General features: G+C 40.4%; 1 protein-coding gene and 1 pseudogene across 2 annotated transcripts; both read left to right on the top strand.

Moving 5' to 3' along the window:
* The first annotated feature begins 20742 nt into the window (after positions 1-20742).
* LOC110222713 (peptidyl-prolyl cis-trans isomerase A pseudogene) lies at positions 20743-21316 on the top strand (annotated as a pseudogene).
* Positions 21317-45712: 24396 nt separating this feature from the next.
* ATF3 (activating transcription factor 3) lies at positions 45713-62321 on the top strand. Of its 2 annotated transcripts, none has more exons than XM_021007871.2 (4): positions 45713-46039; positions 54812-55055; positions 59429-59536; positions 60834-62321. In XM_021007871.2, the coding sequence occupies exons 2-4, from the start codon at positions 54816-54818 to the stop codon at positions 61029-61031; spliced, it is 546 nt and encodes a 181-aa protein (XP_020863530.1). In that variant the 5' UTR covers positions 45713-46039; positions 54812-54815; the 3' UTR covers positions 61032-62321. The 2 variants fall into 2 exon arrangements, with proteins under 2 accessions (XP_020863530.1, XP_020863531.1); XM_021007872.2 differs by having other exon boundaries at positions 45713-46043.
* Positions 62322-72089: the final 9768 nt, after the last annotated feature.

Genomic DNA, 72089 nt, shown 5'->3' with positions numbered 1-72089 from the left:
ATGCACACAAATTTATATATGTGTATATATATGCATATATACCTTATATATATACATAGGTATAAATGTATGTATATGTATAAATATGTTCTGAGGGATTATTCATCTATCTACCTATCTATCCATCCATTTATCCATCTATCTACCTACCTACCTACCTACCTATCTACCTATCTATCTATCTATCTATCTATCTATCTGTCTGTCTGTCTGTCTGTCTGTCTGTCTGTCTGTCTGTCTGTCTGTCTATCCAGCTGCCTCCACATAACCTCAAAGACTCTCAGGCTTAGGTATTGGTTATAGGAGGTTATCTGTGGATTGAGGCACTGAACTTTAAAATTGAGCCCCTTGTTCAACTTACACTGGGATGTTAAGGTCAAGATGATGGAGAGATGTCATATTTAGATCATGGCTCTCAGAGAAACCTTAGTTTGTTTAGTCACCTATGACATGACATCATATTGCTACTTAATATAGTAACAACAGTTGGTTACTTTGAGGGGTGGGAAGGAGGGGAGGCGGGGTAAGATTTAGGTGATCAACAGTACTTCGAGGATAAATTTTAAGGGAGCAGTTGGGCAACTGTGGCCAGAGAGAAAATCCTCCTTTGGGTGGGCTGTGCTACAGTTTCCTAAGGATTAATTGTTACCACTCTCGGAAATGTGAGTCCTGTCTATTGAGTTTACGCTGGGGTGGTGTGGGGGAATGCTAAATTACAGTGGTATTTTACCAAGAAACTCTTATCGGGGGAACAGTGGATATTTAGCCTGTGTCTACATATTTTACCAACACAATGGCTGCCAAGTGAATGTTTCAATAGGTCAGCTGTTCAGCTTTGTCTCTAGGATGCCCCCCTGAGAAGAAGCTTAATTTTTTAAAAATGAATTGATTAGATAGGGTGTTAAATAGCCAAAGTCACAGTAATTTGGCTTGGAAAATTACAAGGAGATAAACTTTAGTGGGATTTCTGTGCTATGCTGACTTTGGGGGATAGGACTAAAATCCAAATAATGGGTTATAGTAGCTTGTACTATATGGGAATTATAGTTTGGTGATACGACTACCAGTGGTCATAGATGTCTATGTTATTTTGAACCATATTATAATGGGATTGTAATATAGTTTGTTAGCATTTTCATTGTGATCATTTGAATTAAGACTGGCCTACTTATTTTGGGGACCCAGGGGTCTAGTGACATAATAATTTGGATTAGTTGTATACATTGATTAGGTAATTAATTGATTCCTGAGAAATAACAAGTGTGGTGTAGTGGAGTGTTTGTGATTTAGATGTTAGAGGACCTTGGTTTAAATTCTTGCTATATGTGTGACTTCTAGCAAGTCATTTGACCTTTCTAGGTCTCAGTTTCCTAATCTGTAAAATGGGGAAATTAAACTAGATGATCTCCAAGGTCCCTTTTAGCTTTCAGTTTATAATTCATAGATCATGCAGGATTTTTGGTTACCTATGTGAGATTGTTGATTACCAGTGATGTGGGAAGAACAAGGCAAGTAGGATAGCAGAGTGAAAAGAACAGTGAAGGGAATCAGGACACTTGGGTTCCAGTCTTGGCTCTGCCACTAATTAGCTGTGTAATCCCAGACAAGTCACTGAAACTCTCTGTATTTCAGTTTCCTCATCTTTAAAAGGAAGAGTTTGGACTACATCTAAAATGCTTTGATTTGCTAAGAATGGACACCATTATACCGTAGTCTCAGATATCTGAGTTAGAAGGGAGCAGGGGAATGGGAAGTGTGTTAAGGGGCTGGGAAGAGCAAGCCTAAGTAATGTAGCCTATCATGGTACCAGGAAACTTCAAGGCATCTTTTGCTTGATTCTCAACAGTGGGAGAGAATAGAAACTATTAAGTTGTTGTAAATGACCCTTAAAACAGACCTAGAAAGAGGAAAATAGGTCCCCTGCTTTTCTTCTTGCTCTGCTTTGCTGCCAGAAGGGGAACAGAGACCAATACTATGTGATCAGGAAGGAGTACCCAGCAAAAAAAGTAGTGTTTATCTGCCAAGCTCCTGCTAACTTTGTAATCTCAATGCAATTAGAAAAACTTCCGTATCACTTCAACCATAACAGAGGTAGTGTAGCCTATCAGTACAGGACTTTCTCCTCATTGGTGGAGATCGATGCCCTGTGCCTGTGTGAGGGGTGGGGCAGAGTTGGGGAGCTTGGGAGAGAGAGAGAGCAGAGATTCAGTCTCTTCACCCTCTTTAGGCTCCAGCTTTGAGAGAAAAGATGGGAGACTCTCCCCCATGTAGCATGAGGGTGTCATTGTGTGGCTCAAAGGGAGGCAAAATAGACATCTCTAGCTTCTTATTCCCTAGTCTTTCTCCAAGGGAGACTTTACCTCCTTCCAGGAAGAGAAGCTGGAGGTTGGGGCTAGAAGCTTGGACACTCTGCTCTCCAGAAAGAGAGAGGGCATACCAGGCTAGAATTATATCTGTCTGGTCCCTTAAATATTGTTAGTTGACAGAATATGATTTTCAGGTTCATATTAAACTTCTGATTACTGTTTTAAAATGGGGAAAGAAGGACTACAAGCTTTATAGCCAAGGTTTGACTTCCTTCCCACCAAATGCTACTTCCACAATGAACATACACACATAGCAGAGAGGGAAGAAACCTGTTTATCCAAATCAATAGTAAAAGAAAATTCAGAGAAAATATACATAGAAAAATATATACCAGACAATACAAAGTGAAGGAGCTTTGCCGTTGGGAATGAAGTAACTTAACTCAACCAAGTGACAGAATCCCAGATCTCACCCAAGGGGAAATTCCCCTAAGTATCTAATATAGCAAGCTGGAGTTAGGGACATGATGGAGACTGCTAGCTCTTCTCATGTCAGCTTCTTCCTGTAGTCTTATTCTCCCTTCAGTGACCTGAAGTGGGGTTAGCGTCGTCCATTTTCTCTCTTGAACCTGGAATCCAGAAGTGTCTAAAGTGATTTCTGAGCCTGAGAAGAGACTGGGAACTATCCTCTCTTCTGCTGTCACCAACTCTGTCCCATTTTGTCCCTCACACAGGAATGAGGCGTTGTCTTCCACCAATAAAAAGAGTCCCGTGCAAACGAGCTTTGGGGCTTGAGTTATAGTGTAATCAGAAGAACACAGACCTTTGAGTAAAACAAAACAAACAAAATAAAAACCTTGTGTCTGAAACCTCCCTAAAATGAATTATTAGCACTTTACCTTTCTCTTAGCCTCAGTTTTCTCATCTCTAAAATGGGGATGAAAAATCTTCTTGCTTAGTTAATGTTTTTTGCTCCTGGTGGTGATGATGTAGTGGGGTGTGTGTGTGTTGGGAGGGAGGGAATGGATTTTATCAAGCCTTAACTATCCACCTAAATGGTGCTGTGCATACAAGGATGAAAAACTGTGCAGTCCCTACCCTCAAGTGAAGTGGGTGGGGTTGAGGAGGATCAGAAAAGTAAAAAGATTGGAGAATCGCAGCTTTAGAGCTAGAAAGAGCTTGAAATCACTGAATCCCACCTCCACATTTTGCCTGAGAAAGCAGGCAGGGGGAAGTTAAATGACTTGCCCCAGGTCACATAGCTAATCACTTAAACCCAAGTCTTCCAGAACCCAAACCTAGCCCCCTTTACACTAAGGCACACATTCAAGGAAGACAGAGTATTCTTGGAGCAAAGAAACAATTGGGACTGACTAATCTAGGAAAATTTGAGAAGAGAGAGAAAGATCACTTAGTATGGTAATTATTTTATTTTTTTTTTACTCAGGACCTGTGATTTCTTCACAAGGGTAATCCTAATGAGGAAACTGTCCACTGATGCAGATCACCATCTATCTGTAACTTGCCTGGGGTACTAAGAGCTTAATGACTTTCTCACTATCACAGAACTATTAGTGTCAAAAGTAGTACTTGAACTCAGATCTTCCTGAAATTCCAAGAGCTACTCTACCATGATTTTTCCCATTATTACTACTATTAATACTATAAGTGAAAAAAAAAAACAACAACAACTGGAACTTTTTTACACCTTCCAGGAACCTTTATAGCCTTTTCTTCTGCCATTTCCCCTCCCCTTCCAGCTCTTGAGCCCATAAAGATAACTAACTGTGATGGTAATGAACAAAATCACTTGTCTGGACAGATCCCCAGGGAAGTCACGGAACCTCCTTAGAAACTCTTCCAATTTCAATTTATTTCTTCTTCATGTAAATAAATTCGTTAACCCCAGGTTGGCGATATTGCTCTATCACCTTTTATGTCTCAGAATAACCTAATTTGGCGACCACTTTGAAGCTGCCCAGTGATGCATTAACATTATCCCACCTCCCTCTCCCTGCAGGAGGATTTTTTGTAATGCCGAGGGCAATGAGGCATTCCGAAATTGGCACGAGCCTGCAGCTCAGAGCTGAGTGGAGCCCCATTCCTCCTCCTGGTGACTCATCTGACATTAGCATAATTACGTTAAGGCAGTCAAAGTGATTTTCAAACTATGAGTAATGCAGAGTAATAGAGGGAATGTTGACAAGACAACGAGGAATATCAGCTCACTGAAGGAATCAACTGCTGATGACAGCTGCAGTAAGTGAAGGAGTGAAAGGCAAAAAGAAACAAACTATCCTTCTTTGGAACAATCAGATACCTTGGAGGAAAGGCAGGCACAGTTGAGAGTCTCTTGGAGGGGATCAGGATGGGCATCATTAGCAGAGTGAGATGAAATTCCAGGTCTTTTTATACCAGAGATCTCTTTGTAAAGGCTCATTTCTCTCTTGCCCAGTCATGAGAAAATAGTGTTGCAGTGGTCCAAAGAGTATTTTTACACTTCACGTTTTATAACAACAATGCCAGTTTGAATTTGTATATAATATCTTCTTTGTAAATATCAAAATGTCTTTTCACATTTTTAACCTTATAGTTGTTGTTGTTTTAATGAGGTAGAAGTAGAGCAATAACCTCTGACCAGGTCATATAAACTCCTTGAGGACAAAAACTGTTTTATTTGGTTTTTGTATCCCTAGACCTAACAGAGTGCCTGGCACACAATAGGCACTGTGTTTGCTGATTGCTTATCATTCATCTATAAAAGTATATTTATTTGTTTTGCTAGACTATATATACTGCATAGGACTTCTGGGAAGGGGTAGGTTAGTGGGTAGTGATAAACACATCAAGGGCACCAATGAAACATTTTTTTTAATGCAAAGAAAAAAAGGCACAGAAAGGGATACAAACAGGACCATATTGTTACTACCTTTTAAAATGTTTTATATACATATATGCATGTATATATATGTATGTGTGTATGTATATGTAGATACACACACAAGTCACAAGGCCAATATATTATATATAATATTACATACCTATTTAAAAAAAACTGTATCTAACAAGTTCATAACTTCTAATGCAAGCCTATTTTTTGTTCTTTGTATATTGATTGTTTACATTTGTTGGCAATTAGCAATTAAGAAATAAAAAAGAAATTTTAATTTAATTGTCAAGTAAATGGAACTCTAGGCCAGTAATGAGAACTGAGTTCTAGTCCTGGTTCTACTTCTAAATCCTTTCACCTCTCTCTGCCTCAGTTTTACTATCTGCATAATGGAAGTGATGCTAATACCTACCTTGCTCACCTCATAGGATGTTGTGAGAATAAATGAAATAGGAGCTGTGGAATCTTGTGAACTTTATTGTCCTATCTTGTATTCTCCCTTCTCACTGTCTTGCCCTTCAGTACATAGTCCTTTTCCTTTAGCCTTTCCTGATATCCCCCATATGTTAGTTTTCTCTAACCTTTCTTACTGCCTCAAATTACCCTGTATTATTTCCTCTCTGTAGAGGATGTAAATAATGTTACACAAACTGTCAGATATTTGTTTACCTATTTTCCTTTGTTACAAGGGAAAATTCTGTTGGGGATGAAGTGAGGAAACAAGGAAATAATGGTGGTGGGGGAAAAAAGGCGTGAATAAAACTTTTTTTAAAAAATTAATTTTTTTGGTTGTATTCTGTCAGCGCAATATTAGTTCATGAAGGCAGAGAGAGTTTCCTTTTTCTATCTCTTATCTAGTACAGTGCCAGGGCACATGGTAGGTACAGAATAAATATTTGTTGAGTTGATGTGAGTTAATATCTGTCTAAAGTATTAGTACTAATTGGGAAAATAATGCCACAAGCCCTTAAGAACCAAATGTTAGAGTAAGGGGAAAAATAAATCGTTCAGCCCAGAAGCTATATTTTTGGTAGATGACAAAGAAAATTTTTTTTAAATATTAGTATTGCAAAGGACATTTACAGGAAATGAGAAGAGCCACCGACTTCTCTTTTACTCACTGTTTCTTTGCCTGAAGTCATCATTCAAGATTTGTAACAATATGGTCTTTTTACATCTCTGGGATAGATAGAAACAAAAATCTCATTGTTAAGAATATGTTCTGGGTAGGAAGAAGAAGAAGGAGGAGAAGGAGGAGAAGGAGGAGGAAGAGGAGGAGAAGAAGAAGGAGGAGGAGAAGGAGAAATTATAGGAAAAAGGAACACAGATTTTGTATGCAAGATTATATTGTTGACAAATGACATGGGCATGGTGTAGTGGTAGCTTCAAAGCCTAGAAGATCTGAGTTCAAGTCTAACTTCTGACATCCATGGCTGTGTAACTTGGAACAAATCACTTAACTTCTCAGTGCTCTAAGCTACTTTCTAAAACTATAAGTTATAGGAAAGGTTCTGGCCTGCGTTGGTAAAGAGAATTTCCTCATCTGGAAGTTCCCTACACCAATGAAATAAAAGGCTCATTCCCTATCAGTATAACAGAAACTTCTATGTGTAAATATGGCCCTTTGGGGCTTTATGCTTCCAATCCCCTCCCTGCACACTTGTACTCCTTGCCTTTCAACTTTTCAACTTCTGGTTCTCCTTCCCTGCCTCTTTTAATCCTTTGGTCGCTTCTCTTCCCTTCTACCTCCACTAGCAGCTTCCTTTTGTCTTTGCCTCTGCTCCCCTCCTCTTCTAACTCTAATCCTCCTCCCAAATTTCTTTTACACTTACCTTGTCTTCATTCTCACCCTTTGTGGCTTCCTCCCTTAATTTCTTCTCATTTCTTTGTGTTTGTTCCTTATTATCTCATCCTTTCCGTTTTCCTTCTCCTCCTTCTCCTCCTCTTCCTCCATCCTCTCCAGTTACCTGGTCATGTTAAGAAGGGCTTGGCTTCACATTTGACACTGGGAGACCAGGGAAATTGAGATGCCCAGAGAGCTCTGAACTGCCCCCACATATTTGAGGTTAGCTTTACCCACTGCCAAACAACCAGTATGACTGATGTTTTCCCTGAATTAATGTATTGTTTTGATTACTTCAAGCAGTTTTCAGGTTAAAAATGCAAGCTGGTTTGGGAGGTAGGGAAGTAAATTCATAAATGATGAATCCATGTTTAGAAATTAAGGGAAATTAGAGATATTTGGGATAAGTTTTTATCTCTGGGGATGATGTCATGGGAAATAACTACAATTTTTTGAACATTATGCATTGGTCCTTGGATGGACCAAGACATAATCTTGAGGTAAGTAGGATATGGGTCTGACACAGTGTTGCATTTATGATATTCTGATGTCACAGGCAAAGTGGTGTTGTGGATAAATTATTAGACTTGAAGTAAGCAAATCTTGGATTTAAGCCCAACTCTGACACTTGTTAGCTGTATGATAGTGGACAAGTCTTATAATCTTGCTGAGCCTCAGTTTCCATACCCATAAAATGAACATAATCTGTGGTATCTACCTCACAGAGTTCTTGGAAAACACAAGTGGGATTATGTACATAAAGTGTTTTATAAACTTTAAAATCCTCTTGGTGTTGTTCTGTCATATCTGGTTCTTCATGACCCCATGGACTATAGCATACCAGGCCCTTCTATTCTCCACCATCTCCCAAAGTCTGTCCAAGTTCATGTTCGTTGTTTCCATGATTCTATCTACCTATCTTATCCCCTGCCATTCTCTTTTCCTCTTGTCTTCACTCTTCCCCAACATCAGGGTCTTTTCCAATGAGTCTTGTCCTCTCATTATGTGGCCAAAGTATTTAAGCTTCAGCTTTGGTATTTGACCTTCTAGTGAATAGCCTGAATTAAGTTCTTCTTTGATTTTTTGGACTTTAAAGATTAGGTTTATTTGGAGAAAACAAAACAAACAACACCCCCCCCCACCAAAGTTTAAGTATTGACTGATTTGACCTCCTTGTTGTCCAAGGGACTCTTCTCCAGCACCACAATTTGAATATGTTGATTCTGTGGCTTTCAGCTTTCCTTATGGTCCACCTCTCACAGCTATGCATTGCTACTGGAAAACCCATAGCTTTGACTATATGGACCTTTGTTGGCAAGGTGATATCTCTGCTTTTTAGTGTGCTGTCCAGATTTGCCATAGCTTTCCTTCCAAGAAAAGGAAGGAAATTTTATGACTGCAGTCATCTTTGAACCCAAGAATATAAAATCTGCCCCTGCTTCTGTTTCTTCTCCTTCTGTTTACCAGGAAGTGATGGAACCAGTTGCCAAGATCTTAGAGTTTTTTGTTTTTGTTTTTTTTAATGTTAAGCTTCAAGCCAGCTTTTACACTCTCCTCTTCCATCCTCATCCAGAGGCTTCTTAGTTCCTCTTCCCTTTCTGCCATTACAATAGTGTCATTGCAGATCTGAGATTGTTGATATTTCTCCTGGCAACCTTAATTCCAGTTTTTGATTCATCCAGCCTGGCATTTCACATGATGTACTGTGCATATAAGTTAAGTAAGTAAGGTGACAATATACAACCTTGTCATACTCCTTTTCCAATCTTAAACCAATCATTTATTCCATGTTCAGTTCTAATTGTTGCTTCTTGACCCAAATACAGGTTCCTCAGGAGATAAATAAGATAATCTGGTACTCCCATCTCTTTGAGGACTTGCCACATTTTGTTGTGATCCACACAAAGGCTTTTAGTATAGAATAGTCAATGAAGCAGAAGTGGATATTTTTCTGGAATTCCCTTTCTTTCTCTATCATCCAGCAAGTGTTGGCAATTTGGTCTCTAATTCCTCTGTCTCTTTGAAAACCAGCCTGCTCTTCTATGTAAATATCAACTATTGTTTTTTAGAGAGCCAGCCTTTATCTCTTAAACTATTTGTGCCATATATATGTAGACAGAGTGGCAAAAATAGAGATGAGAAATCTAGACCATTAATGTATGACTTCATCCAGGGAGATGTGTTCTTTCTCCCAGAGAAGATATGGATATAGATAAGCAACTAATTTTAATGAAAGCCATTTCTCCCCATCTCCCCATTTAAAACATCTTCCTATATGTTTTTATGGTCCAGACCTGGGATTTCATTGGTTTTGGTAAGTGATTCTCCTTCTACCTTTACAAGGCAGCAACTATTCTGTATCTCATAGTTTTAGAACTGCCTGGTAGCACCAAGAGGCTGTGATTAGTCCAGTATGTGTTGGAGATGGCTAGCAGCCAACTCTTTATCTATTATTACAACCTACCTCTTCCATTTTACTTATTTTTAATAAAAATCATGTGTTCTTCCTAGGCACTTAGCTCAAATAAGCACATATTTACTATGGTAAAAAAACTTTAGATTTGTACATTTTACAAACTGTACATTGTACAAATTAAGAATTGTAATTCTGGACAGGTAACTTTTTCTAAAGAGATGAGGGTTTATCCCTTTAAGCAACAAATATTTTTAAAATCTTAATAATTTTGCTTGAGCTCTTTATGAAATGTATTACATGTATGAGGTATAATAAATATTTCTTGGTTATTATTATGATCATCAGCTATAATACTATGTCATAAAGTAAGGTCAAAGAGCTGTTTGTGCCTATACTAAGTAGCACCAGATGTTCTCTCAATGTTATTATGTCCACTTTTTATAGTTGCTCTGTTTCTTCTCTTTCTATCAGTCTGTCAGTTGGCAGGCACTCCAAACTGCTGTCAGTGTGTCTGCCTATAATACTCAGTCTTCCCCCTTCTAATTTGCTGTTTTTAAGATTTTATAGGCTTGAAAAACAGATAGCCAAGTTGTTTGAACTGTGCGAAAAGTAAGAGTAAATAGGTTCTCTGATTAATAATATGCATGACCTTTAGCACACTGAACTACTGATATCTATTTTTGATGCCCTATAAGTAAAGTATAATGCTTTTAATTGTATTCATATAGTTCCTGTGTGTGTCTTGGCAGGCAGACTTCAAAGTTATTTTATACTGTCTGCAGTTATTTTAAGTGGAATTTCTCTTTCCATCTCTTCCTTCTGGGTTTTGTTGGTAACATATAGAAATGTTGATGATTTATGTGGGTTTATTTTATATCTTTCAACTTTGCTAAAGTTATTGTTTCAACTATTTTTTTAGCTGATTCTCTGGGGTTCTTTAAGTATACCATCATATCATCTGCAAAAAGTCATAGTTTTGTTCCCTATTCTTACTCCTTCATTTATTTTTCATGTCTTATTGTATAGCTAGCATTTCTATTATAATATTGAATAATGATGACAATGGACATCCTTGCTTTGTGACCCCATTTGGATTTGGTTTTTTTTTTTTGCTTTTAGGCAATTGGGGTTAAGTGACTTATCCAGGGTCACACAGCTAGTAAGTGTCAAGTGTTTGGTCGGAGGCCAGATTTGAACTCAGGTCCTCCTGACTTCAGGGCCAGTACTCTATCCACTGCGCCACCTAGCTGCCCCCATTTGGGTTTTTCCTGACAAAGATACTGGAGTTCTTTGCCTTTTTCTTCTTCAGCTCATTTTCCAAATGAGGAGACTGAGGTAAATAGGGTTAAGTGACTTGCCCAGGGTCACACAGCTAATAAGTGTCTGAGAACAGATTTGAACTCAGAAAGAGGAGTCTTCCTGAGTCTAGGTCAGGTATTCTATCCTCTGAGCCACCTAGCTGCTCCTCAACAAATATTTACCAAATGCCTATTTATAGCAAGGCACTGTGTCAGGGGCTAGGTATATACAAAACCAGAAGGAGAACAGTTTCTCCTCTCAAGGAGTTCATATTTTGCTGGAGTGAGATGGAGGGGGAGTATGGGAGAAAACCAGCACGTACACAGGTAATTGCAAGGTCTATCAAGAGATATTAAAGAGGTAGAGAACACTAAAAAGAGTGGGGGGGAATGGCTTCAGAAAAGACCCTGGCCAAGGGATGGCATCTGAGCTGAGCTTTGTGTGAAGTGAGAGTCCATTCCAGAGGTTGGAAATTGACTTGTGCAAAGGCATGGGGGAGAAATATAAACAGTTTTGTATGGAGAACAGACCAGTTTGATAAAGAAGTATTCTAATAACATCTGGCCCTCCATGCGCCTGCAAAATAGTTCTGCGTCAATGACTCAGATTTGAATGAATGTCTATTTATTTTTCACCTCAGTAACATTTTCGGCATTTTAGTAACACTAGAGATTGTGTTTTGCTCTCTGAAGAGAGAATGGGATTAGGTCACTTTGAGTTTTTTTTTTTAAACTAGTATTGCAGTTAGTTCACTCATATGAGGTGCCCCACGCATGCCAACTAGCAGTCTCAAAAGCCCCATAAAATGGCAGGTGTGGTGGCAATCGGATCTTGCACCAGATATCTTTCCAAAAGTAGACATTTTTGTTTTAGATTTTTATTTATTTTTATTTTATATATCTTATATTAATTAAAATTTTATTAAAACACTTTATATGTATACCTTCATGCGATGAGTGCAAATATTTTGAAATGTTTTCTCCTTACTAGTCTAGAACATTCTCCTCTCCTGACCTGCGTAGGGCTTAATCGATTTAGTGTTTGTTGCCTGTGGCCCAGGCAAGGTACATTCCCACAAAGGGGCTTTGGCTTTGGATTCATATGGACCAGGCTCAAGATGTTTTTCCCCTTGTACCTTCTGGCTCATTGCCCCCTTCCTAGATTTCCTAGGATGCTTAGGCTTTTAAATGCTTAAGCTTGAGTTTGAGCTCTGCCTTTACTAGGAGGTATGACTTTTGGCAAGTCATTTAATTCAGTTCGCAAAAATGTATTAAATACCTACTACAGGCAAGGTGAGAATCAACCTGGCATGATGACTAAAGGGCTGGTCTCGGAGTGGGGAAGACCTGGGCCACCAATGATGTACATTTGGAGTCACAATTAAGATTTGCTCTGACCAAATAGGTCTCATGGTTTCTTAGAATAGTTCACCCAGTAAATGCAGTGTTCTCATTGCCTTAATCACAATTAAACACTGATAAGCACCAAGTGCATAACTGTATACTTTTTATTCAAATACAGTTGATTAGGTGGTTTTTAAAACTGCTTTTGTATTATTGCCTTACAAATCTATATTTTTATAATAATTCATATTTCTATAGTACTTTAAAGTTTACTAATGCCTTCTTCTTAATAAACCTATGAGGTAGTTAGTACAAATATTATTGCACTCGTTTTACAGATGAGGAAATTGGGACTCTAAGAGGAAAAGTTACCCATAATCACGCAGCTAACAGATTATACTTTTCATTGATAACAAAAAACTAAAATATTTTCCACACATATGGATTTTGCTCCTATGTCCCACTCCAGAAAAATGTGGATACCTATGATTTAGCACTAGTAGGCACACAAATGTTTTTGAGTGTATTGTAATTAGCATAATAACACATTTATGTAGGCAGCTGGGTAGCAGAGTAGATAGAGCACTGGACTGGGACTCAGGAAGACTTGAGTTCAAATCTAATCTCAGATATTTACTAGCTGTATGATCCTAACCCATGGCTAAGTCATACCTCAGTTTCTGTAAATAATAATAATAAAATAAAAATGGGCCTAATAATAGTACCTACTTCTCAGGGTTTTGTCAAGGATAAAATGAGATAATATTTATAAAGTGCTTTGCAAATCTTAGGTCAGATAGGTGGCACAGTAGATAGAGTCCTGGGCTTGGAATCAGGAAGATTCATCTTCATGAGTTCAAATCCGGCCTCAGACCCTTACTAGCTGTGTAACCCTGGGCAAGTCACTTAACCCTGTTTGCTTCAGTCTCCTCATCTGGAAAATGAGCTGAAGAAGAAAATGGCAAACCACTCCAGTATCTTTGCCAAGAAAACCCCAAATAGGGTTATGAGGAATTGGGCACAACTGAAACAACTGAAGAACTTGGAATTCTTAAACTGCTATATGAATACTACCTATTTTTACTATACCAATAATGCTTTTTCTCTTGTAAAACTATAATCTAATCTGTAACCAAACTGTTAGTAGGCCAGAACTCAAAGCCTTTCCAGCTTGGTAAGATCTGTCAGAGTTTCCATTCTGCAGATACAGTCTTGGAAAACTAAGGCTTCTTTCTATGCCACAACAGGATATCAGAGAAGGACTTTCAAGATGACATTTGAGAATTACATAAGAATAAAAATTTATATTTTGAAAATAATTGTGTGTCATAAAATCAATGAACAGCAATGGAGTGTTGCAATTACAAAATGTTTGAGGATTCTTGGCCTAGCATTGTGATTGCTTGGCCTAGCATTGTGATGGAGAGCTTATAGTGAAAACAAAAACTATAAAACTAATAATTCAGACTGGGCAACTAGTTAGAGGTAGCTAGATGGTGTAGTGGATAGAGTGCTAGCCCTACTAGCTATAATAATAAGAATTATTATTATTGTTTTTATTTAAGAAAATACAGTAACAGTTGATCCATAGAAATTATGTAGTATACTTCAGTGAACTTTCCAGATAATTTCAGCTTATTCTTTTAAGTAGCAATTAAAAGAAAAAATTTCAACCATTGAATAAAAATTTCTCTAAAATGTGTTGTGAACTTTCCTGCCTCCTTATAAAGAGAATGCTCAATATTTCCTAGGCTTTTCTTGGTTAGTCAGAGCTGTCATCCAACAGAAAGCTTGAGTCTGAGTCCTAGCCTTAGCACTAAGTAGCTGTGGAACCATGGGCAAGCCACACAATATCTCTTGGCCTCATTTTCTTCATCTGAAAAATTGGTGGTTGGATTAGATAATCTCTAAGATCTTGTCAAACTACAAAAATTGTGAACATCACTTATTGTGTTTTTAAAAATCATATTCTCGGGGCAGCTAGGTGGTGCAGTGGATAGAGCACTGGAATCAGGAAGACCTGAGTTCAAATCCAGTCTCAGACACTTACTAGCTGGGTGACCCTGGGCAAGTCACTTAATCCCATTTGCCTCAGTTTCTTCATCTGCGAAATGAGCTGGAGAAGGAAATGACAAACCACTCTGGTATCTTTGCCAAGAAAACCCCAAATGGAGTCATGAAGAGTCAGATACAACTGAAATGACTGAACAACAACAAATTAAATGCAAGTTTGAGGGGGAACTCACATAACCTTTCCCTGCCTCACTTTCCTCATTTGTAAAATAAGGGTAATAATAGTATTTACCTTCCAGGGTTGTTACATGAGATAATAGTTGTAAAGTACTTAGTACAGAGGCTGGCACATGGTAAGCACTATTTAAATGTTAGCTATTATTATTAGTAGTAGAATCATAGTTTTAGAACTGGAAAGGACCTCAGAGGCCACTGAGTCCTATCCCCTTATTTTACAGAGGAGGAAATGGAGGCACAGAGAGATGTGGGGTCTTGCCAAGGGTCACACAGGAGGCAAATATCTGAGGCAGGGATCTGAATTCAGATCTTCTTAACTTCTGGCCCAGAGCTTTGGCCACTGTGTCACCAGCCTCTGGGTTTGTCATTTCTTATTTCTTGCTGCCAATTTACTTGTTGGAGAAGCATCAAATTCCACTTTTATTTGCTGTTTCTCCTCTGCTATGGACTAGAAAATGAAAATTGTTTGAATTGTGTCTAAAATAAGAGTCAATAAATGCAGAATAAAGGCTTTTGAGTATCTCTCCAAAAAAGTCCTTCAGCTGTAAGGGGCAGTTCTGATGACATCCATTATGGCTGTTGTGCCATATATATATATATATATATATATATTTTTGGCTTCCTGATTCTCATAGAAATTCTCGATAGGTGAGCTTGCCATATAGAAAAACTGCAGGGAAAAAAAATGAGTTATTTTTATATCTGTAAAGGCAATTTTATTGCATTCAAGTACTTCAAGTAACTAAGTAGCCTGACAAAAAAATGTTGCCTTATTGATATTCTAAAGCACTTGCTTTAATGAAAAGTAAAAGTTGGTTTATAAAAAGCACCTCAATTTGTAAGCTAATAGATCTTCTAAAATGCTTGAGAGTGCTTGAAAACAAGTCATTTAAACAGTTTCCTCTTACAATCTCATTTACGTGATTATTTTGCTCTCAGCTGATAGGATTTGCTAAGCTAAGGTATGCTTCTGGACAGTCCTTGACTAAATTATCTAAAATTGTGAGTCCAGATGAATGACTTTTGAGACTGAGAAAGCAACAAGAATCGTCTACTAGGTGGCTAAAAATCCTGGGCCCACCCTTTTAAAGTGGTGGACCCTTTGGGATTCTAAAGAGTGAGGTCTTGGCCAGCTCTTCCTTCAAGAAAGTCTTATTTTAGTTACTGTCATTAGCAGTGGAAAGAAGACCTGCTGGGTCATGAGACTGTCCTTCAATCATGTCACAAGATAGGGAGCATAGCTCAGTGCCCGTTTAAGGAAAAACATACTTATCTCCGAAAGAAAACTGACCTGAGAGGTTTTCGACTGGACATATAATGGGGGGGGGGGAGCGCAGATTTTGGATCCTCAAGGTAGGAGATGAGATTGATTCTTCTGAAGCAGGCCCACATTAGCAACAAAACAATTGGGTATCCAGATAATGTGAGCACAGCCTAAATCTTGCCGTATCACAACACGGAGAAATTATTTTCAAGTCCAAAGGAGAGCCCTGGGTGACTTCTAATGTGTTACTCCTGGATTCAGTCATCCAGATGAGAAATGAGGTGAGCACTAAGGAGTGCTAATGATAGGCAATAGTGCTGAAAATGCCCCCCAAGCACAGATTCTGCCAGAAAAAAAAAATGCTGAGAAGTCATTTGCCTATCCCCAGGCTGTCAGCAGATTCATTCCTAAATCATTCCAGATTATTCAAGGTTTGAAATTCACATGGTATAGAAGAAAGAGCTTTGCTTCTTGAGTCAGAGAATCTGAGTTCAAATCTTTTCTAGGCTATTTATTCCAGTGTGTCCTTAACCCATGTGACCTCAATCAAGTTAACTCCCCTTTCTAGGCCTTAGCTTCAACATCTGTCAAATAAAGAGTTGGACCACATGATCTCAAAGATCCTTCTAGCCTTATTTTTAAAGACCTACGAAGAAAATTGTACAGCCTCCTTCAATCACCCATCCTCGTTTTTTTTTTATTAATAACCTTCGATGTTGGGAATTTATTTTTCTATTTCACTTAAATCCTTTTCACTACAGTTTAAGTTAGTTTCTTTGAGTATTTATCCTGTTGAAGACAGGAAATAGCTGACCTTTCTCTTCCGTGTTTTATTAAAACCCTTTGTATGCCCACAGAATATTAAGTCCCCCTCCATTCCTTAGCCTTTCCTCCTCTAAGCTAAAAACTCAAATTCCTTTTAACCCTTTTCCATAGCTTCTTTGAGTCCTTTAATCATATTTCTGGTACCTCTTTCTTCTTCCTCACCCCATCTATCCTTCTACTAATCACAGGAACGTCAATTTAGGATTTAGAATAATAATAATGATAGTTAGTATCTACTATGTGCCAGACGCTATGTTCATTGCTTTATAAATATCTCATTTGATACAACAACCCTGGGGGGTAGGTGCTATTATTATCCTCATTTTACAGTTGGAAAACAGAGGCAAACAGCAGTTAAATGACTTACCCAAGGTTGCAGAGCTGGTCATTATCAGAGCCAGGATTTGAATCCAAGTTCTTTGATTACAAATCTTGTACTATTTCCATTGTACCGTACTCCCTTTCTTCAAATCATAGCAAATACCAAAAGGACACTATGAAGAAACCTGAAAGAAAAATGTCAATTTTGAGAGCAAGTCCACAGTTGAAAGAAAAGGCTAAACTCAGAACTAACAGGGAAGAAAGGACAAGTTGGAAGAGAAGATCGTGGAAGAAATCTGCAAACTTCCTTTAATTAAAGGCACAGGTTGGATGGCACGGTCACATTTGTTGACAGTTTATAAGCTGATATGAGGGATCCTCTCTCAAATGCTATTCCTGTGCAGAGCTTCAGGGAACACAATTTGATGCCAGTTTTTAAATCCACAAAGCATCCACCACAAACTCTTCCCAAGAAAGAGCCCATCGCTGCCCCCTCTGCTTTTAAAATTTGTGTCTGCTGTTACAGACCAAGCTGGAATTTCCATTTCAGAGAAGAAAATATATGAAGTGCTAAGTTCTCAACATCCTCAAGTGACTTTGGGACTTTACGAGAAGGGCAAAAAAAAATTACAAATTGTCAAAGACAATTTCAACAGAGTCATGGCAGCCCACTGTAGAAGGCAAGATGTAAAATAATTCATGATATTCCGTTACTGAATAAACATTATGTTCTAAGAGAAAAGTCCTCATGGTGCAGACAGTGATGGATCACTGGAAACTTTTTGACCTCTGGTTAATTAGGGATTTCTTTGGAAAGATTTTTTGCTGACTATATATGAGTGTATATGACCTAAGTGTGACAGTGGTCCCAAACAACTCTGGAACCACTTTTGCCTATAACATGTTCTTCATGGAGTCTTTCAGGGTTGTCATAATTATGAAAATACAGCTTTAACTCCTTTCCAGAGCCTTGTTTACCAACAGACCAGGTAGGAACCATAAATCAAATAGCAAAGCACTTAATTGAAAGTCTATCAAAAGAAATTACAAAGAGGGAGGGAAATCAAGCAACAGTATCCTCAGCTTTCACACACACACACACACACACACACACACACACACACACACACATGCAAAAATACACACATACATACATACATACATACATACACACACTGTGGTAAGTGTTCTACAAATGTTATGTTATTTGATTCTTACAATAGCCCTGGGAGGTAGGTACTGTTATTAAGTGAGATTAAGTGACTTACCCAAGGTCACATAGCTAATAAGTGTCTGACGCTGAATTTGAACTCAGGTCTTCCTGACTCTAGGTTTAGTACTGTACTACCTAGCTGCCTAAGGCCTCCATTTGGTCCTTTGTAAAATGAGATTGGAATAGGTGCTCCCCTCCAGCTCTAAATCCTGTGATACCGTAACTTGAGTCACAGCTATATAGCAGCAGAGGAATCATACGTGGCCCAGAGACTCAGCTAGGGTGTACTCTGCACCCAAGTAGGGAGTTTGTACTCTAGACATCTGTCCTCATTTATGTGTCTCTTTGTGAGTGTTAAGTTTTGGGTTTGTTGTATCCCCTCTAGCCCCATTAACTTGTGATCTTCCTTAGGTAACACACAGCGTTCTATGTGTCCTCTGGGCAGAGCTCTGCCTTGCTTGTCAGGATGCCCGAGTGCCCAATAGATCCAACCACACAATCCTTGGGCTATTGTGTTTCAGCTAGGACAGCTGTCTGCTTCAAACAAGACCGTCCTTGCAAATATCTGCATATGTTCTACAAATGGGCACCCATCTTAGTCTGAACAAGCCACAGGGAAGACATTCCTATCCACTTGTTCTGGTAACTAGGCCTAGCATCTAACAACTTCACCATAAAAGGAGGCCTTTCTTGTGTCTACCTTCAGTCCCCATCCCTGCAGTTATAGCCCATTTCTTCATGTTTGGCCTCTCAAGATGGAGATACAGAGCAGCTGTTGAAAAATAACCCCATTCTATAGATGATGTGTGATGCTAGGGTAATCTCAAGCAGCTTAAGTACTTTAGGAATTTGATGAGTGGCTGGCAGAGTGAGGAATATGCAGTTTTGTAATTTCCTAAAAAGTTTCTTATTGTTTATTTAAAAATGGATGCAGGGGAGATTAAACAAAATATGGTCGAAGGCTTCCACTCCAGTTCACCTCCAGTGCCTCATCCTGACATGAAGGTGACCCTGGGATGTTGAAGGCTTTGACCATGGAGCACAAGTTTTTGAAGGCCCTACCAATCTGTAAAAAACTTTGAGTACAAGCACAGCAAAGGGCTTTGGGTCTGTTGTCTGGGGACTGGTCTTGCCAATTTGGGAGAGGCCCATCATCAAGAATAATAAGCTTTTTTATTTTTGTTTTTGCTTTTTTGCCGAGCAACTCATGAAGTATCATCTGCCCTGGCAGTTTAGTAGAGTGAAGAGGGCCTTGCTTTTGGACCTGGTTCAAATCTCATCAAATAGCCTCTGTGTGAACCTGGCAAGTCACTGGCCCTCCATCTGCCTCAGTTTCTTTATCTGTAGAGTAAGGGGGTTGCGCTAGTTTGCAACTGAGGATCCTTCCACTTCTAGACTTCTTATCCTATGATGCTACAAAGTAGAAGGGTTAGAGTATCCCCACCAATGAGATCTGTATGTAATGTAAGCGTTCAGAGGACATAAATTGAAAAAAGGCAAACCACATATAGGAACTTAAAACAAGCACTATTCTTACCTTGTGCCCTTGGTAAACAGGTAAAACCTCACAAATGTTATACTTAAAATGGCATACATGGCAATCTTGATCTTCTATATTTTGTCTGGGCTGGCAAGGAGGCTAGGGAAGGTGAGAGAAGAAAAAGAAGGGAAAAGGTCTAGGAGGAGGAGAAGGCAAAAGGATGAGAGTGGATGAAAAAAACACTAGAGTGAAAAGACCTGAATTCCAGGCTTAGCCCTACCACTAGCTATGTAACTCTGGACAAGTTTTTTCCTTAGGTAAATGTAAATAGAAACCTTGGACAGCTAGGTGGCATGATGGTTAGCATTATGGGCCTGGAGTCAGGAAGATTCATCTTTCTGAGTTCAAATCTGGCCTCAGATACTAGCTATATGACCCTGGGCAAGTCATTTAATCCTGTTTGCCTCAGGTTTCCTCATCCATAAAATGCGCTGGAGAAGGAAATGGCAAACCACTCCAGTATCTTTACCTAGAAAGCCCCAAACAGGGTCACGAAAAGTCAGACAGGACTGGAAAGACTGAACAACAACAAAAATAAAAACTTTGGAACAAGGAGAGGTGTGCTAAAGTGGAATGGACAGCCTCAAGAGGTAATGGTTGCCTCCTCCCTAGAGGTCTGGATAACCACTTGTTAAGTATGTTATAGAGGGCATTCTTGTTCAGGTATAGGTTCCCTGCAAGGTACTTTCCAAGTCTATGATTTGTGATGTGCCTCTGTTTCCCTTTTTGTAAAAATGGAATTTTTACTCACCACATAGACTATTGTGAATATCAAATAAGGAAATCAGTATAAAATCTCTTTAAAATGTATAAAATACCATATAAGCATAAGGTACCATTATTATTATATATTATAAGGCACCATTTTTGTTTTTTTTTCTCCAGACCTATGATTTCACCAGTATGGGAAACTCCCTCCACCAATACTGTTTCACTTTTTTCTTTATATTTCTAGTACTTTGCACAGTCCTTGTCTCTTAGGAGGTACTTAATAAATAACTGGATTGGTTGATTGAACTTAGAGTCTTAAAGTAGGCTATCAGGTGGTGAAGTAAATAGAGCAAGGGTCCTGGAGTCAGGAAGATTCATCTTTCTGAGTTCAAATCTGGCCTCAGATACTTACTGGCTGTGTGACTCTGAGCAAGTCACTTAACCCTATTTTCCTCATTTCCTCAATAAGTTGGAGAAACGAATGGCAACCCACTCCAGTATCTCTGCCAAGAAAATCCCAAATGGGCTTTGCAGACGCTGTCACAGGGAGTCCTTGTCTCGGTTCAGTCCGCTGGACACCTATCCCCACTGCCTCTGCCTCTGCTGTCGCACCCAGCCCAGGCATCTGTGGCCATGGCCAACCCAACGTGTACTTCAACATCACTGTCGATAAGGAGCCACTGGGTGGGATTAGTTTCAAGCTCTTTGCAGACAAGGTTCCAAAGACAGCAGAAAACTTGGTGCTCTGAGCACTGGAAAGAAGGAATTTACTTACAAGGGATCCTCCTTCCACAGAATCATTCCTGACTTCACGTGCCATAATGGCACTGGTGGCAAGTCCATCTATGGGGAGAAATTTGCTGGTGAGAACTTCATCCTGAAGCATACTGATCCTGGCAAATGCTGGACCCAATACAAATGGCTCCCAGTTTTTCATCTGTACTTCTTAGACTGATTGGTTGCATGACAAGTATGTGGTCTTTGGCCAAGTGAAAAAAGGTATGAACATTGTGGAAGCCATTGAACGTTTCAGTTTTTGGGGATGGCAAAACCAGCAAGAAGATCATCATCGCTGACTGTGGACAACTCTCGTAAGTTTTTTTTTTTGTTTTTTTTGTCTTAACCATCAAACCATTCCTCTGTAGCTGGAGAGAGCACCCCCAACCCCATCTGCTCTTATACCCTGTAATCCTTGTGCTCTCACTTGCTACAATTCTCTGGATTTCATTTCTTTTTTCCTTCCACAAGTCTGGCTAAACAACAGAGTTAAGTTTGTGATTATGAAATAAAAACCAAACGACAAAAAAAAAGAAAAAAAAAGAAAACCCCAAATGGGGTCACAAAGAGTTAGATACCACTGAACAATAACAAAATTGTCTGGAGGAGCCCACAGTCACAGGCCATGTTTCTGTAGCATTTTATATACAGCATCTCTGATTTTCACACAGTGGTCTAAGCTCAGAACATAGCCATCTATAGCTTACATAGTTTTATTTCCCTGAAACTCAGAAAGGTGAAATGATTTGACTACATTGCACAACTAAGAAGTGTCAGAGGTGAGACAGGAACCACGGTCTTTTGGACTCCAAGTCCAGCATTCTATCTTCTACAATCCAGTGGTGTAAAACCCCAATAAAAACCCATCCCTGAGGGCTGCATATTGACTTAGGAAACCACAGATAAACATTATCTCTGTTGTACTGTACATTTATTTATTTTTTAAAAATATTTCCCAATTACATTTTTTGTTGTTGTTTTTGCTCTTTGGTGAGGCGATTGGGGTTAAGTGACTTGCTCAGGGTCACATAGGTAGTAAGTGTCAAGTGTCTGAGTCAGGACTTGAACTCAGGTCCTCCTGACTCCAAGGCTCCCAACTACATTCTAATCTGGTTCCCTCCACATTTGAGAGTTTTGAGTTTGACACCTCCACATCATGATCCCTTTCTATAAGTGGTGCAAGTATTATTATGCCCATTTTACAGATGAAGAAACTGAGTCTCAGAAAGATACCTAAAGTAATACAGTTGGTAAGTGACAGATCCTGGTTTTCTAAACTCAGTTCAAAATTCAGCACTTGTAACCCTAAATCACATTTTTACTTCTCCAAAAGCCCCACTGATAAATATGTTCTTTGTAGCTCCACGGCTCAGGGGCAAATGAAACCCTGAGATGAAGAACAAAAGAATGAGGCAGCGAGTCTTTCTCTCTTTCACAAGAAGTTATCCTAGATAAAGGGGACACTCTGCAATGAGAAGCAGATAGGGTGGGAAAGACACTTTTCTGTTCTGCCCAGCAAACTTCAGTTCCTTAGCCCAAAACGGAAATGAACTCACTGTACTTACCAATAATTGTTCCTCTTCTATATGACCTCTGAGTTATTTTAAAACAGCCTTGCAGATAATGTAAGTACCATATTCTAATATTACCATTTATAAGAATTATCCCCTGGGGGATTTCCCACAGCAAGTTGAAGCAAAAGGGCTTTGGTTTGAATGCTAACAATTTTTAGTCCTTCTCTAGAGAATCATACACTACTGTTTAAAACAAAATAGAACTCAATGGTCTAGTCGTCTGAAGCACATAATTTAACCCCTCTGAGGCCCAAGTCTTTGCATCTGTAAAGTAAGTCCAATGCTATCTCCTTCACAGGATGGGGGAATGGTGAGCAAATGGCAAAACATCTGTTGAGTGTCTTGTAAACTTTAATGTGGTAGATAAAAGTCAAGTATTATTATTGCTGTTATTATTAGGCATTTCATTTTACCTGGGTAATTTGGGGAAATTTATTTAGCCTCTCTGAACCTCAGGCTCCTCATCTGTAAAATAAGGGGGTTGCACTATAGAAATGCTCAATTTCCCTTCCAGTTCTAAATCCTGTGATTCCTATAAACTCTTTTCCATGCAATCATACTAGTGAATGGAAGAATTTGTTTTGTGCCTCTTGCTCTGGGGATAAAAATCACCTGGTTAATGGCTCTGCTCTAATTAAAATCTTCTCAGTAGTTCTAAATCCTATGATTTTATAAAGTAATGATTTTAATCATCTATGTTTTAACTTATTAGAGTGAATCAATTTTTTAAAAAATTTTTCAATCAACAAGAATTTATCTTCTCCCCCTCACACCTCCTCTCCCCTTACCCCCTCATTGATCAGGAAAGGAAAGAAACAAGCATTTAATAAACACTTACTCTGTGCTTGGCACTGCACAAAGAACTTTACAAATGTTATCTCATTCAATCCTCACAACCATCCTGGGAGGTAGATACTATTATTATCCTCATGTTAGAGTTGAGGAAATTGAGGAAGGCAGAGGGTTGTGACTTGCCTAGAGTCATATAGTCAGTAAGTGTCTGAGTCAGAATTTGAACTCAGATCTTCCTTATTCCAGGCCCAGTGCTTCATCCATTGAACCACTTAGTTGCCTCTAGGTAGTAGAAAAAAAAGAAGAAGAAAAAAGAAATCTCTTGTAACAAATATTTAGAGTCAAGCAAAGCAAATTCCCACATTGGCCATTCCCGCCCAATTTATGTCTCATACTGCATCTTGAGTTCATACTCTTTCTTCCAAGAGGTGGGTAGCATGTTCCATCATAGGTCATCTGGAATCATGGTTTGTCATTATTATTGTTAAATACTAATTTAAAGGGGCACAATCTGTTTGAAATTTATCAGTGGACGTACTCAAAATGAAAAATATAGATTGTTTTTCTTGTTCTTTCCTTTCTTGACTCTCATACAATTTCACAACAAGAAACTGAAAGAACTCCGATTCCAGGACTAGGATGGTGTAATTAGGGCTTTCCCCCAGGGTGCTGAAATTGAGAGACATTGACAGTATTTGCAGTCCTTCATGGTATAGAAACAACTGAACTAGCATCTAGCATCTAGGCAGCAAAAAAGCTAGTGTAAAAAAAAGGAAGCTACTGGATGGTAGCCATATGTTCTGTGTAAAGTTCTTCTTGGTCAGCCCCCATCCTGCTATACCCTGATTCAGTAGTATCAACCTCAAAGTATCCTGGGATCTCTGCTTTCCTACCCCACCTTTCCCCTACATTCATACAAATGAATGGAGGATTTGCTTTGTACCACTTGCTGTAAGGATTAAAATGTGCTTGTTAATGACTCTTCCTTAACTCAAATCCTCTGAGTCCAGTGAGCTCCAATTCAGTTTAATTAAGTGCCAGCTCTGTTTGAGGCACTGTGCTAAGGACCAGGGCAAACATACTAGGATGAAAAACAGCATAGTCCTTGCCCTCAAAATGCTTATAGTCTAATAGGGCAACACGATCATATAAAAATGTGTGGTTTGTCCTTTGTTCTTGAAGAGAACCATGACATCAGGAAGATGATGCCATGACTTGCAATTAAGTTGGATTTGAGTAAGGGAGGGCTGTGCAAAGTCACCAGCCTCACTTTCTCCTCCAGAACCATCAGGGTCCAGTGGCCAGATATCTATCAGGATGATTGGAGATAGCCCAGCCACATAAAAATAATAGTGTAAGAGAAGGGCTAAATGCGTAAGAGATGTCAAATAGTGTGGTCTAAAAGAATTGAAAAGAGGAATCACATAGATTTTCAGGGACTAGGGGAAAGGCGATGGATCTGAGAAGGCTTCATGGCAGAAGTGGCATCTTAGCTGGCTACTGAAAGAAGGGAAGAATGTCAACAACTAGACACGAATGGAGCGGTAGAGGTGGGAAGAAGGAAAGGAGACTTTTCCCAGCATGGGGTATGGAACAAGTTTGAATAGTCCAGTTTGAATAGAGCATAGAATACAAAAAGGGAAATACAGTCAGTTCTGTCATACCACTTGTTTTGAAAATGAAAGTTTGTTCCAAAATGATTGATATGTTAGTGAACAGTTTGAACATAACGTGAATTTCACATTTGCTTATGCATGATTTCATCTGTGAGAAACACGGGGTAAATGCAGAAAACTGCACCAACTGAACTGAGCCACATAGGGATGCACAAAACACACACCCACACATACCTCAAACATCTACCAACTACCTCAATTCACTGTATGTGTTATCCACAAGGTTATTTTTTGCTCTCCTTTTGCTTTTGTGAACATATATATTTATAGGTGTGTATATGTATATATATATATATGTGTGTGTGTGTGTGTGTGTGTGTATATATATATACGTGTATATATATGTGTATATATATATATACGTATTCAACATCCTAAACATGTCTGAGCATCTTGTTTCAAAAACACCAAGCAGTCCATGCAAAAGGAAAGCATTAAGCATTGAGGAGAATCTTGAAATAATAAAGCCCTTTGAAAGAATGAGACTATATATGATAATCTCCCAAGCAATGTGCATAAAGGAATCCACATTGAGCTCCATCAGAGACAATACCATAAAAATAAAAGAAATGTCTATGACTGGAAGTGTTGTACCCTTAATCCCATTTTTCCCATAAGCCCCATGGATTATATTTGCATGATTTTGCATAGTGTAGTGAATTTTAGGAATGCATATGTTGTGTTACAACAGGACTGACTATACTATGGAATATGGCTGGAAAGATAGGTTGGAACCAGATTTTGGAAGCCTTGAATACAAGGCTAAGGAGCTTGTACTTTATCCTTTAGACAATGAGTAGCAATTGAAGGTGTCTGAGCACAGGAGTGATATGGTCAGAGCCGATTAGAAAGATTATTTTGGCACTTCTCTGAAGGATCATTTGGAAAGGGGACAGGCTGGAGAGAAGCAAGGGAAACCAATTAGGGGGCTGTTGCTGTCATGTAGGTGAGAGATGATAGGAGCCTCTGACTATAAGAACAGTGGGAGCAGAAGGGGGGAAAAAATAGAACAACAAAGAGAAGCTGGGGGATGAAGATACAAAGACAAAAATCATTCCTGCCCAAAAGGAGCTTTCACTACACAATGTTGCCTTCCTAGATATCCTGATATATGACAGAAGAATCTTACTGCATATTGACTTTGCTGTTGTTGTTCAGTTGTTTTTCAATCGTGTCTAAGTCTTTTCGACCCCATTTGGGGTTTTCTTGGCGAAGATACTGGAGTGGTTTGTCATTTCCTCCTCCAGCTCATTTTACGGACGAGGAAACTGAGGCAAACAGGATAAATTGCCCAGGGTCACCCAACTAACTAGGAAGTGTCTGAGGCTAGATGTGAATGCAGGAAGATGCATCTTCCTGAATCCATGCCCAGCATTATCCACTGAGCCACCTAGCTGCCTGATACGACTTTAGGGACATCATTAATATAATGAAGGGCAGGTAGCTTCAAAACATGTGCAGACAGTTTGTCCTTACAATTTGTTTCCATGTCTAAACTTTGATATGAGTTTAAATATGATATTAACATAATAATAACTGACATCTAAGGTTTGAAAAGTACTCTACATACATTATCTTATGTGATCCTTATAACAAGCTGGTAAGGCAAATGCTAGAAGTATTATTATTCTTATTTTACAGATCAGGCAACTGAGGCTCAGAGAGGTCACATAACTATTACTATTACTAGTGGGGAAGGTCACAGCTAGTAAGCATCCAAGGAAGGATTCCAAATCCCCTCTATCCGCTAGGCCAGAATATCCAGAATTATCTGATGACTAACAAGTGAATTCTCATAATTTTCTATGAAGGAAGATGTTGGATGAGCCAATTGCAGGGAAAAGCCAGTGAAATCACCAGACTTCCTCAGTGACTCAGACAGGTCACTCAATTGTATGTCACATGATCAAGCAGACTTGGAAATAGGGTCATGGTCCTGTGCAACAATGAGATCTTTCTCCATGAGGTTTTCCCTGCACTCCCCAGGCCATTATTGATGGCACATTCCCTCAACTCATGGTATCGTAGGCTTTAGTGCTGGAAGTGACTTTGGTCCAACCCTTTTATTGTACAGTCAATCAGTCAATAAGCATTTTATAGGAATGAAAAAACTGAGATGAGACCCACAGAGTGAAGTGACTTGCCCAAGGTAATTGATCTACTAAGTAGTAGAGGTAAGATTTGAACCCAGGTCCTTATTTTCCAAGTCCATCAGCACTGTAACCCCTCCTCTCTTGCACACGAGCTGATATAGGAAATATTTACTTTGGGCCCTAACCTTCACTTTATACTTATAGCAAGCCATCTTTTCTTCTTCACAAAGGGACTAAAGAAATTTAAAATAAAGAAATATGAAATAATAAGTTTTTATTTAGTGGCTTTTCACCTCTTCCCCTTTCAGTATCTTTTTTCTTAGCTTTTTGGACAGCATTATCCGACCTTTCATGCCTTCGGTTTTCTGTTCCTTCATGGTGCCCAGTAGCCATTAAGGATCTTCCACTGAACTAGTTTTCCTGGGTAAAACTCTATTCTAGTGATTTCTCCTTCCCCACTTACACAATAGTAATGATAATAATTCAATAAACATTTATTAAGCACCTACTACGTGCCAGGCACTGTGCTAAGCACCGGAGATACAAAAAGAGGTAAAAGACAGTCCCTGCCCTCAAGGGAGCTTACAATCTAACGAGAGGGGGAACAACATACAAACAAATATATACAGGATAAATGGGAAATGGTTAACAGAGGGAAGCCACTGGAATTAGAAGGGACTGAGGACAACAATAGCCGGAATTCCTACAGCACTTAAAAGTTTGCTAAGAGCTTGACATATGTTATCTCATAGAGCATAACGACTATATGATGTAAGTGCTATTATTATGTTGTTGTTGTTGTTGTTATTCGGTCATTTTCAACTCTTTGTGACCCCATTTGGGGTTTTCTTGGCAGAGATACTGGAGCGGCTCACCATTTCCTTCTCCAGCTCATTTTATAGATGAGGAACTGAGGCAAACAGGGATAAGTGACTTGTCCAGGGTCACAAAGCTAGTAAGTATCTCAGGCTAGATTTGAACTCAGTTCTTCCTGATTCTAGGCCCAGACTTCTATGCACTACCCCACCTGGATGCCCTAACTTGAGCAACTAAACCCTGCTAATAATAATGTGTGGTGCTATGGAAAGCTCTACCATGTATTACTTGTGTGTCCTTGGGCAAGTCACTGAGCTCTCTGGGCCCTAATTTCCTCATCTGTAAAAGAAGATTGGATGGCCCCTTCCCCAGGTCCATTCCAGCTGTAAATCTATAATCCTAAATCACATTTACATAAAGTTTAAGATTTAGAAAGTGCTTCCACACTTCCAGCACTTTTTTTGTGTATTTGCAATACAAGTATTTTTCCCACTTTGCAGATGAGGAAATTGAGGGGCACAGAAGTTATATGAGTAGCATGGGGTCAGAACCAACTAATCCAGGTTTCCCGACTCTAAGCACAGTGTTGCTAGGGGGCTAATGTGTTATCCACCTCAGGTCAATTTGCATTTTAAGAGGGGCCTTCAGGAAACAGTGCCTTAAATCAAAGGAATGGGAGAGATATTTTTTCACAAGTGGACTATTCCTATCCTTCTAAGCACCAAATCTACCTTCCAGTGCTTAGTGCCTTTCAGTTCTTCGATGTTTAATAAACATTTGTTCAATTTGCATGGAAATGAATTGCCTAAAGGACCAGCTCTATTTTCCTACACTCTTCCAGAGGTGTGCTGAAGCCAATTTATACTGGGTCTCCAAAGCCAATTGCTAAATGTTCAGTGTGAGCATTTGCACCTTAGAAATCAGCTACAAATCAGGGCATGGTTTATTATTTTATTGATTGTCTAGACTTAAGAAAGTAATAGAGAAAATGTTAATGAGGCAGATTAAACTGAAAAATAGGTAACACATGCATTTCCTCTCCCCTTTCCACAAATCTGTTGATTAAACGTCCATCAGCTTACTACTAGGTCTTCTCTCTCTCGTACTATAGACCTTTGCTGTTGTTTCGTTCGTGTCTGATTCTCGGTGAGCCCATTTGGGGTTTTCTTGGCAAAGATACTGGAGTGGTTTGCCATTTCCTTTTCGAAGTTTATTTTACAGATAAGGAAACTGAGGCAAACAAGGTCACAGCTAGTAGGTGTCTGAGGCTAGGTTTGAACTCAGATCTTCTTGCCTCCAGTCATGATCCACTATGCCACCTAGCTGCCCTACTATGGACCTAAGGAAAGAAAGTCTCCAATGAAGAATAAGTGTTGGCAGAAACTGTAATAACAGCAGCACACTACTTTCCCACCTTTGTACATTTGTTCCCTTTATCCTCCCTGCTCTTTATGAATCCATATTTTACCCTTTCTTCAAGCCCCAGATCAAAAATCTCTCTTCTTCTTTGAGGCCTTCCCTAGTTTCCCCAGGCCCTCATTGATGCCAGACCCTCTCAATTCATAATATCATAGATAGGTCTTAGAGCTGGAAGCAAATTTGGTTGAAATCCGTCTTTGACAGGAGGGAGAAAATTGAGGGCCAGACTTAACCAAGGTCTAATAGCTTGCAAAGATAAAATTTGAGTGTGGGGTCCTCTGTCTCCAAATCCCATTATCTTTCCATTATAATTCCGGTAGTATGGGCATCAGGAGCACTGCCAGGAAAATATTCTGTTCTTGCTGGCACGGAGCATTTGCCATGTTGGCATCTCATACTATTTATCGTTCATGTATGTGCCCCATCTTCTCAACCAGCCTCCCTGAGGCATTGGTCCTCTAGGACCAATGTCCTAGGCCTCTTTGATTCCTTAGTACCGAGTACACTGTTTAATTCATTGTAGGGAGCTAACAGACGTTTGCCAAATGAATGTTATTGATGATGATTAGAGCAAGTGGCTGCTGGTTTCAGAGGGGAGACTCAATGGCATAGGGGAATGACTCTGCCTCTTTTCTAGCCATTACTTTGACCTTGGGCAAATCACTTCACACCTTGGGCCTTAGTTTCCTCCTCCTAAAATAAGGGAGTTGGAATCAATGATCAATAAGGGTCCTTGTACCCTCAGAGTCCTCTGACAACATAAAGGGACAGAGAAATCTTCCTGCCCTCCTCATAGCCTCTGTTACCTCCCTATCTGCCCATAAGGCAAAGCAGGAAATGACAGCCCTACAGAACATCTAAATCAGAAGATTTAGATAGTTAAATAGATAACTGAGGCTAAAAACAAGCCACTGAAGAAAGAGAACAGTTTTATGGGGGATGGAGTAAGGTCTAGGTTATTCAGATTGACTGTTAGGAGAGAATTGCTCAATTTTCCATCTCATTTTTCCATTGCAGACAAAGACAACGCAAGTGAGGCCAACTTTTTTCCTCATTATAGTTTACTGATCTCTATCACTAACATGTTAGCAATGTTCAGCCCTTGTGACCGCATCATTCAAACATTTATGAATCAGTGAGATGTTTCTAAGAATGTATTTTCCAATTGTTCACTTTATTATAATAATAGCATATCTTGTATACAAAGCTGATGCTTTAGAACCTAAATAGAACAGCTCTCCATTGTGTGGGAGGTAGGTATTGCCTTGGTGATAAACTGGAAACACAACCCATGACTCACACACCATATTTCTTTCATTTTCACTTTGGATTACCTCTGTTTCTGCATGTCCTGGATTGTAAAAGTTAGCACTGCAGTCCAAGTTCACCGAAGGGAATATAAAGGAGGCAAAGGGAAGGGGACCAAGGCCCCTTATTAACAGTAGCCTCGCCTTCTCATGACCATTTGCCGGCCCAAATCACAAGGGAGGGAAATGATTCTTGGTTCCTGGAGCAAACTCCTCAAACAAGAATCTAGTTTTTAAATTCTTTCTACAACTTTTCAAAGCAAATAGGATATTTCTGATTAGCAATAAAGTGGTGAATAACATAGATTTAGAGCTGGAAGAGATCTTAGAGACCATCTAATCTAATACCCTCATATTACACATGAGGAAACTGAGGCCCAGGGAGATCCAGGGTGGGAGTTGAACCCACGTCTTCTGATTCCGGTGCCAATACTTTTCCTATTGTACCACACTTTTTTTTTCTTTCTATATTTCTATCTCATTCTTAAATACAATTTAAACCAGAAGAGTAGTTAACCTCTTAAATGAAGAGGTTCCTAGAGGAAAGGGATCATGTTCCTCTCTTTTTATGTTTTACTAATGCTTTTTGTTTTTTTGACATCACTGTTACGTCCCAAAAACCACTCCCCCAATATAAAACCTTGCCTGTACCAATGAGTTAAACAAACTGACACACTGACCATCTCTGACCACATATGCAGCATTCTGCACCCATACTCTACCACTTCTTTAGGGAAAGGAGGGAAGCATGTCTCATTGCTAGCCCCCTAGAATCCAAATTGGTCATTATATCCATCTGAATTTTTATTCTTTTAGTGTTGTTTTCATTTTCATTATTATTTATGGTGTTCTTTTGATCATACAAATCTGCCTGGGTTTCTCTGCATTCCTCATATTTGTTATGTCTTATATCAAAATAATATTCCATTACATTCAACTTCTCAGTTCAGGATGCCCAGGATGTAGTCACAGAAAGTAAGGAGAAGATAGAAAGGTAATAAATTGACCTTAAAGATGTATCTGTTACCTATATTCCTTTATGAAATCTGCAAAGGTTGCCTTTGAATTAGAAGGAGTAATCATTATCCACCTGTTGACTGGCCACAACATAATGGCCCTTAAAAAACAGTTGAAATGTTTGAGTTGTTGGTTTGAGGCCCAGTTGAGACACATCTGGCAAGAAGCAGACATACACTATTCACCACAGATCCAGAGTGATGATCACGCAGGGTATGAAGAAACTTCAGGGAGAATGTCCACTAGCACCAGAGAAGAATGCCAAGAGTTGAGCTGTGGAGAGGAGAAAACCCTGGCAGACAAACTGCTTCCCAATAGAAACAGGGCAAGGAATTCACAGAGAGGAAAAAAAAAAAAGGACATTTTAGATTATAAAGTACCAGCCAGAGGCCTGAGTTGCTTTGTAGCTACTGTTCTTACTGTACTTTTTAGTAGATGCTGTTTCTTTGAGCTGATTGTATCTACTGGTTGACTATGAATAGGAAGTTCACTCATGGGGGCTTTTGAGCTCCAGTTTTAGGAGTATAGACCTAGAACCTGGGCTAAGCAGTTGCCTTCTGGGCATTCAACCCTCTAGTTTGAATATAATTTGAGAAAGTAGCCCTGAGAAGATGCTAAATATTCCTATACAACAATTTCTTCAATCATTCCCCAATGCCCAAGACTTTTCTAGATTTCTGCTTGAAAACTAAGGTATAGTAAATACTATACAAATGGATAAGTAAAGAGATTAACATTATCATTGCAAAGCTTAACCAAAGACAGTAACAATCAATAAACCAGCATTTATTAAGTTCCAGTTACTACATATCTGATACTGTATATTTATTTATTAAGTACCTATTATGCCCCAGGCACTGTGCTAGGCACTGGGAATACTAATACAAATAGTGAGATAGTCTTGCCTTTATGGAGCTTACATTCTACTAATTTAACATGTTTATCGGTAAGTAAACATGGTATATATACAAGAAAAATACAAAATGTTGGTGGAGGAGTCACTAACAGTTGGAGGAATCAGGAAAGGCTTCATGTAGAAGGTGAAACTTGAGCTAAGCCCCGACCAGATCTAGGGGCTCCAAGGGCCGGAGGTGAGGAGGGAGGGTGTTCCAGTCATGGGGGACAGATTGTACAAAGGCATCGAAATAGGAGATGGAATGTCATGTACAGGGAACAGCAAAGAGTCCATTTTGGCTAGAGCTGGCGAGCAATGAGCCTGGAAAGATGGGCTGGATCCAAGTCATCAAGGGCTTTAAATGACAAACAGAGGAGTTGGTATTTTATCATAAAGGCAGCAAGTAGCTCCTAAAGATTGTAAATAAGCATATTTTGCACTTCTGTACACTTGACAGATACCAATCAGTTCTAGGTAAAACAGGAAGAGAACTTTTGTGAGCATGTATTTCCAGTTTTGTAATGGAAGAATCATACCTCCCCCCACCCCTTTCTATTTTCCTCCATTATACTTAGCAAGGTCAGTCAGTCAATAAAATTTTATTAAGCACCAACTATGTGCCAGCACTGTGATAAGATCTGGGGATACAAAGAAAAGCAAAAAAACAAAACAAAACAAAAACAGTCCTTGGTCTCAAGGAGCTCATAGTCTAATAGGGAGAGTACCAAGAAATATCTGGGTTTGAATACTGCTTCTGGCTAGTAAGTTACTAGTTGTGTGACTAAATCACTTAACCACTAAAGTGTTACTAAATACTTTAACCTTTCTCTTTTCTCATCTTCAAAACTGAGATAAAAATAACTGTAGTACTTACTTACCAGTGTTTCTGTCTGAGGTTCAAATGGGATAACATATGTCAAATGCTTTGCCAATTTCAAAGTGTTATACAAATATGAATAATTATTATTTTCTTTATTTTGGTGGGGGGGAGTGAGGCAATTGGGGTTAAGTAACTTGCCCAGAGTCACACAGCTAGTGAGTGTCAAGTGTCTGAGGCTGGATTTGAACTCAGGTCTTCCTGACTCCAAGGCCCGTGCTCTATCCTCTGCGTCACCTAGCTGCCCCAATAATTATTATTTTCACCTTAATATCTCCAAACCATTGTGGATGGAGTCTTAGATTCCTATACTCTATAACAACGAGATAAGGATGAAATAGGGAAGTCACAAAACAGTAGGATCTTCCCACCATTCTACCTCCCCTGCTATAGTCATCTCTTCAGGAATTGGGGACTGGTTTGCTATCCTAAAACCATGGCTTCTCTCTTGTCTTGATTCTGTGATCTGCGATAGGCCATTTTATTGTTCCTTAGCAACTTCATCAAAAGAGTGAGCAGAAGTAAGAAAAAAAAATAGAACTGGATAAAAATGGAGGGTAAGGAAATAAAACCATTGGTTTGCCTAGTAACCAGAGCTACCCATGGATGTTCAATAATCAAGAACTGGCTGCATTAGTCTCCTGTTTCTAGCCTGGAATATCTTCCCCTCTTCGCCTGATCTACCCACCTCTTTTCCACAGCTCAGACTCAAAAAGCTTTTCCTAGTCCTTCCAATCTTCTGTGATCACTCCCTTTGCTGAACTCTCACTACATGTGTAATCTATACCCAAAAATTTAGGACTTAATTATATGCTGTCACTTATATCTTGCTCATTATTCAATAAGTGAATATTTCCTGCATACCTACTATGTTCCAGGCATCTTTCATGTACTTTTCTTGGTAATATTCCTACCTAGTTGATTAACTCTATAAGGACAAGCATCATATCTCATTTAATTCTATTTAACAAACATTTACTAATCACCTATGTGCAAAGCACTGTACTAGGCTACTAGTTAAGATATTATGAGGAAAAACAGAATAGTTCTTAACCCCAAAGAGATTATAATCCAGTAAGGGAAAGGGGTAATGGTACAAACAGTCTAAAATAATTATGTTGATTAATTAAATTAAAATGACGAAGTGTATAGTGATGCTCTCTGGACTCAACTTGCAAAAGAGAAGCCAGCTACACCCCCACCTCTTAGTGTTCTAGGGTTACCCCTAAAGGATTAAGAAAGCCTTTCTTTAATACTTTTAGCTCAAACCCCAATTCCAATGTGTTCTCCCCCCACTGTTAGCCAATAGTGATTAGCATTCCAATTCCATTTAACCAATTATTATCAATTAGCTTTTTTTAAAAGGATGTTTACTTCAAAGACATAGCAGGAGCAGACATATAAATATTTTTCTCTAATATCTATGGGACAAAAAAACCCTTATCAGTCCTTATTCAAATCAGGCTCATACTTAACACTGTTTCTCCACCGCATTTACTCACTGAGTTCACTTCAAATGTGGCATGACTGATAGGTGGATGAGTCTGTATCTCTGCTACAGCTGGATGAAGCCAGGCAGGTCACTCAGCACTTTCCTCCTCACCATCTGCCTTCTGCGCATTGGTGCACTGACTCAGGCAGCCATACTTCTGGTGATTCACTCTCCTGATGTTTCAAAGCCTCAAGGTTGTAGCCATCTACAGTTTCCTTCACCTAAAAGCAGGAAGACTAGATACAACAGTAACAGAAGCAACAGCAAGACCATGCACTTACAGGCCACATCATGGCAGCCCCACTGGAAAGTTAAAAGTCTGAGGTCTTTCTCCATGTTGAGGACTTAGTCCTTGCCTCCTCATTTAAACATGCCAGGCAGGAAAAAGCCAGAGCTAAGAGACTCACCCTAAATAATGCCTTTTGAATATGTCCCAGCTCTTCAAGTGCAGCCAACCTGTCTATATCCTTATCACGTCTGCTTATGGCTTTATCACATAGTTAGTCGACTGGAAGCAGCTGCAGAACATCTGTATATACTACAAATCAAAGAAGAGAACACTTCTATCATATATCATCATGCCTTTCCAGAATCAGGCTCCCCAACTTCTTCCATGGGGATAATTGTATCAGTCCTATCCCTGGGACAAGAGAATGACAGAGAATAGTCTGACAGAAATGAAGGCAGTATTATTTGTAATGTGGGGGGAAGATGGATCTGAAAAGACTTCATAGAGAAGTTGGCATCTGAATTGGATCTTGAAGGAAGGGAAGGATTTCAATAGCTAGAGATTGTTGGAGAAGTGACTGGAATAAAAGGAAAGAGAGAGATCTTTCCCAGAATGGGATATGGGGAAAAAAAATGGGAAAGGGCAGGACAAGATTTCAGAAGAATGAAAAGTTCATCATGATAGAACATAGAATGCATAAAGGGAAGTACCATGAAATAAGTCTGGAAGGGTAGATGGGAACCAGATTGTGGAAAGCCTTGAATGACAAGCTAACAAGTTTGTATTTCATTTTCTAGGTTGGAGAACCACTGAATGATTTTGAGCACAGGAGTGATGGAGTCAGACTTGTGTATTAAAAGGTGGTTTTTTTTTTTGGCACTTTTGTGAAAGCTAGACTGGAGAGGACACATACTAGAGGGAAGCAAAAAGACTAGTTAGAAGGGAATTAGTCTAGGTGAGAAATAATTGGACCTCTACTGGGGCTATAGCAGCCTTGGTAGGAAGTAGAGGACAGAAACATCAATAGGACTTGAGAAACTTTCTTGTACTCCCACAGAGGCCGATAGGACTTGGTGCATTAGAGATTCTCAGGACATATTTTGACGGATAGGTATAAACTCACCTGGATGACTCAGTCTCTGCCTGCAAGCTTCCCCTGCCCCCAGTCATTATGTTACAGTTTCAAGGACAATAAATCATCAGTATATTTTGGGACACATTAAAAAACATTCCCATAGTTCTGTTTTGTTTGCTCAGTCAATAGCAGGGCTTTTGTAATTGTGGTTATGGCAGATTGTGGAATAATTGCAGATTTGGCAGGGGGGACAATACCTCAGAGAGTGATGGGATCTGGAATTTGTTAAAGCTGAAAGGTTTTTTATGAAATTCATGAGTTTGGAGTTTTGAACTGAAATAATCTTTTTTTAAAACAATTTTTTTGAGACAAGGAAGAATGGGATGGTATTCAAATGTCCATGGAGATCCTGGCACAATGGGAATTTCCCATTTCCAAACAGGAATCCACGAGGAAAGGCATATTAAAGAAATTGTTCCTTAAAATGAAGAAAAAAGTGTTTTGGGGATTCTATAATGAGTGACAGTCATATGTGTGCTGCTAATTCTTTCATAGTCTAGTACAGTACTTTGAATGAATAGGCTCTACATGCAGGGAAATAGAGGCTGAATCAGAACCATTCTAGAACTATTCCAGAATCTTTTAATTCATTCAACATTCATCAAAAAGTGCCTACTATGTGTAAGGTACATGCAAGGTATTGTAATAGTTCCAAGAAAGCGGATTTTTACTTTGTTTTGATCTGGAATTGTGACTTCATTGGTGTAGGGAGCTCCAGCATAAGAAAACACCCTTTACCAATGTAAATTGCAACTATTATTCGACTTTTAGTTTCAGAGTTGCCTGAGGGTCACCAAGGGGTTAAATGACTTGTCCAGGGTCATTCAGCCAGTATATGTCAGAGGTGGAACTTGAACCCATCACCTTAATTCTCAGACTTGCTCTCTGTTAATGATAACATGACATGCTTCCTCTCTTTTGAAGCAAGATATACAGACAACAATCAAAACAGTCCCTGCCCTCAAAGATCATGCCTTCCACTTAGGGATAGGACCTTCAAATAGGCAAATAAATAGGAGGTAATCTGAAGAGGGGGAAAATGCTAACAATTAGGGGATCATGTAAGGCTTCCTGTAGAAGGCAGTACCTGAGTTGGTCTTTGAGGGAAGCTTAGGATTCTAAGAAGTGGAGAGAAGGAGACAGAGAGAGCATTCTAGGAGCAAGAGGAGACCTGTGCAAAGACTTGAATGATCATTTTGGTCAAACCAATCATCAGTCCCCTTTCACCATAAAGTGAGAGTTAACAGCAACCAAAATAGGGGCTTTGTCCATAATGCTGTTTTGAGAACAGCTAACATTTATACATAATGTTATATTCTCCAGTTAAGATATAAAATCTTTTAAGGCAGGAACTCTTCCTTCCTTTCCTTCTTTCCTTCCTTCCATTCTTTCTATCTCTCTTCCTTCCTTTTTTCTTTTTTCCCTCATTTCTCTCTGTCTCTGTCTCTCTCTTTCTGTCTTTATTTTTGTCTCTGTATCCCCATCACTTAGCATACTGACTTCTGCATGGTAGAGTCTTAAGATATGTTGAATTGAACTAAATCAAATTGAGATGAATTTCCTTACAACAAACCTATGAGGCAAGTAGTATAAGATATCAATATTCTCAGTTTTACAAATGAGGAAACTGACTGTCAAAGAGGGTTAGTGACTTGTTCATAGTATATAGTAAAGTTAGGATAAGAGCCAAAGTCTTCAACTGTGAGTGAGTGAAATAGAGCATAGAACTAAGAGCTAGGAAGACCTGTATTCAAATACTGTCTAAGACACTTACTAGCTAATTTGGAGTGAGTCACTTAATCCCTCAGAGGCTTAATTCCCTAATTTGCAAAAGGGGGGGTAATAATAGTGTCATTCCACAAATCCACCTTAAGAATCAAATGAAAAGGTAAAGTTATTAAGCACTTTCAGTGTGCCAGGAAGTATGCTAAGCACTGGCAATACAAATACAAACAAAAAGAAAAACCATCTCTGCTGTAAAGAAGCTTACATTCTAGTAGAGAAGATAACACTTGTAGGAAGTTGAAAAAAGGAGTCAGGGAGAGGTGCAAGAATCTGACACCTTAGGACGCTGTAGAGAAAGTTGAGTCAGAACTGCATCATGAAAAGGAACAAAGCCATTGCTATCCAGGGTGTCCTTCCGAAAAATGGAGGTTTTGGGGAGGAATACTGCAAACCTTTGCAAACCTTGACACTCTGTGTAAACTAAGTGCAGGACCTCAAAGGACCACAGTAAGTAAGGCGGGGAGACAGATCTACTAGGATTTGGCAGCCATACCTACACAGACAGCCACATGTTGAATTCCTGTTCTAGTAGACATGGTGTTAGAAAACGAAGTGGGTAGAAGGAAGTAATCAGAACCAGGGAAAGTGTCTTAAGGGGTTTACACAGCACAAAATATGAATAAGTCCAAGAGAGATGCTCAGGAAGCCAAAGTCTGGTATCTCCACTTAGTTTAGGGAAGACAACCGTATGTGAAACACTTGAAAAAAGAAACAGCGTCTTGAATTCTGCTGAAATACAATCAGTGAAGAGAATATTCACTTTTTATTCAGATAAAGATGATGATGAATACCTTGCATTTGGAAAGGCAGCTTGCTATTTTGTAACAGAGGGGCTTTAACCAAGCCTGGGGCGTTTTGTGAGGTGTTGCACATACAAAAGGAGATGTGTCAAGTAAAAAGGATACTGACTTTGGAGCCAGAAAGAAGAACTGCAGCTGTATACTATGCAGAGTTTTTATGGGGAAAGTGTTTGGTAAACCTAAAAGTACTATGTAAATCTGGGTTGTTAAATATATCCACTCCTTCAGAGTGAGGGAAGTGTAAAAAGCTATGAAGAGATTATTATTAAATTTGCTTACCATTTTAAAGACCCCTCCCAAAAAAATTATTTCTCTTCTCTTCCTTCATTTGATTCCCACAGTAGGTGAGGGCAGATATCACTAACCCCATTTTACAGATGAGGAAACTGAGGCACAGAGCATCTGAGTCACCTGCCCATAGTAATAGAAGTTTTAGAGCAAAGGACATATTAGAGATCTTTTAATCCACCTGTGTTATTTTCTAGTTGAGGACATGGAAGATCAGAGTGGCAAAATGACTTGTCCAAAGTTACATGGATAGGAAGGGACCAAACCAGAATTCAAACTCACTTCCTTGGACTCCAAGATCAGTACATTTTCCACTCTTGTGGGCATCACATCTGATACTGCTGAGATTCTAACCATGTTGTCCTGAATCTTTCTTAGCACCCTTTCTACTAGGGTAACTTATCCTGCTCACAGCATCAACATTCAAACAGAGGAGATATTGTTGATGCCCAGTGGGTCCTGGGAGTGCCTCTCTCAAATCTGAGGCTGCTGCTACCTGGGATTGGCCCTTATCATCAAAGGTAGGGATCTCCCTGCATGGTTGGTTAACTGTTCCTAAGGAGCCAATTGGCTTTGTTGATTATTGACTCTAAACGCAGGAATGTCTCCAAAGAAACAACCACAGCTCTCGGTATTTAACTAACCCAGTTCTCTGGCCAGTGCACAAAGTCTAGATGACAAAAATTCTTGGAAATGTTCATCGAGAGAAAATACAGACAGGTTGCTGGAGCCCTAGGCTGTGTTTCAGATCAAGTCCAGCAGCATATTTTTAACCCTGGTTTTTCATGGAAAGAGGTTTACATAATGTTCTGTTTGGAAGCCACTTAATGTCTTAATGTATTCTCTCACTGGCACTTAAATTAAAATGTCAAGATAAGGTGTCTGATTCAGCAGAAAAATCATAGAATGTTAGGGCTAGAGAGGACCTGATGTTCACCTCATTTAACTCTTTAATTTTCCAGATGAAACTAATGCCTTCAGAAGGAAAGTTGATTTGCCATGGTCTGAACCAGAATCTAGATCTCTTAAGTAACAATCCAGAGCCCTTTTCCACCATACCAAAAGAAGAGATTCAGGCAGTGGTGTCCATTCCCAAAGGAATGTTTAGAATATCCATTCAGTATATGAAGAAGTTGAAAGGCCACAAAGATGTTTGGTGGATATGCATGGTTAACATGTATCATAGGATTATAGATTTAGAGCTGGAAGAGGTCTTAGGGGTAATCTAATCTAACTTCCTCCTTTTACACATGAGGAAACTGAGGCACAGAGGGGTTAAATGACTTGACTAAACTCAGACAGCTGGGAAGTAACAGAGCTGGAATTTGAAATTAGGTATTCTGACCGAATGTCCAGTGAAGTTTTCTTACATATTTGCATATATCACAGTACCTATCTCTGACCCTTCTGTCCTTTAAGTACTATTATTATTCTTCTTAAGACTATCATCACATGTTGTAACGGAGGTCTTTCCAGATTCCCACCCAGCTACTAGCATCTCTCTTTGAAATTTACTTGTATTTCTTTTATGTATTCTTATATGCGGATGTCTCCCTTGATAGAATGTAATCTTGAGGGCAGGGATTGTTTCATTTTTTTGTCTTTGAATCCCCAACACCTAACACAGTGCTCAGAACTTGGCAGGTGCTTAAGATCATAGATCTAGAGCCAGAAGGGTCCTTATAATTCATCTAATCTAAATCTCCCATTTTACAGATGAGGAAACTGAGGTTTCAGAAATGATTTACCCATGGTCATGTACCTAGTGAGTGGCACAGCTAGAATTGTAACCAAGGTCTTCTGGTCTCTAAATCCAGGACTCTTTCCATTATATCACACTATGTTACACTACTTGCTAAATCTTTGTTTACTGATTGATTGATTGCTGTATCTCTTCTTCAATTCTTCTTACCCATCATCATTGGGTAAAAGCACACAGGGAGACTTGGCATGGAACTTCAGGAGGAGAGGAAAAACAGAAAATCTTTTCCTGACTTCCAGTTTGGAGACCTTCTGAGTTAGTAAATAGCAAGTTCAACCTGTAGTAGAGTGGAGGGTAGGTGAGGAATTGGATTGTAGAATCTCTGAAGGAAAGTACAGCCAAAACAAGAGTGTAAGGAGGAGTTGGGGAGTCTCATACTGCATCTAAAAGAGTCTGTTGGTTTTCAAATGGGTAAGAATAGAAAGTAGTTGGTTTCAGTTAGAGCTGTTTGAAGACAGTAAAGTACTTGTGTGTGTGCTGGGATCAGGCAAAAGGGAAGTTGAGTAGAACAAGAGGGGTTCATAGATTATTAGAGCTGGAAGGGAGCTGAAGAGATCATCCTTTTTGCCAGCACAGAAACCGAGGTTTGGAGAAGGCAAATGATTAGGACAAGGTGATACTGCTAGCAAGTGGCAAGGCTGGAACTCAGACCCAGGACTTCAGATCCCAAACCCAGGGAGAGGTTTCCCCCTCATGATATCACAAGATTGAGCAAAGAACAAACAAGAACAAACCACTAAATACATTTAAATATCTGTTGATTTTATTTTTTACTCCTGTAATGTTTGGGTGTTTAGATTTGGTTGCCACGAGTAGGCTGTTTTTAGATACCCTAGTTTATTTCCTTCTTTTTTTTTTTCCTCTTTAGCTCATGCCTCGACATGAAGTCTCCAAATCTTTTCTCCCTCAGCAAGACATACCAGCTGCTGGTCTGGATGTGGATTCTTCTGACAGATCTTTAGTGGGTAGGATCTCAGCAGTAGTTGGTGTCTTTTTTCTTTTTTGATTACCCCTACCACCTTCCCACCCCAAATAATCCTCAGTCAGGGATATGTGGCAGGCTGACTATATTTTAGCCTTGGAATCTCATCTTTTCTGCATTTGAGAAGGTTATTGGCTCACAGGCATTTGATTGTTGTGATCCCATACTGATAGGCTATGTATCTAACACAATGTGTGGTACAGGGATGAGTATGCCGGAGTTGGTATCAAGAAGCTAGGGTTCAAATCCCATCTCAGACAATTTACTAAGTGTATGACTATGGCTAAGTCACTTAACCTTTTAAAGGCTCAGTTTCCTTGTCTCCATAAATGGGGATAGTAGCCCCCACCTCCCAACATTGTAGTGAGGATTAAATGAGATAAGAACTATGTAAATATCAGCTATTAGAGTATGTTTTCCTGTTCTAAAGATATATTCCAGTTGCTGGATCTTTACAGAAAGAGGCACTTTTTTTTCCCCTTGAAGGAGACTTTTTTTGGGGGGGGAGGGGAGGCATCCGGGGTAGTAGAGAAAGTGCTGTATTGAAAGACCAGTAGTAATGTTCCTGGTTCTTACTTTAGCTGCGTGAACTCTAGGTAAATCACTTAACCTCTCTCTGAATGCCTGTTTTACCTTGTTTACAATGTAGGAATAAAGCTATCCACTTCACCAGAGTGTTCTGAGAAAAATGCTCTGTAAACCTTAAAACACTACATAAATGTGATTATTATTCTTTCACATGGGGGTGGACTTCTCTATCCAGACTCTTATCAGTTTTGGGGTTTCAGTAGGAGAGACAGAAACAGAGCAAGATGTGTAGGTCTTTCATTTGAGTGTATTAAATCTGTCCAGCTGAGGCTTTAGGGTGTGACTGAGTTTCAGAGGAGAAATTTTGGTTGAAATAGTCACATATAACAGAAAAATGGGTAGCAATTATAATAACCCTGCCTATATATCATTCCTCACATTTTACTACACATGTGCTAAATTGTTTTTGGTAACAACAGTCTGCCTGTGCGTTTTTTCTTTCATGAGAGGAATTTTCCTTAAGAAAATGTGACAAGATCTCCCCAATTGTGCATTGAAAGTGAACATTGCTGTGTTTGTGTGGTTTAGGACCTAATTTAAAACACCAAACTTCATTCAAATTGGATAAAAGTTCTCTAAGTATTTTTAAAAGATAAAAAATAGAAAACCAAACTTTCCTTCTTCCTTCCTTCCTCCCTCCCTCCCTTCCTTTTTCCTGCTTTCTCTTTTTTCATTTTAGTGTTTGTTATTCTAAGTCCAAGGTGTCCCGAATTACTTTGCATTTTTTAAGCGCCCCAGTGATCTGAATCTCTGTCTATTCTCGTAAGCGGACACACCTTTTATTTACCTGCCTCTACCTTGCAAGTGGGCGGGAATGTGGGTGTGTGGGCGTGATAAGACAGTTACCAAGGTAAAAAGCAAACCGACAATAACAACCTGCCACACTATGGGCAGCCAGAGCTAAATAAGAGTTCAGCTTCAGCAGTTTTAGTAAATTAGGAACCTGAACTTCCTTCTCCCCTTGGGGGAGGGGGCAGCTAAGGAAGTGAGGGAGGGAGCTGTAAGAGCAGGGAGAAACCTCCCAGAACCTTGGATCCTTTGTAATTTCGGGTCTAGGTTTCCCCAGGGGTGCGGCTGCTGCTCAAGATGCTCAGGGACTTAATACATCCTGCTTGGGACTTCGGGGACTTAGGCTGCGGGCTTAGAAAAAGGTCTATCTACCCGCAAAGTCACTGGCAGAATGTGGACCAGCTCTTCTGAGGGTCAGGAAATCCGGTTTTCCGGGGTAGAGGAGGGGAAATGAGTGTGTGTGTGTGTGTGTGTGTGTGTGTGTGTGTGTGTGTGTGTGTGTGTTCGTGTTCGTGTTCGTGTACGTGTGCGTTCAATCCACTCCTCGAATTCTCGGCTCTTCCTATCACCTTGACGCACAAGACTAACGCCTTAGGTATAGGGTGTGGAAGCTGAAATGTGAACAGTGGGACAATCTTAATTTTAAAAAATCAACATTTAACTGCCTCATTTGAAAAAAAAAGTGAGAAAAACTTATGAAAGCCGTCGGACCCTTTGAGCTGACATACCTATCTCCACACAGTCCATGGTACGAGGCTTAAACAATCTGATATGTTCTGTGTAAATGATGTATTCTGTAATATGTGTACATCATGTGTAGTAATCTCTTCAGCACAATAAATCGTCCATAAAACGCAAATCTAGATCTGGAGACCTCGCTGAGCAAATAGCTGGAACTATAGATTGAGTATGAGGGATCAGTTTGAGGTCGCATATGTCTACTGATAAACCTCTCCCTAGGTGACCAGATCGCCCTGGAACCGAGGAGCCCAAGGGACCTCACCTTGGCTATGGGGAAGCAGGTATTGCTGGGAACCCTCAAAGCCTCCAAAGCAAAGCTCAGCTGGGATCCATTTGGGGAAGAGAAAGACACCCCTTTTCCAGTGGTAGTCAATGTCCGTCCTCCGTTGGAACCTCCTGGTCACCAGCAGCCTGCTTCAGCCCTCTGGGGACAGAATGGTATTAGCGACCACCCATCCTACCCACTAAATGTCAAGTAGTTGATAGAAATTGCTGTAGGGGTCTTTATAGCCTTTCTTTATAGCCGTGTCTGTTTACTCTGTGCTCCATGTGGGGGGTATTTAAAAGTGTGTGTGTGTGTGTGTGTGTAAGTGTGTGTGTTTGTGTGTGTTTCACCAACCAGCCTCAGTTCTAGCCTTCTTTAGCTTTTATTTCTCTGTGTATCTTATCTTTCTGCAAATATTCTGTTCACTCCACTCCATCCCATCCCGGGGCTTTGGAGTGAATTTCGAATGGTCTGTGTCTGTGGTCAACAAGTTTTCGCTCTTGCAGTCTTTGAATCCGATTCCTAAATTACCTCTATTCAGTCTCTCTTCCTGTTGGTCTATTGAATTCGTGGGGCGCCGCTTTAAGTAATAGATGTAGACCAGACTTCTGAATTTCTATGAACGAGTTCTGGTTTCTGGTGTTATCCCTCTATCTTAGAACGCCCAACTTCTTTATATTCTTCAGCTTTTCTGAGTTCGTAACTATTTGGATCATTCTATTTGTGACTTTCCGAACCCCCCTCCCTGTACTCCTCCTAGTCGTCTCCCCTATTTAATAACAGTAGTTCCCGAATAGGAGAGGGAGTGGGAAGGGAGGGGAGGGCAAGAGGGAGCAATTTCCAGTAGCTATAGAAAATGACAAAGCATTTTAAATAAAGGTCGCATCTTTTCCCGTCCTTCCCTGCCCCCTTCTCTTAGTCCGGACAGCAAACTCTGGTCCCAGCCTCTGTCTCCCCCTCCCCCCCCTCCATCCCTCCCCACCCTCTCAGCCTAGCGGTAGCGGCAGGAGGGAGAGATGCCAGGGCTCTTCAGTCATACAGCTGGCTTGGGCATCATTGGCTCATGCCTGGGACACGAAGCTGCAAAAGAGAACAAATCTGGCGTAGGGCCCAGACGACTACAATCCTGTTATGGAGAGGGTGTGCGTGAATGCGTTTGTGTGTGTGTGGGGGGGTGTGTGTGTGTGTGTGTGTGTGTGTGTGTGTGTGTGTGTGTGTGTGTCGCTGAGAGAGCTCCTCTCCCTTGCTCCTCCCCTCTCCCCCCTCACGCCCCGGGGGCCTTGCATCACCGTCCTCCTCCCCTTCTTGCCCCCCCCCGCGCCTTTCCCTAGCCCCTCCCAGTCCTCCTCTTCTCCAGCCCTGTCTTGCTAGTTCTCTCTGGGAAGCTATTAATAGCATTACGTCAGCCCGAGACTGGCAACCCAGTGTAAATACCAGCACTCCCCACTATATAAAAAGGGGTGATGCAACCTCGCTACTAGTCAGAATCCCAAGCAACAAGGCAGAGAGAGGAGCTTTGCTTGCCCCAGCGGCAGCAGCAGCGGCAACAGCAGGACAGACGCTGCCTCCGCTTCCAAGTCGTTGGGCTCCGATACACCTCCCCTACTCAAGCCTTAGCTCCAGGCGAGGCTCCTTCGTCTCTGGGCTCGGGACAGCCCCAGCCCAGCGCCCTCCGCCGACTGTCAGAAAGGAGCGGAGGCAGGAGGGAGAGAAAGGAAGGTAGGTGAGTGCCTGGGAAGGGGGGGATGACTTTTTACCTGTGTGCTTCCCGACGTTCAGTTTCCCTAATAACACCCCAGCCCGAACCCTTCATCTCCCAGGGATTTGTGGGACGCCGATCAGCGCCGAAAGAACTTAGTGGGAAGTTTGTTCGCACAATCCTAGAGGTTTCTCAACAGTTCAAAAAGTTTCCCGAAGCTAGCTCTGTGTGTGTGTGTGTGTGTGTGTGTGTGTGTGTGTAAGAAGGGGGGGTTTCGAAAGGAGACGGAGAGACTCCCCCATCCACACTCACACTGGGATACTCTCCGCTTTCTTCTGCCTAACTTAACCAGCTTGGGAGGTGACTGTGGGGAAGCCGGAGGAGGTTTAGGGGGCGGAGGAGAGAGAGGTAAAGGGGTATCTCAGATTGCCCATAAACGCTCTCCCAGACGCCAGCCTCCCCTGCCTTCCCCACCCCCTAGGAGGATCCCAAGCTTCTCTATTTCTTCTCTCCCTCCCCCGCTACTCCTCTCAGTCCTCTCCCTGGCGTCTGGAGACAGGATTCGGATGAATGGGGACCGGGTGGACCGCAAGAGGAGCAATCGCGTCCACTGGGAGGCGCCCTGGGTGCCTGGGAGAAAATGCAGCGCAAAGGCTTCGGGGCCTCTCTCCGGATGAGGAGTGAAACTTAGTTTGAAGTTTAGTACCAGTTTCCTGGCCCCGGGGACGAAGGAGGAGGGAGCCTTTAAAATGATTGTCATGTCTGGCACCGCAAAGTGTCTGGCTTCAGGTTTCTCATCGGTGCTTTCTCCTTCTTGCTGATTCGCTTTTTTCTGTCTCACTTTAAAAAAAATTATTATTTTCTCATACGTTTAAGGAGTCTTTGTCCCTTAACTGGGGCAGTTCTAAAAATCAAGAGGTAGGATGGCTAAAGAAGGAGCCAGTTCTATTTTTGTGGATTCTGCCCTATCCTCATCTCCTTCCTCCCCCACCTCCCTAGCTATCGGTGTGTTCTTAAATAATACATTGATTTCCCTAGGTATCAGTATTCCCGTATGGAAGGAGGCATCGGCGTGAATATTATTTACCTTTCCTATCTCACAAAAGGATAAAATGTGATGATAGCTATGACATTATCTGGGGCTTTACAAAATGGAAGGGGTTTGGACTAAACGATCTCAAAGGTAGTAAATTATGGGTTATTATTATTCTATAAACCTGTTAGGGCAAAGGTGTAAGAATGTTTGGGGACCCAAAAAGATTATTTGTATCATCATAAGGTAAACTGAGGCAGTGGTATCACTGAGTGGCAACCAAGGCAATTGTTTCAGGAATCCTCTTCTCTCCTCCCCTCTCCTCTCCTTTACTCTCCTCTCTTCTTCTTTGTTCTTTACTCTCCCTCTCTTTCCACTTCTTTTTCATTCTTTCCCCCTCTTCTCCTACTGTTTAACTCCTTTTCCTTCTCTTCTGCCATAGTAACAGCTATGGGAATCGATTAATTTCTGCATTGGTTTAGAGGGATAAGGAAACTTCGAAGGCACTCTGACAGGGAAAAGGCATCTCTGCTTGAAACTAGGAGATTAGGATTCAAGTCCTAGCTTCATCCCTTTCCCCAAGTAGTTATGTAACTTTGGAATATTCTTTCATTTGGGCCTCAGTCTCCCTTGATCTCTAAAATAAAGTAGTGAACATTTTGGTCTCATTCTATGTCCCAGGTGGATAAAATGCTATAGCATCTAATAAAATGAATTGGGACTAAATATTAATGCATTAATGCAGCAGAGGTCTAGCAGAGAGAATCCAGTCCTTATGGGTTCTAGTCTTTCCACTGACACATACTGACTTTGTGATCCTGGCCAATTAACTTAACCACCCAATCCTCAAGTTAGCTCCCTAAGACTTTTAGGTGTCAGAATAAACTGCCAGCCTGCATTGGTAGAGAGAATTTCCTTACTGGTGGTTTCCTGTACCAATTAAATTACAGGTTGGATCTAGGTTGAAAAAGGCTCAAATATTTACCAACAAAAGGACTGAAGAAAAGTTGACCTTTCTGAGTTCAAGCTTTCTCCACTGTAAGATGGAGATAAGAAAATTTGTGCTGCCCATCTCACAGGACTTTTGTAGCATAGAAACTGTTTTGTAAACCTTAAAGTGTTATGTAAATTGTGATAGTATTGACGATAATAATAGCTAACATTTATATATCGCTTACTATGTGCCAGCCTCTTTGCAGTAATTATCTCATTTGATCCACACATTATTACTACTGGGTGACGTTATTATCCCCATTTTACAGATGAGGAAACTGAGGCAAACGGGTTAATTGACTTGCACAGGGTCCCACAGCAAATAAGTGTCTGAGGTCATATCTGAACTCAACTCTTTCTGATTGTAGACCCAGAGATCTACCTACTGTGCCACCTAGCTGCCCCAGGATTATCCTGTAATACTGCTATGACAGTGATAAGAGGTAGCTTGTAGCATGGAACACTAGGAATCTGTTATTGTTAGCCATTCTCCCCAGTAGACTTCTCTCTTCTCCTTTTATCTTCATCTACTTGGTCATTTCCTTTTATTTTCCTCTTCCTTTTTCCCTTCTGTGTTTCTGCCTCAAACCTGTCAGTGTTTCCTTTGGATGTTGCTTGGAACCTTTGGTTGTCTGATGGGCAACTGAGATTGCTGACAATAGCACTCAGCTAAGTGAATTATAATAAAGGAATTATAATTCATGGTAGTAGAAGAACCTTTGGCTCTATCTCCTTTTAGACAAGGATAGCATCATCTAGGATACCTTTCTCACATTCTTTTTTTTTTTTTAATGTTGGCTATGTAACAGGGCCATTTGCTCTCAGTGTTGCCCAACCATCAGTAGAAGGAAGGACATGATGAGTACACCACAGAAAGTTTTCAGGGGAGAACCGTTTCCTGTGTGTGAAACTACTTCATAACTCTGGTTGGGAATTGCTGCTGCCAACAAATAGTGGGGGTAGAATTTATTGGGTGTGTTGCGGAAGCCTAGAGGTCAATGAGATACAGAAAAGGCTTCAAGCCAAGATGAATGCTTAATGGTTAAAATTAACTCCTAATTAATTGGGCTTAATTGCATCAGCAGCCAGATTGGTTAATCCCAACAGAGCTGAAAATTAATCCCTGAGATATGAAACTAAAAATGGGGCCACCCAATCTATATAATAGTGCTTCTTTATATACCACTTCAGGGAGGCTAGGTGACAAAGTAGATAGAGTGCTGGGCCTGGAGTCAGGAAGACCTGAATTCAAATTCAGCCTCAGACATTTATTTACTAGCTGGATGACCCTAGACAGGTCACTTTGCCCTGTTTACCTCAGTTTCCTCATCTGTAAAAAGAGCTAGAGAAGGAAAAGGCAAATCATTCCAGTATCTTTGCCAAGAAAACCCCAAAAGGGGTCACAGAGAGTCAGACATGACTGAAAATGACTAAACAACAAAGTACAGCAGTTTGTGTTTTTCAAACTGCCTTTTACATGCATTATTACTTATTAGCAGTATGACTTTGGGCAAGTTATTTTATCTTCCTGTAAAATGAGTAGGGTGGTCCCCACTTTGGGTGTTTACCCAGGATGAGTTAAAAATCAATCAGATCACAACCAGTGATCAATTTGGAGGGTCAGGGCCTAGAGATAGGATTTCATTAATATAGGGAGCTTTTAGTATGAAAATGCCTTCTAAACTGCCTTCATATTCCCTCCATTATTACAGATTGCCTATAATTTAGTCTTAGAGAACTGCCTGGGGACTTGCTGAAGGCTAGCCCTCTATCTGTCATACCACACCGACTCTTAGGTACATCTTAATGGTCTCATTTTATAAACTAAAGAATTGAAGCACAGAGAGGTTAAGACCTGCCTACCTTTGGTATCTCAGCTGCTTAGTGCCAGAGCTAGAGCCAGTATTTTCTGAATCCCAGCCTGGTATTATTTGCCTTGTCCTCAAGTTAGTTGGGCGAAGGAACCAGAATGAGTGGTCAATAAAATACCTATGGTGGAGTCATAATGTCATAAGGCATAATATTTCATGGGGGAGGTTTATAGAAGAGACATGAAAATTGAAAGTGAAAATTCAGGGTAACTGTAACCGTTAAGAAGTAAAATGTGGGAGCCAGGTTCCCAGAAATGTTTATCTGTTAATGGAATAAACCATGGAGTTTCACTTTCTTTAGAATGAAGAAACCGTGAAAGTCATGTCATTTGTGATTGAGTAGAAAGAACACTTCAGATATTTCAGGTCCTAAGAAAGTGAAGTTGACTTGGCAAAAGGAATTTGGACAATTACCAACTCAGTTAACAGGATTTTTTGGTTTGCCTGGGCTGAATTATATGAATAACTAAATAAACTTTTTATTTTGCTTATTTGGCTATATGCCTAAATCTGAGGACATATATATTTAATGAGAGAAAGTAAAAGTTTCTAGAAACTATCAAAAGAATTAAAATTTCTGATTTGGAGAGAAACAATAATAATAGTCACTCATTTATGTAGTATTTTAAAATTCACAGATCATTTTACATTATCTCAAATGATCCTTATATCACCTTGTAAGATAGGAGCTGTTATTTATCCCTGTTTTACAAATGAGAAAACTGAGGGTCCTGGAGTTTAAGGGACTTGCTTAGGGTCACACAGCTAGCAAAAATATCTGAGGTTGGAGATAACCTAGGTCTTCCTGATTCCAAGGCCCAAAATATACTCCAATGTACTCATTGACGAAATTTTTGAAAGGATTTTCACACTTTTTGTAACTCCTAAGTCAGAGGCAGGGAAACTGTGACCTGAAGGCCACATGTGGCCTTCTAGGTCCTCAAGGTGTCATGAAGAGTCACTTAAACAGTGAAAACTGTTTAACTAAACAGTGAAAACAGGACCTAGAGGGCCACATGTGGCCTTGAGGCCAAAGGTTCCCCACCCTTGTGCCCTAAATCATTTAAGGCAGTACTTTTAATCGGAACATTCCACAACACTGACATTCTTCCTCTTTTTCCATTAGGAATACTGACTTTTTACACTGAGAAAGAAAAAGGAAACTTTCCTCAGGTTTTGAGACTGGCAGACCACCAGCTATGAGCACTCATTAATAAACTTGAATGGGTGGGAAAGTGGACCGCCTCTCAGATCTGGTAGAATTCATTACACAGAGTTACCCTGCTAGAAGGCAGCCCTTCCTAGGAACAAAGGCTTAGCTGATGGTGTCTCTGGATTCCATCACTGAACTATTTGGTTTTTAATAACATTGGGGATGGGAGGCGAAAGGAGAATGCAGGGGAGAATGTTCAGATGATGATTCTGGAAGGCTGGATTCTTGGGGAAGTTTATAACCCGTCAGAAAAGAGTATCTTTCTAGCTTTTTAGGATTAAAGGATAGAGGTACATCTCTTCTGATTCATGAGCCAGGGCTTTGGGAGCAGAATTGCTTACATTTTTTAGGTCTATCAGAAGAGCAAACAGATCCCCTACCATTAAGCATTCATAGCTCTGGGAATATTGAATCAGTTGTTTCATCTCTATTCAACAGACATTTATTAGGACATTCATACTGGGCCAGGCTAAGCACACAAAGACAGAAAAATTAGAAAAAGCTCCTGTCCTCTAAGGATTTACATTCTACTGGGGAGGGGGAACCAACATGTAGGTATAAGGCAGGGATGAGGGACCTGTGGGCTTTGAGGCCACATGCCGCCCTCTAGGTCCTCGATCGTGGCCCTTTGACTGAGTCCAAATTTTACAGAACACATCCTTTTATTAAGGGGATTTGTTCTGTAAAACTTGGACTCAGTCAAAAGTTCTCACCCAAGGACCTGGAGGGCCGAATGTGGGCCTGAGACTGCAGATTCCCCACCCCAGGATGAGGTCTCCAAAGGGAATTTGAGGAGGGTGTCTTTGACTTTTTAAGATCTGAGGGTGAGTGTGTGGGAAGGGGGAAACTACCATACCTTCCCAGTGCCTTTGTCAAAGGTGCCATCTTGTTGAGCTGGAGAAAGAGGTCAGACTCAATATGTCATTTCTGTCCTTAATTATTTCCCAGGATTGTTATAAGTAAAGAAAGGGCCTTATAAGTGACAGAATATGATTATGTGATTCTATTAACAGCCAGGCACCTTAAAAATGAACTTCTTGTAGTAACAACAGCAGTGTGTGCAAGAGGGCTTTGTGGCTTAAAAGACACAAAAACATATGCTTGTAAAATGTATAGCTCACCATGCCTGCTTGTGGACACATCATACAGACTGGCAACTCCATAAAAAGTTTCTGGTTGACCTTCAGTGTAGTGGAAAGAGACTTAGTTTTAGTCAGAGCCTGAGCTCAAATCTTGGCCCTGCCACTAATTGGCTGTATGGCTTAGCCTCTCTGGACTTCAGTCTCCTCATCCGTAAAAAGAGTATGTTAGATGGCTGATCTCTAAGATTCCTCCCTGCTCTACACCTATAAAAAGCAGAAGGAGAGAAAAATAATAATAAAGGTGAATTTATGAAGCAAGGATGAACAGAGGGAATTTAAACTCATAAATGGATGTCCAAGAGGAAAGGAGTCTCTGTTTGGGTTTTATCCTATGTGGCCAGTGGAGAGAGTGTCAGACTTGAAGTCAGGAAGACTGATCTTCCTTAGTTCAAATCTGGCCTCAGATACTACCTGTATGACTCTGGACAAGCCACTTAACCCTGTTTGCTTCAGTTTCCTCATATGTAAAATGAGCTAGAGAAGGAAATAGCAAACCACTCTTTGCCAAGAAAACTCCAAATGGGCCATGAAGACTCAGGACTGAACAGCAAAAATTTTAATTCATTTTCCTTTGCTAATTATCTCCACCACCATCTTCTCCCTCCCCCACCCATTATCAACCTACCAAACTGAAGGGGGGGGTCAAGGAGGGAGGGGCTTCCTGGCCCGAGTGTTACCTTGCAGTCATGCCCACAGAATGTCACAGGCAACAGCAGGGAGGAAGTCACGCGTGGGCAGGCTTGTCTGAATGTAGGCTTCATTCTTTGAAGGGTACTCACTGGTGCATCACTTGAGGAAGTCAGATTTGTAGTTGAAAATTCCTAAATGAAATTGTGGCCACCCTTCCTAGGTTTTCCCTTTAGCTGGACCCTGATCATCAAGCCTAAGAGCTGAAAGGGAACTTAGAGATTGTTTAGGGCGCCTTGCTTCTTCTAAGTAAGTGGCAGAAGAGGGCCTGGAGTCCCACCCCTGGTCCTAGACTTGTTCTCCTAACTGTTTCTTTCTACATTTCTCTATGTACTTTGCCACTCATTTTTCATTCTTGTGCATTAGTCATAGGATCATAAATTTCTGAGCTGCGAAGTGTCTTAGAAGTTAGTCACCTTGTCAGCTCTGTGCTGGCAAATGTTTAATAACCAGCTTTTTGGAGGGAAAAAAATCTTTGTGGGACACACTTTTAAGTTTCATCTTTATTATTAACCTTTTCCCCTAACTTTCGTAAGTCTAAGCAATCAACAAAATAGCAAATGTAGAACTGACTTGTAGTGTTTTCTGATTTCTGAGGTAGAAATAAATGTTCACACTGAAAATTTAACTATCAGCTTTCCCTAGTTTTGAGCTGGCTCCAGAACACCCTTGAATCTAGGTTAAACCTCTCTTTTTACTATTTGAAGAAACTGAGGCCTAGAGAAGTGAAATAATTGGGGGAGGGGCAGGGAAGGGAGTGTCGGGGGTATGTCTTCTCAGAGCCTGTCTTCTTAAAATTAGACAAACCTGTGCATGCCTTCCCAGAAGTGTCAAACTTGCTCATAACAGGAATTCTTTTCCAACCCCTAGGAAGCAGAAACACACACCTCTTCCTTGCCCATTATTTTATCAACTGTTCAATAGTTAGCCCTTAGAAGTGCTTCAACAGATAAGTAATAAGTAGATAAGAGATGAGTATCTGACATAACTTGGATCACTAAACAGCTGTTCTCAGTTATAGATTTTAATGTGCAGAAACTGAAGTTCTTACCTCCCCTTCTCCCCCACCCAGGCAACTCTTTCCCTTTTATTTTCACCCACTGAAAGGTTTCCCCTAATTTCAGACATCCTTCTAGCTTTCTTTTTAAAGGGAGACTGAAAGCAGTTATGTGGTTGGCCACTATGATGTGGAAAAACATACTACCTCTTTAAGCACCGCTGAGGGGAGGGCTGCATATGTGAGTGTAGCACAGCCTCAGGTGTCCAAGCTCCTGGTTTCCGTTGTTAACCCTTGCCATCAAGGCAGCAAGCTAGATGATGCAATGACGTGGAGTCAGGGAGGATCTGAATTCAAATGTGGCCTTAGCCATTTCCTAGCTGCTTGACTCAAGGCAAGTCACTGGGCTTCTGCCTGCCTGTTTCCTGATCTGTAAAATGAGGAGATTAATAACAGCATCTACACCCCAGGATTGATGTGAGGATAAAATGACATAATATTTGTAGTGTTTTGCAAACCTGAAAGCCTATACAAATGCTAGTTATTATATTACCTTTGTTGTTGTTATTATTATTATATTATCTGCTATATTGAGAACATTAAGGAGAATTAAGATCAGCCAACAGCTAACCGACATAGAAGCTCTTAGTTGGAATCAGTCTCAGAGGCTGATTTCTTCTGGTCTCAGTTTCTGCATCTGTAAAATGAGGGAGGTATATGAAGTGACCTCTGAGGTCCCTTCAAGCCCCAGATCCTCAGAATAAAACTCTCCTGGGCAGTACTGGTTGTGCTTTGGGGGAGGGAAGGTCTTGGGCTACTTCCTGAGGGCAGTCCTTTTGGTCTTGGTCTTTTTCAGCAAAATGATGCTTCAACATCCAAGCCAGGTCCCTGCCTCGGAAGTCAGCGCGACAGCCATCGTCCCCTGCCTGTCACCTGCTGCGTCTCTGGCCTTTGAAGATTTCACAACCCTCACCCCCCTTGTCAAGGAAGAGCTGAGGTTTGCCATCCAAAACAAGCATCTCTGCCACAGGATGTCCGCCACCTTGGAGTCCGTCACAGTGAGCGACAGGCCCATTGAGATGTCCATCATGAAAGCTGAGGTACTTCTTCTGAGCACCTGTCCAAGGCTCTTCTCTCTTGAGTTCTTTAAGCTGATATACATAAGGGCTCTAGCTGAGGAAGGAGGCTGAATAGGTCCAGAATAAGCATGCATGAGCTCTGGAAGAATTTAGAACAAGTTGTAAGATGACAGAGCCATAGGAGGTTATTATAGGAGAGATAGAGAGGCATAGAGTCCATCCCTAATCTTTGAGAATATCGTCAATATAAATTACCATATCTGCTCATGGGTGCTACTGTCAGGGATGGAGCCCTGCCCTGCAGGGACTCAGGACTGACCCAAGGTAGTTTTCTTGATTTTCTGATTAAACATTTGCAGATAATCCAGGTCTCAATGGATTAATATTTACTTTGGTACCTTCCTTAGTTATAATAGTCTACTCTTTTGGTCTCTGTAGCTGCAAAAGCTTAGCTACCATTGTTTCTTTCACAAGATGAGAGAATATCACAGGGAAAGATGCTTTCTTTCTGGGAATAGTCTCTCTTAGGACCTTTCTCTACGCTGAAGAGTGTTTTTGTGGAATTTTGAAATGGTGTAGGATTTGGGGACTCCTTTGGGTTAAATTTCTATGTGAAAGGTCTTTGTTTTTAATAAATCTGACACACCTGGACATTTTATCTCTGTTGGGGGAAAAGATCCAAATCTAATGGACAGTTATCAACTGTCAACGACAATCAAACAACAAGCATATATGTCTATTTATGGGCCAGACACTATGCGAGACTTTAGGAATATATAGATGAAAATGAAACAGTTCCTGCCCTCAGAGAAATGACATTCTATGGGGAGAAAAAACATACACATAAGTATATAACAAGTAGGTACAAGATAATGGGGAGGGAGTGAAGGCATCTAGGAAAGGGGCCATAAAGAAGAGCTTCAGGAGGTGCTATTAGAACTGACCTTCAAAGGAAATCAGATTCCAAGAGGCCAAGTTAAAGGCAGAGTGTATCCCTGGCACGGAGCACGGCCAGGGTAAAGGCCCAGAGATGGAGTGTTGGTGTGAGGCACAGCAAGAGGACCTGTCTGTCCAGGCTGCAGAGTTCGTGGAGGGTACAAATGTGTAATAAGGCTGGAAGGCTAGAGGGGAGCGAAGTTAGAGTCAAAAGGTAACTTATAGCCGCTCAAGAATTCTTGGTTTGACACTGTGGTTTCCCCTGGTCTTTCTTGTAGCCCTCAGGGAGTTTTATTTTATAGAAATGGTGACAGGTTGGGGGCTTGCAAGAAGCCCCCGCTGTTATTCTTGATTCAGCCCAATTAAACTCTATTCTAAAGTACAGGCTTGGGGTGCATACCTCTACCTGGGACCTCAGCTTTCTTTCTCCAAAAGATAGCGTGGTGGAAAGAATATTGGTCTTAGAACACTTCGGATTGATGCTAGCTGTGCTAGTTGGTAGAGTCCTGGGTGAGGCACTTAGCTTCTGAGCTATAAATACTGGCACTATCTCCCTCCCAGGCTTGTGTGTAAAAGTTAAAGAATGACACGAAAGTATGATGCTCACCTATCATCCTTGCTAGCAGAGAGGCCAAGGCTGGAAGATCTTTCAAGCTTGGGAGGTCTGAGCTGCAGTGGTCTAAACCCATCAAGTATTCACACTGAGTTCAGCATTAATTAATAACAACAACGGCATTCAGTGCCTTAAGATTTGCAAAAGCACTTTACAAATAAGATCCTTAAAATAACCCTGGGTGGTAGAGGTGCTGTTATCCCCTTTTATAGTTAAGGAAACCAAAGCTAAGTTTTCAGTCGTGTCTGACTCTTTGTGACCCCATTTGAGGTTTTCTTGGCAAAGATCCTGGAGTGGTTTGCTATTTCCTTCCCCAGCTCATTTGACAGATGAGAAACTGAGGCAAACAGAGTTAAGTGACTTGTCCAGGTCATATAGCTAATGACATGTCTGAGGCTAGATTTGAACTGAGGACTTCCTAACTCCAGGTTCAATGCTCTATCCACTGCACCAATGAGTTCCTAGTAAAAGGGGAACACCAAGTTGCCTAAGGAAGGTGAATTGATCAGTGGTTGTATTGGGTCCATGAGTAGCCCTTATACAAGCCTGGGTAAGATGAGGAGACTAAGTTGGAAGGAAGGAAGAAAAGAAGGAAGGAAGGAAGGAAAGAAGGAAGGAAGGAAGGAAGGAAGGAAGGAAGGAAGGAAGGAAGGAAGGAAGGAAGGAAGGAGAGGAATGGAAGGAAGGGAAGGGAGAAAAGAGAAAGAAAAGAAGAAAAGAAAGGAAGGAAGGAATTATTTCCTATCAAGTCTTTGAAATGATGTTGGGATCTGAATGTAGTTTAAAAAAAAATCTTCAATGCAGTAGCAGAAAGGGACCTCAAGATCATTTGGTTCAGGGTCCTTCCTAGAGACACATTTAATTTCATTTTCTTGTATTTCATTCATACTAGAATCAGGGCTTCTCAGGTAATATTGCTACATGCAGGAGCAGTATGGTATATGGAAAAGAACACTGGCCCTTTAATCATTAAATCTGGGTTCAAATCCCATTTCTGATACTCTTAGGTAAGTCACTTAACCTCCTCAGGCCTTAGTTCTCTCATCTGTAAAGTGAAGGGAAGTTCTCCTAGTGGGCTCTATGTCCCCTTTCAGCTTATGACTATGATTATAAATTTAGGCCTTAAAACACTGGTCATAATTGTGATAAATAAGAAGTTTGCCTACGTGCTGAAACCTTCCTATGCACTCATTACTTATTATCTGACTCCTGCTATGAGAACAGTGAAGATGGATAGCCTGGCTGCTGTCTCTCCTCACCTCCTTCATGGAATCACAGTGGTGGTAGAGTCCTTAGGCAGAGATTAAGGGCAGAGTTTGATTGTGGGCCCTTAGGATGATTGTAATTCCTAGTCCAAAGGTAACATGCCAATCTCTACGAAGTCAATAAAAACATAGCATAAAGTTGGCAGCCTGCCCCAGGAGCTCCAGACACTCACACTCCTCTAATAGACTTTGGGATCTTCCATAAGAAGGGGAGTGGGGAGCAATATCCCTTACATTGTAAGTGTAAGAGCTGAGTCAGAATAGGCTGTGATTCACCTCTGGGCACCTCAGAGCCAGGCATAGGCAAAGTAGGCAGCCACCTTGTGGTGCAATACAGGGGGATTGTAGGATTTAGAGCTAGAATGAAATTCTACTTAGACATAGAATGTAACATATAAGTATATATATGTAATATATAAGTATAATAAAATGAGTATCCAACCCACTCATTTTACAGAGGAGAAAACTGAGACCTAAATAGGCTAAGTGGCTTGCCTAAGGTCATACTGATAATAAATATCACTGTCAGGCTCTGAACCAAGATCCTCTGAGTGCTTCTAGAGCCTGGCACATAGTAGGTGCTTAAGAAATGCTCATTGAATCGAACTGATTCTAAGTCCAATGTTCTTTCCACTATATCAAAGTTCAAGAAAAGGCATTTCTTAACATATTTTATAAGTGCACAATAGAGGCAGTTTGTTACAGTGGATAATGCGTAGGAAGACTGACACATCCTAGCTGTGTAACCCTAGGGAAGCCTTTTAAAGTCTGAGGGTGCTCTGGGGACTCTGGAACAAATTGAGTAGCAAATCTGCCTTAGTGGAGGCAGTTCCCACATGACAGGAGTTTCCTACACTATTGAAAACCATAGAACTGGAACAAAAAGAAAACAAACACACACTTTCATTTCTTGAAAATTCTTTCTTCCATGGCACAGGGGTACTTGTTTTGTGATAAGTCAAGTTGAATTTGTTCACAATGGAAGCTCCTCTGGAAATTAACGTAAAGGTTATGTAGCCTTCAAACCTTGCCTTGGATGAACAAATCCTATGTCCTTGTCCCATCTCAAGGTCACCCTCTGACCCAAAGAGGCTCTTCTTCCCACCCTATCCAGAATGGTTATGATTAGTACTAGCCATCAATGATATGAAAAATAGTTAATACACACACACACACACACACACACACACACACACACACACTCCTTTAAGGGCTGCAAAGTGCTTTGTTTATGTTATTTCATTTGATCCTTACAATAACCCTGTGAGTTAGGTTACTCTTATTATCCCCATTTTACAGATGAGGAAACTGAGGCTGAATGTGACTCAGTGATTTGCCCAAGGTCACACAGCTAGTAAGCGTCTGGGGCAAGATTCCTACTGAGATCTTCCAAACCACAAATCTAGAGCTCTGTTTTCCTTTGTGCCTGTCCCCTACTCTCTCCTAACCTCAGCTACCAGAACCAAGTATATTTAAAACATTACATTAAAGAAGTTTTCTTTCTTTCTTTTTTTTAAACAGCAGTAATTTTGCAGAGACTTTTTTCTTGTATTAAAGGATGTATCTTTTGGTTTCATTAGTTTGCCCCTGAAGAGGACGAAAGAAAAAAGAGACGAAGGGAAAGAAATAAAATCGCAGCTGCCAAGTGCCGGAACAAGAAGAAGGAGAAGACAGAATGTTTGCAGAAAGTGAGTATTTGGCTTTCTGCCTTTGGTTTCTCATCTCCCTTCTTCCTGTGCCCACAGGACGCTTCTCCACCGAGCCCAGAATGAGATTATCAGTTTGAAAACTGAATTGGCCCTTTTGCCCTAAAGACAACAGTCCAATAAACTTCTTATAGGAACAATAAAAATGTTGGCTACAGGGGTAGGAAAAGATAATGCTGTCAGTGCAATGAATATTCATCTGGAGATCTGAAAGGCAGGTGTGAGAAGTGAAAAAGGTGTTCTCTCCTTCTGGCTGATCCTTATCAGTCCTGGCCAGTCTCTACAAGTCTGGCAGCTTGCATCCTACTAGACACGTCAGTACACATAGAGAAGTTTCATTCAAGGCATTTTCCTAGAAAAGAAAGCTGCCAATTTGAATTTGGCATGTTTTTGTAATCCTTTGATTAATTTCCTTCGACAAATTATTTCTCTAAGTTGTACAAATTAATGTATTCTCTGGATGTTCTTCCAGGTGTTTTGCTCCTAGTTTCTCCTTTTTGCACCCCATATATAATCTGAGCCCCTTTCCTTCTTTTCTCAACAAAGAGGAGTTGGTATAGTCTCCCCAAATCAAGGCCAAAGTTTTTTGATGTTAGGCTTCTGGGTAGAGAGCTTCTAAGAGAAGGGTTTTTAACTTATGGACATCTCTGGCCATCTATCTAAGCCTATGAACCCTCTTTCAGAATAATGTTTTTAAATGATAAAATAAATGCACAGAATTACAAAGGAAACAAAATACATTGAGATATAATTATCAAATATATTTTTAAAAATTGAGTTTATAAACCTCAGGTTAAGAATCTGTTGGTTTAAGAGCTTGGGTCATTACTGCTTCCTTCTTTCCCCCCTTACCCACCCCAAATACAGGTTCTCACTTTGCCCTGACTTAGCCACAGTCTTGAGTCTGATCCCTGAGTGTAAAGAGGCTGCAGAATCTATACCTAGGCATAACTCTAGAATACTGGCTCCATTTCAGAAAGGTTAGACTCCCATCTGTTATGGAGGCTTATGTAGAAGGCCCTGAGGAGGGCCCAAAAGTTCCAAGGACCATGGTCTCTAGACCTTATAAACATGTTCTGAGTCATTACATTTCTCTCTGATGAATGAGGAAGCAGATAAAGTTCCTTCCAAAGGCCATCTTGGCTCAGAGTTAGGCACTGCCCTCCTTTCTTCTTCCTAAGCCAAGCTGCTTGGGTACATAGTCTAGGTTGTGGCTTGAACTTGACCTTTTGCCAGTTGCCCTCAACATAATACCTTGTTACTTGTGCCCTTCCCTCAGGAATCAGAAAAGTTGGAAAGTGTAAACGCAGAGCTGAAAGCCCAGATCGAGGAGCTCAAGAATGAGAAACAGCATTTGATATACATGCTCAACCTCCACCGACCAACGTGTATCGTCCGAGCTCAGAATGGAAGGACACCTGAAGATGAGAGGAACCTCTTTATCCAACAGATAAAAGAAGGAACATTGCAGAGTTAAGCATCCGGGATGTGGAGGCAATTCAGGGGTCCTCCTTTCCTTCACTTCTATACCAAGAAACCCGAAGCTATCGGAGATCTGACTTACTATGCACTTCTAGGATCCTAGTAGCCAAGAGCTGTCCAGGAGGCCTTGCTAAGCCCAAGGAATCATGTTAGCTTAGCTGTGACTTTCTCAAATCCAGAGAGTTGAGTTTGGTCCAAGGGAAGAAAATCTTGGGCCCCCGACTCTAGGTCTTTAGGACTTGACATCTTTGCTGTTCCTAGAAGCTGCAGACAAGCCCTGCAGATGGGTTAGTGTCCTGCTAGTGTCCAGTACTGTATTTGTCTTGTTTGGATGATACGAACATTCTGGCTTTCAGTGATAGATGTCAGCAGTACATCTGGGTGTGGGGGTGGGACAGAGCCTGCCCTCCATTGACCTCTGGTAGGCAAATCAGACTAACAGTGGGGTTAATCAATGTTTTTCAGTGGCCAGGGGTATGCTTTCTAGCCAAACGTGCTGATATGTTACAGTAATTACTGTACTCAGAGGCCTTTGTTTTCAAACCTAAGCATTGTACTTACTCCCCCCTTCCCCCCCCCCTTTTTTTTCATAACACTCGTGCAGATTTTCCTATGACTCCTCTCAGATCTGGATTCTGAGAGGTTTGGGCAGTTGTCCCTAACTTCCACTTCTTGTAAAACACTCAGTAACTGAGTTGGCATTTTAGCGTGATGAGCAGTGCCCTGCGATTGCTGCTTTGCCCCAAAGGAGAAAGGCCTTTTCTTGCTGAGCAGACAAGATACCACGAGCAAAGCTGATGGGTGTTATTTAAAAGAAGTTTAGGATGGTTATAAAAACATTTGGAAAAAGCAGTGTAACCTGCAAAGGATTAGACTTCTCAGCTGTTAACTTAGCTTGTGAGTGACTTTTAGGGCTGGAACAGACAAAGAATATCTTTTTTTTCTTTTTCTCATTGCTGACTGCAGTCATTGTTCAAAGCCTGATGAAATTTAGGATTTAGTGACAGTGATATTAATGATATACATTTTTTTTGGTGATCAATTTTTTAAAAAAAATTTGAACCCAGGATGTTTGCAACTATGAGTAGATCTCTTGGTCAAAAGTATCCCAGTTACTGTCTAACTGTTAAAATTCTGATGTTTCTGTGAAATCCTCAGATTGTTAAATCTTTTTCAATATTATCATTACAGTTTTCTGTAAAAGGAAGTATTATCTTATTTATCCTAATATTCTTAACCAGTCAATCTAATAAACCATGCGCCTGAAAACGAATGGCAAATACAAGTGTTGTGTTAGTTTCTTTCATTCGGGGGATTGTTCGGACTTGGTCATTTCCCCACTTTTTGGTGTATATGTTCTCTAAACTTCATCTTGACTTTGAAAGGACACCACTGCCAGAAATGATTGACCTCAAATTCCATAATTCCATTAGTGGTGAAGATATGATATCTGTCTAAAGAACAAGCCAAGAGATACCTCAATGACCAGCGTCTCCCAAGGCACCAATACCCAAACAGTGAACTTTTTTTCAACCTTATCAGAGACTTTTAAAGTTTTGACTTCTAGAACAGAACATCGTACTACACTTGAATTGGATGTATTGTGATATTTTATGTTTTGTAGATAAATGTATTTCAATCTGCCTAGAGAGATGGGGAAGGACATTGATTTAGGAGGGGAAAAAATGGCTGTCTTTTTAGAGGCTTTTAAGAGGCAGGATGTCCAGTTTGTCTTGGCTTTGTCATTAACAGGCCAGATGATCTTAAGTCAGTTTAGCTCCTTAAGACTCAGTTTCCTTACAATAGTAACTATTATGTAGTTACTATATGCTAAGGGGTTTACAATTATTATCTCATTTGATTCTTATAACAACCCTGCTAGGTGAGTAACCCACCCAGCATCACACAGCTATTGAGTTATCTGAGACTAGATTTGAACTCAGGTCTTCCTGACTCAGGTCCTGGCACCCTATCCACTTGTACCACCTAACTTTCCCAATGGTAAAATGAGGAGATTGTGCTATATGATTTCTAAGATCCCTGCTAGCTCAGAAGTTCTTCTCATGCCTCAATGAAGCCTAGTTAACTAAAACAAAAGCATGCTCATCTCATTTTAACTGATGAGCCAGTAATTCTGTACTTTGGTAATGGAACCCAATTATTCTATTTGGTCCCCATTTGTATAAAACATTTAGCCAAGAATGAAAAGCAATCAGTAAGCTTCTGTTGATATTATTGGCATTGAGAGGGACTTTTATGTCTTGACTGGGGCCCTTAGTGTGGTGTCAGAAGACCTGGATTGGACTACTGGCCTGTTGTCTGACCCAAGACAAGTCATTTAACTTCCGGGTCTCAGTTTTTTCAGATCATTTGAGAGGGTTGGACTAACACTGCCCTTTTCAGCTCTAAATCTTATTTCCATTCATGTTCATCAAGTTCCTGATTCTTTGGGCCATGATTTCATTAGGGAATCATTTGCAATGTGCTTCTAGTCACCCAGCAGTGCTTTCATAACCTGATCACTGTCTAGAGGATCAAGGTACTTCACTTTTGTCTTAAGCAAATCTGTTTTGTTTTTTTTCCTCTTGTGGTGGTTGTAAGCCCAACAGAAAAAGCTAGCTATGTCAGTGGCTGGACAGGCTCCGAAGTCAGAGAATTAGAGTTAATGTGTAAAACTGCCCAGAACAATAATGGGTTGTGAGGTGAGAAAGAAGAAGAAATAGCTACCACTAAGGAGATGGGGAGAAATGTAGGCCATTTAGTATGTCTTGTTAAGGAGACTTTTAATAAATGTGTGAAAAAATTTTTTTTTATTCTTATTGGTTATGTTTTGAACTTTAATAAAAAAATGAATATGCATGTGTGAGTGATTTCTTTCATCCTGGTTTCACACACCGTGGGAAGTTATTCAGAATCATAATTAGAAATTTTGGCACCTAGGGCAGTTTAGTCTGAGGGCAGGAGAGCAAGATAGGGCAGAAGATCAGGAGCCTGAGGCTGTTGCTGAAAAGGGAGGGTCAGGAGAGAACATTTTGTAGTCTTCCTCTTTTGATCAATTATTTTTGCTTACTAGGTTCTAAGGTCAGTTGTTTTTATACTACAGAAGGACTGCAAGAGATATTGTGACTTCTAAATTTTGGTGCCCTTTAACAAAGCCCTTACTGTCCTGCCCTAGTTATTGTTTACTCAAGTTAAGCTTTCCCTCTGTGACATCACAAAGAATTATGTCCCACCCGGTCTGGCACAGACTAGGGCTATAATACCCTGGGACATATGGGACAAGGTGGATATTAATGGAAAGTCTTCTATGCCCTCTACTTCATACTCATTCACATTTTTATGTGTACAATAACTATTTCTGTGAACCTATTAACATAAAATCGTTTTTTTTAAACACAAAATTCTTGTTTGTAACCCTGGCATAATCCTCCATAATGCCCCCTATTTTTCTCTAATAAGAACTTACATTTATGAGGTTTACAAAATACTTTCCTCACAGCAATCTTGTGAGACAGAAAATTCTTTTAAAAAAATCTCTGTTCTGTAAATAAGGAAACTCATTTACAATTGGCTGAGAGGCTAAGCATCATACCACCAACACAGAGCTAGCAAATGACAGGATTCTCACCTAGGTCCCTCCTGACTCTGAATCCAGGCTGTCTCTCTGTCAAGATCTAATAGTTCCTTTTCTTATGGAATTGATTATGGTATGGCAAGCCATAACTAGCCATTTTTGTACCTGGGCAGCACAAATTGAACTGGGGCAAACAGCACACAATATGCCCTTATATCTTCTTTTGAAACAAAGATACCAACCCTCTTAGACAAACACCCCGAGGTCTGGTGAAACCCGTGCTGGGGAAGGAGTGTGGAACATGGAGAAGGAGAAGGGATCAATTAGGGTGCAGCCATAGGGGAGAAGAAGCAAGCAAACTGTCTGGTACCTTCCTCTTTTAACTAATTCTTCCCAAGTGCTGAGCTCTGTTGTTTCTAAGCTAGTAAATACCTGACAATGCTTTCAGTGCCTTCTAAATTCAAAGCCCTAGGGCAATGCCCAGTCAGCCTGCCCTAGTTATTATTCTTAACAGTGGTGGTCTAGGAAAATTCGAGAAATCCAATTTGTGCTGGCACGAGGCACAAAAATGGAGTAGTAGAATAAACACAGGACTGGAACAAAAAGGCTTAGATTTAAACACCTCTTCTGCTGCTGCTGCTACTACTACTAACACTACTACCACTACTACTACTTACCTCCCTACCTAATATTTGCATAGTGCTTTAATAAAGCAAATTAAATGTTTTCTCATTTGATTGTTATAACAACCTTTGGAGGTAGGTGCTATGATTACTCTCATTTTACAGATGAGGAAACTGAGGCAGCCAGCAGTTAACTGATTTACCCAGGGCCACATAGCTACTAGGAGTCTGAGGGAGGCCTGAAACTCAGATTTTTCCTTACTGTAAGTCCAATGTTCTATCTACTCTTAAACCTCAATGCCTAGGTGGCATCAAATGCCTATTGGTCATTTAATTTCTCTGCACCTTATTTTCCCCATCTATAAAATGAAGTGATTGGAAAGGCATTTGGAGGAAAGAACACCAGGTTTGGATTCAGAGTTTCAACCTGTTTGCCTCAGTTTCCTCAACTGAAAAATAGGGATAATAATATCTCCCAGGGTTGTTGTGAAGGTCAAATGAGACATCTGTAAAACGTTTAGCATGGCACCTGGAATATAGTAAGTGCTATGTAAATACTAGCAATTGTTGTTGTTGTTGCTATAAGGTTATTATTATCATCGTTATTTTTGTTACCCGTATAACATTTCTCCTCCTTAGGCCCTAGTTTTGTCTTCTTTGCAAATGAAGGAATTAAACTAGATGGCCTCCAAGGTCTCTACCAGTTCTAAATTCTATTGATAATGCCAGTGGATATTTTGAACCAAAGCTTTCTCTCATTTTCCCCATAAAATTAGGGCTTAGATGCTAAATAAACTTGGGAGTTTCTTATTCAAAAGCCAGAATTCCTCTAAGTGTTTTCATTTAACCATTACAAGAGGGGAATGTCAAGATATTTTCCATCTTTACACTAGTTTCACATTGTAGGCTTAGAGGAATAAGGCCTTGGAAATAAAAACCAAAATTAGTTCCAGGAGATTTCCATTCTCTCACTCTGCCTGCCTCTGCCTAAAGACGGAATAGAAATGATACAGCCATAATTCTCTGTGGCTCCAAAGTGCCATGCTGGTTGTCCAAGGAGCCCAAGATGCCTTCCAGCTGTACCCATTTCTAGGGTCAGCCTGAAGCAAACCTTCAGAAATGGCAATTGGTCTGTAATGTTGCCCATATTTCCCCTTTCAGTGGTAGTCTGTTCCTCAATGATATTTTCCATTCCAACCACAGCTCTTCCCGTCCTCTCTTTAACAAAACCAATTCTAGAAAAAGGAGCTTAGCAGTGTATTTATGCTAAGGCATAAGTGATTGACAAGGCTTAATATGTTACTCTTCTCAGTGGCACTGGTATTTTGACGTAGGACAGTCTTTCAAACCAAAAGAACCAAACTGTAATGATGGAATTTGAAGAATCATTTGATAGGTTGAGGGGGTCACATGGTATTTGTCAAGGAAAAGGACTTTCTCAACACGCCTTAACCTCAACAATAAGCAATGAACTGTTCTATCTAGTAATAACTATCCCCTCACTCCAACTTCCCCCAAGACTCTTTCATGGAACAACAGAAAGTATACTGGGCTAGGAGTCGTGAGATATGGGTTTGGGGCCCAAATCTGCCACTTGATAGTTGTGTGATCTTAGGAAAAGCACTTATACTCTCTGGGCCTCAGTTTCCTCATCTAAAAAAAATGAGGGAGTTAGATTCTAAGGCCTGTTTCAGCTTTAAGAACCCTTGGTTGCATTGCATATAATGTCAGATTTTTTCAGTGTGTTGATTAGTGTTGATGAATTTTTTCTCTCTTCTCTCTCTTTTACAAAAATTGTTCATCTCAAGAGATGGCTATCTGGGAGAAGGGAGGGGAAGGATACAGAGAAATGTATAAAGGGAGGAAACAATCATTTATTAAGCACCTAGTATGTTCCAGACACTACGCTTAAACACTTTAGAAATATCATCTCATTCTTTCCTCACAACAACCCTGGGAGATGGGTGTTATTATTATCCCTTTTTATAGTTGAGGAAACTGAAATGTAGATAATGTAAAAACAAAAGATATCAATAAAAATCTGTGGTTCTCTATCATAATATTTTTATAGGGTGGGAAAAGACAGATTTTATGATGACACCATTCCCCATACCCCCACACTCCTATTGGTATGCAATTTTTGTAAGAAACCCTGAATCAATGAGAAACTCATAAAAGAAGGCATTTTCCATGGAAAAGCAGTTTACTTGGAGGTTCATTAACAATGTGTAAGAATCTTTACCTTCCCCCTTCTTTTTCTTACCTTTTTTCTTTTCCTCTTCCTTCCTTTCCTTCCTTTCTTTCCTCCTTTCTTTTTTTCTCCTCTCCTCCTGTTTCTGTTTCTTGTCCTTTATTCTCTCTTCCTTTTCCCTTTCTACTTGGGAAACTAGTAGATTGCTAGATATTGTGTTCTCTCAGTGATGACTGACTAGGAACACTGATATTTGTTAATTTCTGCCTTGTAAATGTGGTAAGATAGTTTAATTGGTGATATTAATTGATGTTTCAGACCCATCCACTCTGGGTATCAGTTTCCTAATTTGCAAAATGGATCCTTTCCCATTCTACAGCCTATGAATACCAAACTATCTCACTCTTAACAGATCCTCAGTCTAATTCTCTTGTTGAGATGAAAGTATCTTTCCCAAATTTATATGAATTGAACTGATGGAAAATGAAGTAAACAGAACAAAGAAAGCAATACACACAATTACTGCAGCAATGTAAATGGAAATAACATTAAAATGAAACTGAAGGTTGCCTAATTTTAATGACTAAGCTTTGACCTGATAACATGGGTGTGTAATATTACAGAGATTATAAGACTTGGTCACCGAATTGAGTATTTTTTTGCCAAACTGCCTTTCCCACCTCTTTCCTTTTAAATCTTTGTTACTAGGGTGGGCTCGATGTATAGGAGAGGAAGTAGGGCCAAATCAGGAAATGAACATGATGTAAAAACAAAAACTATCACTAAAACGAGAAGAGAAGAGTGGGGGGCAGAAGTGTCTTCCACATTTGACATATGGTAAAATTGTAGCACTGGAGGTACTTTAATGAACACTGGTCAGGCAGTCAATTTCATTTGTTGATCACCCCCTGGGTGTACAGCTTTTTGCCTGATTCTGTAGGAGATATTTAGGAAGAAAGATTCCTGGGAAGTGTTCAGTCTAATGGAGGAGACAAGAGAAAAACAAAGAAATACATAGCTGAGACATATGGACAATTATACAACCAACTATAGTTCAGCTATAGAGAGAGACAAGTACCAAAGGGTCAGTTGTTTTAGGGATGAAGATATTATAGCAGTCTCCTAACTGGCCTTCCAACCTCCTCTAATCCATTGTTCACACAGCTGTCACATCACTCAACTCAAAACCCTTCAATGACTGTCTCAATAAAATCCAACCTAATTATAATGACCTTCAAGGTTTGCCTCCAATTGGTGCTATCTTACCTTTCCAACCTTATCTTATGCGACTTCACTCCATGTGTGATATTTTGAAGCCAAAATGTAATCTCTCAGTACCTACACACACAACACACACACACACACACACACACACATACTGCCTCTAAACCTTAGCCTAACATGCCCTCCTCCACCTCTCCTCCCCTTCCAGTCAAGTCAACAAGCATTTATTAAACACCTACTATATGCCAGGCACTGTACATAGCATTGGCAATGCAAAGAAAGACAAAAGACAGTCTCTGCTCTCACAGTCTAGTGGGGGAAGACAACATGCTAACAACCATGTACAAACAAAATACAAACCCAGTTTAAATGCCATTTCATCCATAAAACCCCAATCTATGGTATTAAGTCCCAAAATAAATCAAGGCCATGAGTTAAGGAATAAAGTATCTTTAGTTGAAATAACAGGGTAGCAAACCTCAAGGATGTTCAGTGGATTTCCACACCAAAAGAGACCAATGAAAAAGTTTTTATAGTTTTTAGGGGAGAAGGGGAGGAGACAGGTGAGGTAGCAAGACCTGGTCATGAGACCTCAGTGGCCCTTGACAATCTGGGCAAGGAAAACCACTTCACTCTGGCTGCTTTGCCCTTCATGAATCCCAAGGGAAGGGGGGCAAGGACATGAGAAACTGAGATTCAGCTTCAGCTGAGCTCCCTACAGAGCAACATCCCTGGGTTGGGGGACCTGGGGTGTGATTCAGCTCAACCTAAAGAGTAAATAGCTTAAGAGTAGGAATGTAAGGACATTAATCAAATTCTGACATTACAAGGATCATTTAAGGGAGTGACAATCCACATTACATTTGGTACTAACAATTTCTGTCATATTAACAATTATGTTAACAATTTTGTCAATGGTAAATTATCTTCTCCTCCTTAGTTCCCCAACAACACTTTTTTCACACCTCCTTTTCAGGGCTACTTGAATCTAAAGCACTTATTAAGCATTTACCTGGGCTAAACACTTACAATACAAAATACAAACAAGCAAGGTATTTTCTGCCTTCCAAGAGCTTCCATTCTAATAAGTGATGAAAATACAAAGAGAAGAATTCAAAAGGTGGGAAGCAATAAATGATATGCCAGTGGTGTCACGGTTTAGAAATGGCAGGGAAGTGATGAGGATGCCTGATTCTGGGTAAGAAGAGGTGAAAACTCCCAGGGGAGAACCCAGAGACCCAGGGGCAGAGTCCAGGTTCTGGTGGGAAGGAGATGAAGACAATGTTTCATTTTGTACTGTAGATATGTATTGCATTACAGCCATTGTGTATATGTTATATTCTACTAGATTGTAAGCTCAATGAAGCTAGGCGTTGGGGTGAGGGGGGAGGTCTTATTTATTTTTGTATCTCTTCTACCAGCCTACAATACTCAGTTATACTATATAATACTAGAGTTGTGGGCAGCTACGGGTCAAGCAGATGGAGCACAGGGCTTGGAATCAGGAAGACTCATCTTCATGAGTTCACATCCTGCTTTAAACACTAGGTGGTTTACCCTGTGCAAGTCACTTAGCCCTGTTTACCTCAGTTCCTCATCTGTAAAAATGAGGTGGAAAAGGAAATAGCAAATCACTCCAGTATCTTTAACAAGAAAAACCCCAAATGGGGTCATGAAGAGTCGCATGCAACTGAACAACAATAACTCTAGTTGCTCAGCATAAAGTAGCCTTAATACTTCAGGGATCCATGAATGATGTGGGAACTCCTTTCAATAATGGGGAAATAACCTGCTACTATCTACTAACTAACCTAGTAAATAAATGTGAAAGAGTTTAGAGGTTGAAGGTAATTGCCTTGCTCATGGTCAAACACCTAGCAAGTGTCAGGGGAAGACTGGAATCTAAGTTAACCAGTCTTCAGGTCCAGCTCACTATTTCCCCACCGAAGGATAGTAGGTGCTTGATAAATGTCAATTGAATTGAGTTGCTTGTGTCTGGAGATGGAAAGAGTTACTGGACTTGTCTGGGATTTAGCCAGCCACCACTGCTCTAGCCCTTCTTCAAGGAACTCATCATTTATCAGGCCTTATCTACACAGTTGCCAGGCCACTCTTAACAGCATCCCTAAGCAAAGCTTGACCCAGCACCCAGGGCTCCCACTTCCCAGACCGCCAGCTCTGACCTCTGCCCTGCAACTAGATAAGCAGGCCTGTAGTCTCAAATTCCTAGGCATTGTTTTGCATTAGTGACGACTCTTAACCAAACCTCATTTTCTCTCTCTCCCTTCTTCCCTCCCTTCCTCATTCTTTCTCTGTGTGTCTCTGTTTGTCTGTCTTGTTTGTCTGTCTCTGTCTCTGTCTCTTTTTCTCTGTGTCTGTCTGTCTGTCTGTCTCTCTCTCTCAAATCCCTATATGCAGGATAGTGGGTCTGAGTTAGGAAATAAATCTTCTAGTCGGTTTCTAAGGTAGCTTTACTCTCAACTGTTGGGAGTGGGGGAGGGAGGGAGGCATTCTTTGGATAATTATGGGGGAGGGCTAAAGGAAAGAGCGACAAGACAGAAGCTTAGGGAGAGGTTTCAAGCTTTCTGCTCTGTCCCATGGTTCTCCAAACCTCTGTATTCATTTAGCAAAACAAAATGACTGACCCTACTTAGAGCAAGGAGTCACTGGAGGGAGTCCATTTCTCCCCAGGAAAGAACGGAAAACTTCATAGTCTTTTAATTGGCTGGGTGAGGGCAAGAAGTCTATTAATCATTAATGCCTGGGCTTTGGAATAGATGGAAAGAAGTTTGGGCAGTTTAGGAGGCAGGATTAATGGTTTACTCTGAGCCAGGCTTTCCTTCTACTCACCCCAGGGAGAAAAAAAAATCACCTCACATTCTTTTGATATTGAAATTTTCAGAGGCAAGTGGATGTGAAAGCTCTAGAATGGAGGGACCCTTGGAGTGGATTAAGGAAGTTGTGTAGAAGCAGGGTTAGTGCCCTCCAAAGCCTGAGAGGATGAAGAAATAGTTGTAAAAGGAGACCTTTGAAAACAGGAGTGAAATTTAAACATTTTCTTCTGATTGAAAGGATAGGAGCTCAAAGTGAAAATCATAATGATATCGCAGAATAGATTTCAAAGCCCTTTCTTCATGACAGCTCATGAGACAGGTAGTACTAGTTCTGTCTTATTACAACCATTTTACAAATGTGGGAACTGAAGCAAAGAGAGGTCCAATGACTCACCCAAGACCATACTGCTGCATTGGGAAGGATATTGGATTTGAAGTTGGAGGACTTGGGTTCAAAGTCTGACTCTGCCACTTCCCATGTGACCTTGGGCAAATCACTCCATCATTTACAAAAGAAGGCATTCAAGGTCTCTTCTACCTCCCAGCTTCTGACCTTAGTAAGAGATAGACCAGACTCAAATGCAACACTGTTGATATAGGATCAAGG

This window comes from Phascolarctos cinereus, unplaced genomic scaffold (genome assembly GCF_003287225.1).
Source record: "Phascolarctos cinereus isolate Bilbo 61053 unplaced genomic scaffold, phaCin_HiC Scaffold_5;HRSCAF=322, whole genome shotgun sequence".
NCBI lineage: Eukaryota > Metazoa > Chordata > Mammalia > Diprotodontia > Phascolarctidae > Phascolarctos > Phascolarctos cinereus.
Note: the sequence above shows the minus strand (reverse complement) of the source record. Positions and strands in the feature narration are given on the sequence as shown.

Excerpts from the sequence above, each read along its gene's own strand:
- ATF3 (XM_021007871.2), top strand. The coding sequence starts at position 54,816 with ATGATGCTTCAACATCCAAGCCAGGTCCCTGCCTCGGAAGTCAGCGCG. Across the intron at positions 55,056-59,428 it reads TGTCCATCATGAAAGCTGAG|TTTGCCCCTGAAGAGGACGA; the intron begins GTACTTCTTCTG and ends TGGTTTCATTAG. Across the intron at positions 59,537-60,833 it reads AGACAGAATGTTTGCAGAAA|GAATCAGAAAAGTTGGAAAG; the intron begins GTGAGTATTTGG and ends CCCTTCCCTCAG.